Source organism: Tasmannia lanceolata, unplaced genomic scaffold, assembly GCF_043159265.1.
Source record: "Tasmannia lanceolata isolate RefF3 unplaced genomic scaffold, GAP_Taslan_0.1 ptg000018l, whole genome shotgun sequence".
NCBI lineage: Eukaryota > Viridiplantae > Streptophyta > Magnoliopsida > Canellales > Winteraceae > Tasmannia > Tasmannia lanceolata.
The window spans coordinates 23,347,026-23,408,898 of record NW_027518695.1 but is presented as its reverse complement, the minus strand read 5'-3'; the positions used below and the strand labels follow the sequence as shown (position 1 = coordinate 23,408,898).

The 61,873-nt window shown below is 39.2% G+C and overlaps 2 protein-coding genes and 1 pseudogene across 6 annotated transcripts in view; 2 read left to right on the top strand and 1 right to left on the bottom strand.

Moving 5' to 3' along the window:
• Positions 1 to 12,587: 12,587 nt before the first annotated feature.
• Positions 12,588 to 14,777, bottom strand: LOC143851106 (cyclin-D4-1-like; annotated as a pseudogene). Its single transcript, XR_013236213.1, has 5 exons — positions 14,344 to 14,777; positions 14,087 to 14,176; positions 13,694 to 14,003; positions 13,305 to 13,408; positions 12,588 to 13,043 (listed from the first exon to the last, which is right to left on the bottom strand). The product of XR_013236213.1 is annotated as a cyclin-D4-1-like (transcript).
• Positions 14,778 to 35,455: 20,678 nt separating this feature from the next.
• On the top strand, positions 35,456 to 38,241 carry LOC143851660 (galactomannan galactosyltransferase 1-like). 3 transcript variants are annotated; one of them, XM_077361140.1, is made up of 3 exons: positions 35,456 to 36,090; positions 36,927 to 37,833; positions 37,938 to 38,241. In XM_077361140.1, exons 1-2 carry the CDS (start codon positions 35,593 to 35,595, stop codon positions 37,803 to 37,805), a joined length of 1,377 nt encoding a protein of 458 aa, XP_077217255.1. In that variant the 5' UTR covers positions 35,456 to 35,592; the 3' UTR covers positions 37,806 to 37,833; positions 37,938 to 38,241. The 3 variants fall into 3 exon arrangements, with proteins under 3 accessions (XP_077217255.1, XP_077217253.1, XP_077217254.1); XM_077361138.1 differs by having other exon boundaries at positions 37,931 to 38,241; XM_077361139.1 differs by having other exon boundaries at positions 37,915 to 38,241.
• A 22,893-nt stretch (positions 38,242 to 61,134) lies between these two features.
• LOC143851390 (uncharacterized) overlaps positions 61,135 to 61,873 on the top strand; it is a 2,271-nt gene continuing 1,532 nt past the window's right edge. The window contains exon 1 of one of the 2 annotated variants that reach the window (XM_077360800.1): positions 61,135 to 61,777. In XM_077360800.1, coding sequence (XP_077216915.1) covers positions 61,517 to 61,777 — 261 coding nt within the window. In that variant the 5' untranslated portion in view covers positions 61,135 to 61,516. The other variant, XM_077360799.1, reaches the window with a different exon arrangement.

Genomic DNA, 61,873 nt, shown 5'->3' with positions numbered 1-61,873 from the left:
GTCGGCCACCTCAGGGGAAAGAGAGGAGAGAGAAGGGAGAGAGAAAGGGAGAAGGAAGGGTTTTTTGTCTTAGGTTTTCCTCAGGTTTCTTCTTGGGCTACTCTCTTGTACAGTTTTGGTTGAGAAGCAAGGGAAAGTGTTGCGAGTTTCGTGGGTTTAATCCATTGCAATCCTCGTATATTGTTTTCTCATAGTGAAGATCGTGTTCTCGCCTATGGATGTAGGCTTGGCATAACCACGTAAAATCTCAGTGATCATCTTGTGATTTGTGGTTACTTTTATCATTTTCGTTACTTTGTGCTCGATGAGATGGGATTTGTGCCGCGGGTTTTCTCACACAAACCATGACACTATGACATCTCCTTTTTATTTCTTGATGCATAAAAATGTTCTATATAGGGTTCGTTTAGATTGTCAGGTGGCGTCTAATTCTGTCTCCGCTGATTTTGGCATTTGGTTGGGTTTTGTCGGTGTAAATAGAAAACTCAGGCAGAAAGAGGGACTCTTCAGACATATTTTGTTGTTGACTGAAGAGGTGGTAGTCTCTCTCTCTCTCTCTCTCTCTCTCTCTCTCTCTCTCTCTCTCTCTCTCTCTCTCTCTCCACCTCCTCCTCCTCCTCCTCCTCCTCCTCGGGGTTGAGACTCTATGTTGTAAAACAAGTTAGGGGTCTGATTTGTGACTTCGTCGAACCCAAACAAAAGTAGCTAGAAGCAGAAGAACAAGTACTTGAAATGAAAACCTTTTTCTGTTTGAAATCAAGAATCGAAACGAACCAGTACTTATTTGTTTTGTAGAAAACGTTTATGAAAAACAAATTGAGAAGAAGGCTGAGTTGTGCCACTGGTCACTCTCCTTAAGAATTGTATTCGCCCCCTATTGGTGCAGTCGGGATCCGTGAACCGACACTCCAAGAAAAACAGCCAAGTTGGCTCAAGTTCACGTGCACTCGCTGACTGGTCCACCCAGAATTACCTTGGAATAGTGCTTAGACACAGATGATCAAAGGAAGAAGACGATAAAAAACAAAACAAATGTCTTTTTATTTTGCCTTTGAAAATTAGAATTCGTGTATATAGATCTGTGTTCCAAACGGTGTTGTTCTTTCCTTTTTATAGATGAGGAAGTGACCGTTTGAAGAGATTAATCACCACCATTAGTGTCTTAAACGTTTCTCTCCCAACAGTCACAAATATGAGTGTTGGATATGAAACAGTTCGCACACTTATTAGGGGTGTCAATACTAAAACGTTGGGAGATTAAAAACCGATTTAGTTTTAATGGGAAAAATGAAATACGATTTGGGCACTAAAAAGATACTTTAATTGTACCTAAACCCATACCTCGGGCCACGGCCCAGCCCGGCGCGCGCGTGTGTTTTGAACATGGGCTTGTGCTCTTCTAAAAGCCTAGGATCCAACAAATTCTAAGCCCTTTTGAAGGCCCAAGCTTTTCTTCAACTCTCCATCTTATATGGATTAGAAGAATTTTCTTCCAAAGCAATGTGGGACTATTTGTTTTTGCTTGTAGATGAGAGCTCCATTGTCAAACACACACCAAAGTCTTGGGTTCAAGTACAAAAGTCTTTTGTTTTCAAAACAAGAGAGGGAAACTTTAATTTGAATCTTCCCTCTAAATTTTAAACACAAAGAAGAGAGCATCTTTGACTTTTCAACTATGATTTAATTAAAATTTCTAACACTCTAGCTCAATTGCTAAAGGTGTTGTTCTTCAACCTCGAGATCAGAGGTTCAATCCCATCTTTGATCTTATGAATGCAAATGCATACACATAAACCCTATTCATACTCTGCTTTTGTACGTGCAGAAAAAAACATACTGAGGACACGAACTTTCCCACAGTAATTAAGTCAACACAATTATAAAATAGTGTGAGCAAAAAAAAAACTTGGCAAAACGATATCTTTTCATTCCAGAGCACTCACGGAACATTACGAGGCAGGAAAAGGGTGGAAACCATGGCTTCTCACTACAATACAATAGTCCTCTCATTATATGGATTAAAGATTAGCAAGCGGATGATGAGGCAAATCTTAGCAGTTTGAGCCTTAGGATCCTCCCTCATCGGGAGTTGCTTCAGGCAGCGGTGAGGCTTTGAGAACATGATGTACATATTTTCAGGAGTTCTGCTCTTTGATGAAGATCCCTGCAGACGGCAGGCTAATCAAGCCAATAGTTAGCAAAACGTGATTCGGCAAAAGAAGGAGATGGGAAAATTTTGAGTTTAATACGGTATTGGTCCAAAAAAACGTAGTCAAAAATTGAAAACAGAAAAGAATGTGTTTAAAATTTTGTGGTTTAAAAAATATTGTGGGGTAAAGATGGAAATATTATTTCTCTTGGGCTCTATTCGCTTGCACAATATCCTAAGTTTTATAAGGGTTTCGTGTGGTTTTCTACTGCTATGTCACTAAAAAACCTTGTTTGTTTGCACTTAGAGTTTCAAAGTATCAGGAGACTACTTGTCTCTTCCTTGTCTCCTTGTCTGGGGACATGGCATACCAACAGACTATTAGCAAAATCTAAGCAAAAAACCAATTTACGTTAGGCCCATCACACCATCACATGGACAGTGTGGATCATCCTATAGTGAACTCCGTACAGTGCTTTTTGAAAATTAAGGGACTATAAGGGCTTACACCCTATAAAATCTCGTATGAACAACCGGCAAGAAAGGTAGTGTGAGTAAGAAGAAAGGCCCCACGCTTAGCCACTTCTGTAATTTCGTATTTTTGGCGCCAACGACAAAATCTCTCTGAAAAAAATAAAAATCGACTAAGATTTCTTAAAATAGAGATCTCTGAGAGTTAAGAGAGATCTGAGATAAGAATGGGGAACTGTCAAGCGGCGGAGTCAAGAACAGTGCTGATCCAACTACCAGGAGGGATCATAGATAGGATCTACTGGTCACTGAGTGCGAATGAGGTGATGAATTCAAATCCCGGCCGGCCATTATGTTGTGGTCGTGACGGCTTCAGTATCGGAAAACAGAACTCCGGTGAAGCAGCTGAAGCTTCTCTGACCAGACGATACTCTCCATATCGGCCATGTTTATCTCCTCATCAGCTTTGAAGGTGAAAGGCCAAATAAACGATTATCTTTCAAAAAGTACAGTACGGCCCACACTATAGGATGATCCAAACCCTCCATTAGATGGGCCACAGGCCCACAACCTAAATAGGTTGTGCCCAAAAAATAATTTCCACAGGTTGATCCTAACCCTCCCATCTATACAGTAGGGGTGGACATGGTTCCAGTTCGAACCGGGTAACCGAACCGAACCGGCACATTTGGTTCGGTTCCAGCTATATATGGTTTGGTTCTGGTTCGGAAAATTTGGAACCGGTGGATATTCGGTTCGCTTTTGGGTTTGGGATCCCGGAACTGAGAACCGACCCTACTTACTTGAGGAATTGGTTTAATTTGATTTTTGCATTGGATAATGGATATTAGGGCCTGTTTGTAGGCCATATATAAATGTTATCCCAAATTTGATAATGGATATTAGGAATTGCCCAAATTTGTAGTTCATAACTTCATATATAATTTGATAGGGCCTGTTTGTAGTCCATATATAAATGTTATCCCAACTTTGATATGCATTGGATAATGTATATTAGGAATTGCCCAAAACTTTGATATGCCTGTTTGTAGTCCATATATACATGTTCACATATAATTTGATAGGGCCCGTTTGTCGTCCATATATACCTGTTTGGCTGTTTGTAGTTCGGCTGGGTAAACCCAGAACCGAACCGATTATATATGGTTCTGGATCGGTTCGGTTCCAAACTTATATGGTTTGGTTATGGTTCCAATTTTAGGGAACCAATTATATATGGTTCGGTTCTGGGTATGCTCCAAAACCGAATTGAACCGAACCATGTCCACCCCTACTATACAGGGTTAACCCCCTATAGCCCTCTATAGATCGGAGGGTTAGGATCAACCTATGGAAATAATTTTTTGGGCACAACCTATTTAGGTTGTGGCGGGTCTAATGGATGGTTTGGACCATCCTACAGTGTGGGCCGTATCATCGTCTAAAAACTCATGTTCATCATCTAAAAACTCCTGTTCACAATATTGAAAATACTTTATTCGCTTACGTCCATTTTACCCTAGATTTTTTTGGTTTTTTAAGCATCTTTTTCTTTTCTTTTGCAGAGGTATTGAAGGAGTTTTCCGGGAAGTACACGAAGCTTAGTAGGCTTCTTTCTATGCAGAGGCAGCAACAGAGAGGGAATGAGAAGGATAGGAAGGTTAGGGAATGGGAAGGATAGGAAGGTTATTCAGACGACAGAAAATTCGATTAAGGTAACACCACCCCCTCCCTCTCTCTTGAGGATGGTTCACTGCTTGAGGATAAATTCACCCACTGTAACGGTTTTCTTTGCCTTTAAAACTTAACAATAACTTTAAGGGGTGTGATTTTATCCGTCAGAGGGGGGAATATCATTTCCCAAATTTTGAAGGAAAAGATGATGAAGTGGAATTGCATTAATTTCAGGTGAATCAGGAAGCATGCCGAGTGGGAAGAAACGGGGGACTTCCAAAGAGTAGACAATGGAGGCCAGCCTTACAGAGCATAGCAGAGGAAAGCCTTTTCTTTCTTTCTCAGAGCTAGGGTTTTGTACTGTTATTTGATAAAAATGTTAGTCCAAGAGCTTTCATTCTACTATGTGCCTACACCTCAAGGCGTGGATAAGAAACACAAAATAAGGTAGAAGTCGATCATTTTCAGTGGCATAAGGTAGTGATGTGCACTCCATCTTGGCCACCTCCCTTTTGGTCAAAATAGAGGAAAACAAACAAAAGTATGGGTAATAATCTGGATTGAGCCTCTAGCTCAATGGTTGAGGCTAAGGTACGACTAATAATGAGATTTCCCAAAGCCACTACGATCCACTTCAGAACAATTTCATTATCATATTTTCGTCCACTTCATTGAAGAAACACGAAAATCGTTACCGAACGTACCCTAAGTTGCGTTCTTCAACACTTGTCATTCTTCGCATCTTAGAGCCAGCGAAACCGGTGGAATGCAATTGCTAGTTGGTCTGCTTTGCCTCAAGAACTCAACCGTTTTAGCTGCTTGGAAACTATGATTTGGAGAAATTGTTGGAAAAGTGTGCAATTTCATACTGCAAGTAGGATTTAAGTGTTGTGATTTCCATGGGAAACAAAATAGGAAAGGGGTTCTTGTAGGGTTTTTGGAAAACCTAATATAAGAGCTCCCAAATGTCACATTAAAGAGGGTGGCAGCTATACGAGAGAGAGAGAGAGAGAGAGAGAGAGAGAGAGAGAGAGAGAGAGAGATTTTCTTCTTGGGAGTTATTCTTGGGTTTTTCTGTTGGGTGGCTTAGTTTTCTTGGGTTTTCTTGTTTATAGTCTTGGTTGAGAGGACAAGGGAGAAAGGTTGTTCTTTGCGGGTTTGAAGGTTAATTCCTATTGTAATTATTGTAATTTTGTTTCCTCATAGTGGAAGATCATGTTCTCACCCGTGGATGTAGGTATCTTGGATGAACGGCATAAAATCTTAATGTACATCTTGTGGCTTGTTTCGTATTTACTATTCCGTTTATTTGTGCACTATCAAATTAGATTTTACCTGGAAAATTTCTTGACCAGTGATTTCAAAGCTAGGATGGGCAGCAGTTGGGGCGATCCTGTGTGTTGTGCTTAGATCGCGGTTATAGAGATCATAAGGGGTAGAAAGATTGTTCAAGAGATTCTAGTTCGAGGCGGAGTCATGGTTTTAAATTTCGTCCGAAATCTGAAATTTTGGACCGAAATTTCAGATTTCGATCAAGACCGAAACCGAAATGTTCCAAAACTGAAATTGGCGAAATGTTCGGAAATTTTGGTGAAATTTGAAAAAAAAAACTTTAATTCCTTTCCCAAATTTCAGCCGAAATTACCAAAATTTCGGCCCAAAAAATCGACATTTCTTTTGTCTTTACCGAATTCCGGCTGAAATTTCAGTTAGGTCCGAAATTTACACCGAAACCGAAATTTCAAACCATGGGTGGAGTCTTACAAGGAGAAATGCGAGGTGATTTAAGATGCGTTAAAGTTGAGTTATACCCAGTTAAACATCGACAAATTTGATGGAAAGAGCAATTTTATCCTATGACAAATGAGGGTGAAAGACATCCTTATTCAACAAGGCCTATCTAAAGCATTGAAGGGAAATGATGGGAAGCCAGAGAAGTTGTCGGATACCAAGTGGGAAGACATAAAGTTGAAGACAGGAAGATTCGACTATTTCTAGTAGAGAAATTTATTGACGAAGGATCAACATCTATAGTAGAAGTTGAAAAAAGTTGAAAAAAATTTCCGACTATATCTAAAGTGAACTGGCTGAAGATATATGAAGGTAGGGATCTTCTAAAACACATAATCGTATTCAACGGACTTGTAGGTCAGCTCCAAGTGGTTGATGAAAAGTTGAAGGAGAAAGACAAGACCCTTTTGCTCCTTCACTCCTGGATTTGTATGACAATCCATTTACGACTCGATTTTATGGCAATAATATGTTAAAGTTATAGGAGGTCACAACGTCACTCTTATCGAAGAAGGTGTGGAGGAAATTGTTTTTAATGGGAGTCAAGAGCATGAGCTAGTTTTTCATGATAGGAATCAAAGAGGACGATCATCTGAGAAGATCGAGAAAAGTCAGGACAAGATCCAAGGTCAGCGAAAATAGCATGCAATGTTATCGTTACAAGTAATATGGTAACATCAACCAAGATTGTCTGAAGAGAGCTTACAAATCGAACAATAGTACTATGAATAAGGTGCTAGAAGTAATAGATGGGCAGAGGAAAGTGGTTGGAGATGTTCTCATTGTCTTCATAGGTAATCATACTTCTCCTCATGATAAGTGAATTCTATATTCATGGTGCTTTGTTCATGTATGTTCCAAAAGGAAATATTTTGATATATTCTAGGATATATGCGTAGATGTAGTTTCCTTGGGTGACGAATCAACTTATGACATAGAAATTGGGATAGTGAAGATCAAGATCTTTAATGGTTTGGGTGGTATGATGTTGTCCAAAAGATACAGAAAACTCTAATGTCTATTGGCCAATTGGACTCTACAGGTTATATGTATCCAGATGCAGGTGGAGCTATAAAAATCAGACGTGGCTGTATGGTTTTGATGAAAGGAGAGAAGTGCGATGGATTATTTCCTCTGGTTGGGGGACAAGTGACCAGTGATCTTAAGATCTCAATGGATGGTTGGAAACGATGAGTAGAAGGCAAGTACTTTCGTGAAGTCTCTTGTGCAACTCGTGCAGAGACGGATTTTGAGGTTGCAGACGATAGTGAGGAGGTGATAGTTCCTTCGATGAGGATGAATCGAGATCCCTCTAGGGTGTTGACTAGGTGAGTCAACAAGTAGGCAACTACACATGTGCATCGATCGTGTTGATCGAGTTAGGATCAGGATGATTCAATGGTGTGTAGTTGTTTCTTTGGAACGCCGATGGTAGTTTGCAATGACAACGGACCAATGATGATACCCATGAAAAATCTTTATTTTGCTAAGAAACAAGCCGAGGTGGAGATTGTTTGGAAAGTGCCCTGTTTCTTAATGTAACTAGGATTATAATCCTATGATATAGGAAAACAAAATATGAAAGAGGCTCTTATAGGGTTTTGTAGAACCTAATATAAGAGCTCCCAAATCTCACATGAAAGAGTAGCGGGTTGAGGGGCATGATCAAACCGTCATTTCGAGGCAAAATCTACCCAATGAGACTTGATTGGACTCCTAGTCGAGCAAAAACCCTAGAGTAGAGTTTTTTGTTTCCTGATTTTTAAGCCCCTTCTCTCCACTTGGAGACGCTTGTTACCTGTATTTAGTTTCCTGAACTTTTGCTACTTCAACTGCCCAACCCCTCTATCTCACCACTTGGAGGCGCCAATTTATCATAAAAAAAAATCATGGTAGCTAAACGTACCCTTAAGGGATGCACACATAATTAGGCTCTGTTTCTTTCTATGTAAAAATGGATGTAAACTTTGTTTTGTGTTCATTTTTACAACATAAAACAAATTTCACGTCGAAAGAAACGGAGCCTTAATAACATCCAACCTGTTCTGGAAGGAGTCATTGGAGCTGCAGAGCCACCTGCCGAAGAGGAGATCGACGAAATTCCAAGAACGGCAGTGGAGGAACATGCCTTAGTGGCCCAACCAGTAAGACTACATTCTATTCCTATTTGCTTGTCAAAGCTTCTACAACAGCTTCCCCCTCATGTAGTCATCGGCCTTTCCCAGCCCCCTCCCCCCTAAACGTAGTAAGAGCTTTTGGCTAAGCATCTTTCGGCGGAGGAAAGGAGACGACTAGTCGCTTCTGGCGAAGCAGCGAGTTCATGAGCAAGTGAATGAACGAGACAGCCTAGCTCTAACAAGCCAACTCCGTTCCTAGTTTCGCTACCCTGCTTTAGCTCACCACTCAACTCATGCTTCTGTTCTACTCTAGACTAGCTCTCTTCGTTCGCACCTTTTCAAGCAAGTAAACTCCCATAATAGAGCTAATCCTAGTGCAGAGACTGCTTTATCCCTTATCTGTTAACCGATGGCTGAAACTACACTCGATAATGCTCTTACGCTAACGAAACCGTTTACTTCCCTTTTGTCCTCCGTTCACTCCTCCCTCTGCCCTCACTACAATTTTTCTAGGCTAACTATTCATGCTATAACAAGAGAAGAGTACCAAGCGATCCATTGTTTCCATACTTGTAAAATGTAAAGGGAGAATTCGGGTGAACGGATGCAGAAGAATCCTTCTCTTACAACATTCCGAAGATGCAGCCGGCTCCCTTCTCTCTACTTGGAGACGCTTGTTACCTGTAATTTGTTTCCAATTCTTTTGCTACTTCGCCTGCCCAACCCCTCTCTCTCACCACTTGGAGGCGCCAGTTTATCATAAAAAAAATTTCATGGTAGCTAAATGTGCCCTTAAGGGATGTGTGACCTCTAATTAGGTTTTGTTTCTTTCTACGTGACATAAAATTTGTTTTGTGTTCATTTTTACAACGTAAAACAAATTTTAAGTCCATTTTTACGTAGAAAGAAACGGAGCCTTAATAACATCCAAAATCTAAAAACTGGCTGCGGAATGTTTCACCCCCTAATTGTAACTCACGGGATCTATAATCTGGTATCAGAAGAAATAATTTTCTTTAAGGGATGTTAATTGTAACATCTACAACCTGGCATTAGATGGCAATAGATGTGTACACATATTTTTTACAGATTAGCATAGTGTGAAGGGGTCAGGGGTTTGTAAATGAGGTTTTGTCTCTTCCATGCTTTCTTCCTTAAGTAGCCAAGAGAGGTGGACTCTCAAGGCTCTATTACTAGGACTCTCTGCAGTCTGCACTTATTTGGGGTCCCTATGACTGTTGCAGAGAGAAGTGCTCACATGCAGACATATCCTTTCCCCAGAGATGAGGGAAGAAGGGAAGTACCACCCTCAAATTCTTAGCCACAAATGGGGTTGCATCCCTCTTTACCCAACAAACCCCGACCACTCCAAATGGATCAAACAAATGGGGCTAGCCATTTTACCCTTGACTTTTCTTTCAATGTTCATTATTCTATGAGGGAGACACAGAGCTACCTCTTTTTCTTGGAAGATGACAAAGGGAACCCCACTCAATTTTTCTCTTGATCTTTTCAACACCTAAACATCGATAGCTCCAATTCAAGGGTAATTTATTAAGGTTTCCAATAAAAAGGTTGGAGATTCTTGATGAGTTTTGTGAGGTAGCAATAGCATTGAGGTGATAAAAAACTATAGACCCCTCTCTTGTAATTTTTTAGAAACTAGAGATTTTAGAAAGAACTATTCAATCCTCTCACTGCTGTCACCCACCCAATAGAAAATGGGAACAGTGTATGTAATCACAACTATGGAAAGAAAGTCAACATAATAGAAAGTAGGTTTCCATCCACAAGGTGGCCCACCATATCAAACAATGGTCTTCATGTGTCTCGGGCAACCCATTTCTCACAAGAAAACAAAATCATGAAAAAGATGACAGTTGAAAATGACAAAAATACTAATACACTAAGGCCATGTTTAGCAGCCGTGAGATATTTTTCCCCATGAAATACTAGTTTACCAAGTCGTAGGAGAGGGGAGGGAAAGAATTGAGCTGGCGTGAGTAAGAAGTGGCAGAAAAAACTGGGGAAAAAAAAACTCCACTCAAAAAAGAGTTTTAGGGCAGCATGTTTGGCTGCTAGGAATTTGTTTTCACGATAAATCGGGCATCTTCTAGTGTGAAGTCCCTGAAAATCAGGTAACCAAATCACAGAAACAGCTGTCTCCGTGATGAGAAGTTGTTAAAAAATTGGAAAACTTTGAATCCGGTTTTGAGCCGAGTTTTTGTTTCCGAATTTTTATCAACTTCTCATCATGAAAATAGATTTTCAGAGACTTCACACTTGAAGATGTCCAATTTATCATGAAAGCAAATTCCTCGCAGCCAAACGTGCCCTCAGTGGCAGAAAAACAAGGAACAAAAACTCCACTCAAAATAGGGTTTTGTTTTTCCTATTCTTCAGCCAATTAGCATCATCTTCTCACTCTTGGGCTCTCAAATTCTCTCCCACTCTTTTGACCGGTTGTCAAACTAATATTTCCTGAAAAATAATTTCACCTTTTGCCAAAATTGGCCTAATTGTTAAATAAAGAAAATACTCATAGGGGACTGATAATGGCACGGCCATGTTTTATAATGGGACTAACTGACTTTGTTTTACATTTTTAAAACAACTGTCAAAGGATATTACAGATAAATATAAAAACCCATAAAAAAAGAAGAAGGATATTACAGTTCCCAAAAAGCTGTCGGCAGCGAATTGCGGAACTGTAAAACAAAATTAAGTTGTCCCGTTATCAAAACTCGGTCGTGTGGATATACGTACGTAACGTACCGTACTCATATCATAAGATAACGGCAGTGGAAAATGACAAACATACGTGATAACTGATAAGGAACGTCCCCGTAATAAAATACCAAAACAAACACAAATTGACAAAAAAGAGGCTCAGAATTTTAGCACTTTTTGCAAGTGTATCTTGGCAACATGGGATTCTACAAGGGCAAATCTGTCTATTTGGGGAAAATTATTTAGGGAAATGTTATCCGCACTACCGTATTTTGATGACGGCACTCCTCACTTTATTAAAAGTACGTTATGGCCCGCACATAGGATGATCCAAACAGTCCATTAGATGGGCCACAGCCTAAATAGGTTGTGCTCCAAAAAGCATTTCCATATGTTAATCCGAACCCTCCGATCTGAATGTTAGAGGGTTGATCCTACCCTCTATAGATCGGAGGGTTAGGATCAACCTATGGAAAATGATTTTTTGGGGCACAACCTATTTAGGCTGTGGCCCATCTAATGGACGGTTTAGATCATCCTATGGTGCTGGCCATACCGTACTTTTAATAAAGTGAGAATGCCCTCAGCAAAATACAATAGTGTGGATAAAATTTCCCATTATTTAACCCAAAGAACCTCAGAATTTTAGTATTTTCGGTGGCTGAAGACTAGACAAACAATGAATTTTAGTATTTTCTGTGGCTGAAGACTAGACAAACCCAAAGAAGCTCAGCCCAGAAAAGACTCAAGAGAGAGAAAATGATACTGCCACCCAATATTACTTTCATTTCTTTGCTTTGAACTTTTTCAGTGGCTGAAGACTAGACAAACAATGAGTTTTAAGCACTAATATAAAATATTCCCATACAAAGACATGTGTGGAAAGGACCAAAAGGAATAGGTTGTCAATGCCAGAGGCACATGGTTGAATTCCAATGTAATAACATTGAAAAAAAAAAAATTCTAATCTAAAAAAACAAAATATAAAATGGGAGAATTCCAAAGTAAAAGCATGGTTTTAAATTTCGGTTTCGGTATACATTTCGGCCTTCACCAAAACCGAAATTTCGGCCGAAATCAGTACACCATTAAAAGATAATATTTTACTGAAATTTCGTACTAATACCATATATTAGTAGAAAACTTTAGACTTTTGGGTTAAAAAATTTGAGATTTCACCCATTTCAAACGAAATACACATAAATCCGAAATTTCGGGCGAAATGGAAATATTTAATTGTAAAAAAAAAAGGGGGAGAAAATCCAATGTATAAGTAAAAAAATATGAAAACTGTGGTGGGGGCCACATGGTTGAATCATCCAAACCATTCATTCATTTCTTGTGCCCTTAAATAGGCAATGCTATAAGGATCATCTTAGGCTCTTAGACCATGTGGGCCCACCTACTGGCACTAAATTTAAATCTCCCAAGTCCCCTCCAATACTCGATAGAGCAGAAAATTAGTTAGTTCCCCGCATGACCTACCCTCTTTCAATTCTACAAATGACAAAAATATCCTTCAAAATGAAGCAACACAGTGGCTGTTAAAGAACTTAATTCATAAGGGCATTTTCGGCATTATTGGAACATAAGCTCTTAGCCTGTGTTTCTCATGCAGACATGATGGAAATAGGATAAAAGTTAGACACTTCACGAGACCCGAAAGGAGGGGTGTCCATATCAATTATAACCAACAGTTTAATTTAGGGATAATAATAGAAGAGTAAAATTCTGATAATTAAAACCCTTCTAATATCCTAAATAAGGAAACATTTTCTCTTAAAACAAAAAGAAATAAAAAAACACGGAAAGGGGGATTTTTTTAATTTTTTTTTAATTTTTAATTTTTTAACTTTTACCGTGATCGTCATTGCCTAGAGATACTGTACATCGGCTGGGGCAGAGCTTATGGCGCGTATTCGACGGCTCGGCTCGGCTCACTTCGAGTTCGACGAGGAGGACTTGTGCGTGTCGCAGCTCCCGCACGAAGCCGCGTCAAGCACGCCGATTGGGCTCTGTGGTGTCGGCTCCGAGCCGAGTTTAACTCCAGACGAAGGACACGTGTCGATCAAATACTGCTCCATCAGTTGCTGACAACGGTTCACCGCTTCCTGTTCTCCAAAAAGAAGAAAGTTAAAAAAACAACGAGATATGAATTTCGAGTGGAAAGCCTACTGATATTGGCACTAACATTTTTAATAATTGCACAAACTCAGCTTGTCCTTTCTTTCTTAATTGACTTCTAATCGCTTTTTGGGAACAGTAATAAACTTTGACAATTGTTTAAATACTAAAAGACAAGGTGTTTTAGTACAATTATCAGAACTTCGTAGTGCCAATATCAACGTAAATTGCCGAAAAATGCCACTTACCTTGCTCAGATTATGCTCACAAGAAAAATCGGAGCTTTCCCCGGCAGCACAGAGCACGGCAGCCGCGGCAATCTCAGACGGTCGGAAACCCAAAAAATCGATCACTGCCACAACAGAAAAAAAAAAACATTTTGATAAGGTTGCTGATATTGACACTACCATGTTTTGATAACTGCACTAACTCATCTTGTTTTTTAGTGTTTCAACAGCTCAACAGCTGTAAAAGATTATTACAGTTCCCAAAAAGCTCTCTATAAGCCAATTCAAACAGAAAAGACAAGCTTAGTTTGTGCAGTTATTAAGACATGGTAATTAAAGATACCACTAAAAAAAGACGAAAATCCAGTACTGGGTTTCGTATATCGGGTATCGGGTTTTGGGCATTTTACCTCTGCTGGTGCTGATGATGAGATCTGAAGCAATGTCCAAGACCCGATTAGAAAAAGGGTGTTGAAAATCAAATCTTGAAAATTTCCCAACAAAATAATTTACAAAATCAAATGGAGTAATAGAACGCATTCTCCATTTGAGATTGGCCATAACGAGAAGCTCCATTCTCTGAATAGTTTGAGGCTCAAAAACGAATCTGGGCTCGAAAATCTGAAAATCTACAAGAAGTGGGATTTCTGTTTCCTCCATTTTCGCAGCCAAAGAAAGACACGTCACTGATAATAACTGAAAAGCCCACTCATTTCCTCTCTGCCCAACAAAAGTAAAAAAAAACCCATGTGTCAGATTCCGGTGCCGGAGATTAGAATTTTCCGGCTAGTTAAAAAAAATACCGGTAGGGTTTGAGAAGAAGAAAGGAATCGATCGAGATAGTTGATAGAGAGATAAGCCGTGACCGGCCGGAAATTGTAGTGTGCATGTACCTGAAAGAGTGGCAAAATCGTAAATAAGAAAAAAAGAAAGCCCATAAAAAGGTAGGGTTTGATTTAATTTATTGAGGGTGATGATAAATTCCCACCCCTTAAAGGAGGATGCATTATCCTACAACGGGTGTGAATTTATCATCTCACTTTATTGGGAGATTATTTGCCTTTAGGATCCAGTTAATGGAGTCTTGGCGAGCGGTGGGATCGAGAGAACGGTTGAGGAATCGGGAGAGGTAATCGGATTCCGGCATGTGATGGAGCTCGGAATCGAAGAGAAGGGAAATCGAACGGTCGTCGTCGATGGATGGGGTAGGATAATCAACGGCATCAGAGGAGGCCACGTCATCGACCTCAGAATTGTAGAGATTAGAGGCAGATAGATCGGACATTGTCGGAATGAAGAAGAGGCAGAGGCTGAGAACCGGAGTTTGTAAAACCGGTTTTTTTTTTGGACCGGGTTCTTGAACATTGCCGATTATTGTTTTGGGATGAAAGCCATTAGAGAGAGAGAGAGAGAGAGAGAGAGAGAGAGAGATTGTGGGGGTTTTGATTTTTCTCTCTCTTTTGACGGACGTATGATAAGAAATCAGAAAATGTTTTGTGTGAGGCGAAGACGTTTGTTTCTGCCGTATTTATATCACGGGCGAAAGTGTTGTTTGTCGTTTTTTTCTTTGTTTTTTTGTCGTTGAGGTTATTTAAAGGGAAATGATATTAGCACAATTATGTTTTGATAATTGCACAGAACCAGCTTGTCTTTTATTATTTAAAGAATTTTCAAGGGTTAATACAGTTGGAGTTAGACTAGCTGAGCGAGCCTCTACTTCATTGGTAAAAAGGCTTGGTTTCTTGACGTAATTAGAGCATGGTTTTAAATTTCGACCGAAATCCAAAATTTTGGACCGAAATTTCGGATTTGGGATATACCCGAAACCTTATAATATTTCGACCGAAATAAGAAATTTCGTCCTAAATTTAAGGAAATTCACCAAAAATCTTAAATTTTTGTTAATTATTTAATATTTGCCTGGAATTTCATATGGAATAAAATACTAATTTTAATGGTTTTATCAGATTTCGGCCACAATTTCAGTGTCGGTGAGGACCGAAACACATTCCAAAACCGAATTTGAAACCATGGGTCAAAAGTTTCAATACCAGCTTACCTACAAAAAAAAAAGGAAGTGATATATCCGCCTCTTTTGATTACTTGGGACACCCAACAGCACTGTGGGAATCAGCCACATTGAATCCTTCTGACGTAATCAGCCCCTCTGCAGTCATTGATACACTGCTGATGAGTGTCCCAAGTAATCAAAAGGGGCGGATATATTACTTCCCAAAGAAAAGGTTATTATAGTCTCCAAAAAACTCTTAGAGACCAATTAAAAAGGAAAAGAAAAGCTGCATTTCTCAAAATTTTAAAGTATGGTTGTGGTGATATCATTACCTACTTAGAAATTTTAATACCTGAAAATTTTAGATAAAGTTTCTTTAACTATTAACACCTTATAAAGAAAGAATTGATATCAGCACTATCATGTTTTGATATTTCCACTGAAGCATCTTGTTTTTTAGTATTTAAAGAGGTCTCAATACTCAATACCTTATAAATAATTAGGGTACTGACATTTGCACTCCATGATTTGATAATGACACAAGCTAAGCCTTGTCTTTTATCATTTAAACAGCTGTCAAAAGCTATTGGAATTCCCCGGATGGTCCCAGCAGCCGATTAAAAAGGAAAATACAAGGTGGGGACAGGATTTATAAGGAGGTGTGTTTATAAAAAAGGAAGAGATATATTCACCCCCCTTTTCTTCCCCTGGGCCAGCTCCCTCTATTGTATTTATGACTACCTTTGACACTACAGCAGGTGGCCCCCTTTTCTTCCCTGGCGTATTGTACAAATAATGGCAACTCTACAACTTTTTTGTACGGATTTTCATGTCTGGGAAGAAAAGTAAAGAATTTCCATTTATTAGTTTGAATTTCTTTTTCAATTTGAGCATGAATTATGAAGTTAATGACAGGGCTAAATTCTAGCTTTATGTTCTAATCATGGTTTTAAATTTCGGCCGAAATATCGAAATAGTCGGTATTACGGCTAGGACCAAAACTTAAAACTGAAACCGAACTTTAAATTTAAAAAGTTTGGCCGAAATTATAAGATTTTTACCAAAATTTCCACCGAAACCAAAATGAACACCGAAATCTCCATCGAAATTTTGTTTTTGGCTGAGGTCAAAACCGAAATATCAAACCTTGGTTCTAATTATGAATTGTGAAGGCTTTAATCTTGTAACCCTAAAAAATAGCAAGATCTGTTTTCTACTTGTGCAGTCCACAATAAAGATCTGACACTTGTGTAAGGAGCATCGGTAAATACAGTTGAAACTACCAATCTTCCGCAAATATATGTACTTCATCTTTTACCCCAAATTTAGAAGAGATGTATGGAAGATTTTTATTGGAAAATCTTTTTCATTTAAAATAATTTTTTCAGCATTTGTTGGCCTCGTTGTCCATGAAAATTTTCAATATAAAACATTTTCCTGGCTACCCATGAAAATTGCTAACCTATCGGATCCTAGAACATAACCTTGGATAGGAGAGAATGGAAGAAAATGATCGATGCAGACGAACCCAACTAGTGCCAGAATTAGACTTAATCAATTTGAGCCGGGTAGATCCTTTTACCTTCTTCATTTAAACTTTTCGAAGGGATTCATTGGCCTATCCCATCTAATTTGGGACAAAGGCTTAGTTGAGTTGAGTTGAGTTGAGGAGAGTTTTTCTCTATGAAATGGTGACGGTGTTCGTAATTAAATAGCTAGCAAGGACTATGAGGTTACCAAATGCTTCAAAAACAAACCATCTTGTCATCTATACCCTTTCTGTGTTTGGGTTGTCCAAGAGTATTTCAGGCAGATGTAGGAAAAGAATGAGGATGTTTTGGTAATCTCACTTCTTGAACGATTAAGTCAAGGGTGCATGTCCTGGGAAAATCATAAGAACCACTCAAGTTCTTTTTGTAAGCTGCGCTGTAAAAACAAAACAGGAGGCAGCTACGAGATAGCCTCACGTTCATCTGCTCTAACCAAGTAGCACTTGTCTGGGAGATCCGGGCCGTCTATAAGATCACTGTAGTGATCAAACGAAATGTGATCATCGGACGCAACCAAATTGGTCCTTATTGTAAGAGAAAGATCAATGGTAAAATATATTTTTGGGTGAAATCAAGACCGTTGATCTTGGAGAATATAATGAGGCAAAACAAATGGTCTTGGTCCCATTCAGAACGGACATCCCTTGTATCGGATAAAGTAATGCAAATACCAACGGTTTAGATTTTCTTTGTGCAATCCTAAACAATGCTTAATGGGTCTAGGGCCTAGGAGAGTAGTGGAACAAGTAGTCAACATGGAGGAGAAAAGCATTGGATTTTCCTGGAACTTACCTTGGAGAATAGTGATGAGGAAGTGTTAGGTTGTCAAAGTTGTAGAGGGTGTCATTACCAACATAGAGAGAGAAGCATCATTCTTAAGCCATCCCAAGTTCTGTACAACCAAACACACCAGGTGTTCTCAGCAAAACCCCTAAGCCATCCCCCCATCCGTTCCTCCTTAATTCGACATATGTTTTTATAGTTGCACTAACTCACTTTGTGTTTTAGTCTTTAACCAGCTGTCAAAGGTTATCACAATTCCCGAAAGATCTCTCAAATCAAATGAAGAAAGAAAAGACAAGATGAGTTAATGCAATTATCAAAACATGGCAGTGCTAAAATCAGAAGCCTTTTTACCCCTGGTATTCCTTTTAATAGTTACAACCGGTAATCTCCTTTATATATCACAATTCCCATGCGACGAACATGGCAGTGCTAAAATGCCTTTTGGATGGACCCTAGCAAATCCCCTGTTTGGGAATTGCTAGCGTACATCGCGAGAGGCATTTCGTGGCTGGTCTGTCGCATGTCAGACCAGCTACCTCTTGAAAGAGACAACACAACAGACCAACACAACACAAGAGGTGGCTGGTCTGACATGCGACAGACCGGCCGTGAAATGCCTTTTGCGATGGACCCTACCAAATCCATATCTCTTATTTAGATGTCTTCACTCTCTCTGACACTTGTAAAAACCCTACACTACTTTAATAAGAGAAGAAATATCCTTTGATCAAGGGTTTACCAATGCCGATCCAATTTAAATAAAAAATGTTTGGAATTTGAGTAACCAGCGAACATCAAGTGATTATTGGTATGTTATGAACTTATCTTTGGGCAAAGATCTAACTTTCATAAGTCTAGATTGTTTGCTTTGAATGTTCCCATGGAAGAGGCCATGGAGATGGCTGGGTGTTTAGGTTGTGAGATGGATCATTTACCTTCCTCATAATTGGGTCTACCCTTGGGGGTTGGAAAACCTAAGAAAGAGTCCTAGGAACCGGTCATTGAAAAGATCGATATGAGGCTGGATACTTGGAAGAGGATTTGGTGTCTAGAGAAGGTAGACTAATGTTGATTAAGGCGGTGTTGGCCAACATTTCTATTTGCTTCATGTCATTATTCAAGTGCCCGGTTACTGTTGGATTGCGCATACAGAAGATCCAACGTAGATTTTTGTTGGGTGGAAATGATGAGAAAAAAGGCATTTCTCTGGTGAATTGGAAGGATGTGTGTGTGCCTATTAAGTTTGGTGGCTTGGGCATTAGAAGGATTAGGGAGTTCAACCACACATTACTAGGGAAGTGGTTGTGTAGATTTTGGGAAGACTCGGAAGAGCATCTTCATTTGTGGGTAAGGGTCATAAGTAGCAAGTATGGATGTCAATCTGGGAGATGAGAATCTAATGATCATTACAAGAAAAAAGGGTTGACTGCGTGGAGAGACATTCTGAAAATGTAGGCATCTTTTAACTTGAAGATTCGGTTTAGGATTTATGGGGAGACATGATAAAGTTTTGGAGTGAAGTGTAGTGTGCTGAGGGGCCGCTAAGGCTTTTGTTCCTAAATATTTATAGGGTGGCTTCTGAGAAAGAGGCCTTTGTGGGTGAATGCTTTGATCAAAGTAGTGGTGATCTGGTTTGGTGTCCTGCCTTTAGAAGAAATTTCTTTGATTGGGAACTAGATTCAGTTTCTAGTCTTCGTCGTCTTCTTGACGGGTGCTTCATTAGGAGTGATGGGATGGATAAAAGAATATGGACTGCGGAATCTTTTGGGACTTTCTCTTTCAAATCATTCTATAAGAGCTTGATGCCCTGTACTGCTCCTTCCTTCTTAGCCAAGATTTGAAAATTTCATTGTCCACCTCGGGTTAGTATCTTTGGATGGGCTGTTTGTCGCGAGCGGATACAGACTATTAACTTCATGAGAAACCGTGGTATGTGGCTTATTGACCATTGCCCCCTTTGTCTAGAGGATGGGGAATTTGTGAACCATCTTTTCATGCACTGCTCTTTTACCCGGTTGATATGGAGATGTATTTTCTTGAGGTTTGGGATCAGCTGGGTCTTCCCGAGATCTATACAGATGTTGTTGCAGCATTGGGGTTTCGTGCCTTGGAGAAAAAAAGGTAAAATCTTGTGGGAAGTTTGCTTGCTTGCAACTTGGTGGGTTGCTTGGAAGGAGTGAAATTCTAGGGTCTTTGAGGGAAAGGCCAAATCTCCTCATTACCTTTACATGAGAATTATTGCCTTGGTTATATCGTGGACGAGATGCCATCCAATGTTTCAATTTGTCTCGGCTTTTGATCTTTGGAAATGTTGGAGGGAAGTGTGTTTTAGTAGAGAGAGGTCAACTAACATTGCCAAAGATGGGAACCTCCTCCTCAAGGGATGTTAAAATTGAACTTCGATGGTGCCTGTTTTGGGAATCTAGGCCCGGCCGGGATGGGTGGCTTATGCCGCAATGAAAGTGGCGAAGTTCAATGGGCCTTTTCTAGTCCGATTGGAGTGTGTGATGCTACATAGGCGGAAGTTAAGGCTGTTTTCTATGGTATCAAAAAGTTTAGTGGAGGATGTTTAGATAATGTAATTGTTGAAGGGGATTCCTTAAATGTGATCAGTTGGTTGAAGGGGAGGGGGGAGTGGCTCCTCCTTGGAGATTCTTGGCATTCTTTGATGGAATTGAGGAATTAATCTCAGTATCATCTACTGTGATAAACCATGTTAGGAGGACAGCTAACGAGAAGGCAGATTTATTAGCTAGGAGAGGGGTGGGAAGTGATTCTCTACAATGGTTTGATCATCTCCCACCTTGACTCATCTCTATATTTTATTCTTTTTTGTTTTCTTTTTTCTGCTTTGTAGTCTTGGGATGTCCCATCTCGGGCTTCCCTCTTTCTAATTATAAAGATTACGTTTTCAAAAAAAAAATAAAAATCAAGCGATTATTGGTTCGAATGCCTTGTGAACACGGACTTAATAATTCATTTAGTGTAAAGAGAAAAAAAATTGTACAATGAACAAAACCAGAGAATAGAGGTGATTTCCTTCACTGAACAGGAATCAACTTACAAGATAAAAATGTAGAGAAAGGAAGAGATCTATGTTACAAACTACTCCCATAAAAAGAAAAGATCCAAGTATGTTGATGTGTCAAGCGAGAGCCCTTCTTGATGCAACAATGTCTTTTATACAGACTCCTTCCACAGAATATTTTCATTGTCTCTCGTCATCTCCTTCTCTTCGATCTCTCTCGCCCACAAATCCTTTCTTTCTCTCTTAGTCATTTCTTTCTTGCAGCAGATCAAAGCCTTTTTCGAAAAAAATACTCCTTTCGCTTTCCGTAAAACCCAAGGTATAATTCTTTGTTTCACTTTTTCTTTCTATTGCTTCGTTGGGAACTTCATTATATTCTATTCCACATATTTCTTTCTTCGCTTGAAACTTCAACAAGAACACAACCCCAGTTGTTCAACCAAATGCCTCAATAGTCAAAGGACTTATCAGTGGAACTACATGTGTATTTCCTGTTCGTAGTTTCTTTCTTTCACTTTTTGAATTATATAGGTTTTGCTTCCTTCTCATACAGTTGCATGTGAAGATTTATAAGAATTTGAATTTTTATGCTCATATGCTGTGAATTCCAATGCCTTTTCACATTCTTGGATAACCTTTCTACCCGGTGAGTGCTCAGCTCTGGTCTTAATTGGCTACATTTCATCTATTTATCTTTTGTTGGGTTTTGTTACAGTGGGAAACAAGTCCTGGAAGGAAAGGTTTTCATTTCGATCCATAAGTCACTTGGTTCTTCCCACCAAAAAGAAAGATGTGATCACCTCTACCATTTTGGGCATCAACTTGTGGCATTTTCATTTCTAATGGGTCCTGTCTAACTGTTTAAACTCTATGTTGTTCCATATTGAATAGATTCTACATTTTTTGTCGCAAATTCTTTATCTTCTAACAAGAATTGTTGTGAGTTTGTTTGATATATACAATTCTCATTGAATTTGTTTCTGAATGTAATTATTTGTCATGTGGCTGGATCTCGTAACTTGCATCGGCATAACCACCTATAAAATCTTCCATGGTACCATGAGAAGGTATGCATTTAGTTGTTATTGCTATGAATGTTCGGCTTTTTCTAACTTGTACAGTCAAATCACTATCAGTTCAGTACTCCATGATTGAGTTTTTAATGTTCTGAAGTCATTTTTTTGGTTTTAGAGGTCTGTTTTCAATCAGAGTGTGTGTGTGTGTGTGCGAGCGTGTGCATGTGTTTCTCCATTCTATTTTGCAATACAAGACACGTTCTGTTCAATTGAAGATTCTTAAAATTCACTTCACTATTTTTGTAGTTTTTTTTTAATGAAGATAACCCTTAGTTGCCTTTTTTGTTCAACTAACTCTTAACATTCACTTGATAGCTTATGTTACTTTTCGTAAAAAGGTAATCCTTGGTTACTTTATCCAAGAACTGAGTCATAATAGGTCTGCTTTACCTTGAATTAGATGCAATTTACCATCCACAAACTAAATTACTCTCTTGTTATTTCAGTGAGAATAGAAATAGAGTGAACAATTCATTCATATTCGAAAACTTGCTACAATTCAGCCCATGTGCAACCTTTGCTTCTGAAACATTGAAGCTATTCTCATTTTCATTCATGTCACCTCGATCCCTAAGGGCCCGTTTGGATACCTCCCATTTTGTATTTGAATTTGGAATTGAGTTTTGAATACAAATTGAATAGATCCAGCAGCTCATGTAGAGGGAGACAGAGAGGGAAGGGGGTACTTCCTAGTGGAGGGGAGAGGTTGAGGAGCAATGAGAATGAAGGAAACTGTCAGATATGTGGATTTCCAATTTCTTATTTCCACAGCAAATTTAGAAATCTGATTTTTTTCACTGTCAGCTGTTGAATTAGAAATCGAAGAATTTGATCCGATCCAAATTACAATGCAAAAAGGGCTGCAAATGTGAGGAATCCAAATCAAAATCGTCTCGGCATCCAAACAGGCCCTAAATGAATCTAGGTCTGATAGAAAAGGCAGCATTGCCGGTGTTCAGAATTTAATTACTAATCAAACATCCTGGTTTGTGGTTAGGAAAGGGCCATAAACAGCTTCAGAGCAATAATAGTTATATTAAGGTGTAGTTCTTCAGATTCTAGGATAGATAATAAACTTGATCTGTTGCACTTCTTTGGACACACTACTTGTATTGATTCTTCCATTTCAAAGGAATACAAACACAACAATTTTTACTATGGTTTTGCTTTTGCTTTGAGTACAACAACATGAATCCTTTGAGTACAAAGGAAGGTTGAATATCCAATAGCTAGGGAAATAGTTAAAAAAGTACAAACGGTCAATTATTCGTAAAAATTTAGAAGGGATACATGAAATTTCCTACTGGAGCAGCAGATTCTGAGTACTGAAATTGCCATAGCTTGAGCTTGTCTTTCCTTGATTTTCATCTAAATGCCTCTGATTTTCATTGATGGGGGCTTACTGTCAAGTTAATATGATAACCTGATCTCCATAAATTCTGAAAAACCTCTTTTAAGTGCTAAGAAAGATTCAAGTCGACTTGGAATCACACAGATGCAGATCCCATTATGTAGAACCAATTGTAAATTCGACTTGGACTTTTGTGGATTCTTGCATCTCGTTGATTGACAAGATAAGAAAAATTCTTGTAAAATTAAGTCAATAAGTAGATTAAATAACAAGTAACAATGATGTTTGATCCCGTGCACATTTATGCAATAGCAATATACACTAGAAGTATTATAATTACACTATTCTGTACTCTTTATGTAAGTAGCATGGCAGCTTTTTCTATATAATTGCTGTTACAAGTCATAACAGTAACCATTCTTTTGCAACTTCTTAATTATTATTTCGTATCTTTCCTCTCAAACAGGTTCATAACAAGCTCTTGACAATTCTCGCAATCATCTTAGAGTTGGGTGCTCTAATTCGGTATGGTTACGTCTTGTCTTGGCCCTCCCCACTACTCATCATCCATTATCTGTGTTGCCCATCTCTGACTTGAGTGTCAAAGTGGCTGCCCGGAGCCACAACTCCGGGCCCACTGATGCTTTCTCTATGAACGTAGGATCACAGGCTCGAGCCAGCTAGTACATGCAGTCGGATTTTGGGCACCATCATATTCTAATCATTAAAATCTAGTGCCGTTCCAGATTTAGCATAAAATATGTGATTCCATTTGTGAAATGTAATACCATAAATTCAAGTAACCATAGCTATTGTAAAAAGCACCACATTTTTCAAATTTCTACCAGTCAGATGGAGAGAGATTGGGTTCAATCCTTTTGCTTGAGTGCGTAGATGGCCTTTTATAGGGGAGGAGACCCACGATGTCCACGATGCCAGTCGTGCCCTTGATTTTGTCCACGTGAGGGGTAATGAGCGGCGGTTACAATCTTGGGGGCGTGATTCCCTGGAATTCTGGGCGGAGATGGAGGATAGTAGCCTTGGCGGGAATCTTTGAATTCGTACAGGGCGCATTTAGTGCAACGGTCATCCGAATTGGTCACTGGATGACGGGATTTCAGCAATCGTGTCTGGTTTTCTTGAGAGTCGGCACCGAGGTTAGGGAGAGCAGCCTTGGTGATACGCATGACACGGATCTAGTGCGGGGGTTGGGTTGGTACCGATAGTTCCCTTGTATGAGTTTATATTGAGCAGGTTTTGTACTTGGGGTTGATGCGAGGGTCGGTACCGGGTATACCGATTTTACCCCTAACAGAATACATGATTTACAAGGGTGAGGAGTGGTTGAAACATAGAATCAATGAAAGAACATGCAGATGTTTTGTTCTCACAAGAACAAATTTTTATAACGTTGCATAATATCTTGTTAATGTTTTTTTTATTTTTTATTTTTTTATGAGTTATCTTGTTAATGTTGCTGTAATAGGTAAAGGCCCTTCACCAATATTATTAATTTCAAAGCTAACAAAGGAACTTCGGCATAGGATTTGGAAATTTGTGCACCATTTTTTCTTTCTTTTAGAGAAAAGTTTACTTTTATCTTATTTATTTATTTATTTGCTTGCTTTTTTCAAAGATTGATTTCTTATTTCCATGTGTTCTAGGCTGTATTATACTGAAATTGGAATGGGGACTCCTCAAAAGAACTACTTTGTTCAAGTCGACACATGAAGTGGCATTCAAGGAAGAGTGACCTCACTTCATTTTTCATTTTTCACTTTAATATAGCTTGGTTTCAAGCTCCCTCATCCATATTTTTTTATTGTTATTTATTTATCATTTTTCCGTAACGTGGGACTATTGTTATTGATTATACAATTGATTATCTTGCTCCAACCATGATTTTGACTTCCGATTGATGCTGTTTCTTAAGAATTTGTAGTGTCTTTTAAGTCTTTATTTAAAAAGTCATTTCTCAATTTGCATGGCTCCAGCTTGGGCAATCCCAGTCCGATCCGAATTGGGGGTGTCTTGGGAAATGAGCTTGAGGAGGTAATATATGAACCTATGCACGTCCCTATGGCATAATCTATGGAAGCAGAAGTGCGTGCAGTTCATCAAGGCTTGAAACTGTTGGAAAGGGATCGCCCAGATAATGTGGTGGTAGAAGGAGACGTGATTCATTGGCTTAATGGAGCACAAAAACCTCCTTGAAGATTTAATAGATTGTTTGATGAGATATTCGATTGGGTGGGATAATTTTCTGTGGTGTTTTAGCATGTGCGCCAATTTGCCAACAAGGTGGTGGATAGTCTTGCTAGAGATGTAGTGACTAAGGAAGCCTTGGCGTTGTTTGACTCTCTCCCGCTTTGTCTGTATCTTCTTTTTGTAGGGATTATTTTCATTCCCTTAATTTTGGTCTTTTCTGTGTATTTACCACCTCGGTCTTCTTTATTTGCAATAAAATTGGCTACCATTTTTTTTTTTTTTTAAAGGAAACTAAATAGTTTAATCCATTTCCCTTCAGTTTCTAAAACATTAGTTTGGAAACTAAATCTTTTTGAAGGTTTTCAAACTAAAGCTTTTCAAGGTTTATATGATTGCTGTTTTACTTTTTCACACTTAAAAAATTTCCCCTCAAGTCACCCATATGTTACATTCTAAATCTTAGTATGTGAACAACAATGTATCAACCTTTCTTTAGTTAGATAAAATTTAACATAGCTATGGCACCTTACCTTATACCATTTCTGGTCTCTCTGGTCACCAGTTCTGCTTTTACATCATCTGATTTTCCAACACCTTCCTTCACTTTACTAACCTTCACATACTCACTGCTGTACCCTACTTGACAAAGCTCACACCAAAAAGTAAACATTTTCTTATCATCGATTTACTGCTGCTTTTCTTCCTGTTTTTCTGGGTGTTTTGAGATGCTAACTTGCAGAAGATAACTGCCCTCCTTCAAAGGTTCAGGGTAGTGTTTGATCGGTTATCTCCTGAAAGCCCCAACCTCATGGTGCCGGACTGAAAGAGGCAATCTATAATTGAGTTTACGTTCTGATACACAAAGTGGCAACACAACTCTCAAAACACCCCGAAAAAGATGAAGAAAAGCAGCAGCCAATCGATGACAAGAAATTTTTTACTTTCTTGTGTAACCTTTGTAAAGTAGGGTGCAACAGTGAGATTGCCACTAGGATTGTCAAGATGAAGACTCATCAGTTGTTAACAATGAATAAAAGGTATTTTATAATTTTTATTTTATTTTTTGTTTTTTATGCATGTTTTCACATTACGACCATTAGTTTTAGATGCATGATACTCAAGTTAAATCCCAATTAGGTTCTGTTAGTCCACAGGGGAAGACTAAACACATTACTTATCTGTGTTAGTTCATAAGGGAAAAAAACTTCTGCTCCATTTATTAGTGCAAAGCTGACCGCTGATACTACATGGATTGTTGACCCTCTTGATGGAACAACAAATTTTGTGCTTGAGTAAGTTCAATCTTTTCATGACAAATCCATTTTTAATTAATGTGACGATGTCTTCTATTGCCTGTAGGTTCCCCTTTGTTTGTGTATCAATTGGTCTTACAAATCAGAATGATTCCTACAATTGGTGTTGTATACTATCCTATAGTTGGTTTTTGAATTTCTTGTTGAAACTCTCCTTATGTTTTAAGGATATAGTTTTTTCTAGATATGGGTTCCATAGCTTCATAAAATTTTTACTTTTTGCACTTGATCCTGCCACATTGAATTTCTATTTTTAGGCCTTTTCTTTTATGTTATTTTTTAGTTCTATTTTGGAAGTTTTTTCAGGATCATGTGCTTATATTCTGCGCTAATGGATGATTTAATGATACTTATGATTGTTGAAGCATTAAAGGACTCTAGAGTCACTTTCATGCTGTTGATTTAAGGACTGTACTTATAGATTTTTTTATGGTCTCCATCAAGGCAGTTAGAGTATATATGAAAATTTCTCATTTTCAATTAGTTGGGTACTTGAAATATTTTAGTATTATACGGTTTTCATTGCTTTCAGTAGTTTTTTTGCTTTTTTATTTGTGGGGTTATTCTGGCCTGTTAGTGTGCACAGTGATGACCCTTTGACGTTTCCTTTTTTTTTTGACATAAATAGAGAAGAAGTTCAACTTAACTACAAATCTAGTTGTTTGTGATGGGCATGAAGAAGATGAAGAGCTTGAAAATGAACAAAATACATAAGATCCCATTCTTACTACTTGTACTCCTGGGCGATCCTTGATGATGCACCGTGTTATGTGCATATCAAAACCAAAGGCGTTCACAATCCTTTTAGGTGCAAGTGCAAGGTCAAATAAAGGATTTGCAACGCCATCATCAATGGGAGTAGCATGGAGAATTTTGCATCAAAGTATCAAAGTATGTCTCAAGTTAAAGTTAGGGAAGCACCCTACTCCCTACAAGCTTGGGTAGAATTCAAAGGGTAATGAAAAAAGGTAACTGAACGTTGTCGAATCCCTTTTTGAAATTGGTGCCTTTAAAGATGAAGTTCTTTGTGACGTTATCAATATGGATACATGCCATCTTTAGTTGGGGAGGCCTGGCAATTTGATAGGTATTCAATTCACAAGGGAAGAGATAATGTCTTCATTGTTTACCATAGCAACAAGAATTATGCCCTTCAACTTTTGACGAAGGAGGAGAACCACTGAGCTTTTCAAGTGGAGGGGCAATCATGTTTGAGTGTAAAAGATCTTATTACCAAATCCAAGAAGAAAAAGCAAATGTATAAAGGAGTCACAAAGAAGCAAAAGAAGCCTACTGAGTCTATTGCATGTCGAAGAGACCAAACGCCGATGTATCAAGATCTTTCAGGTTGGAGATGCTATGACGACATTACCACTGAACTCGAGGTCGAGTTCTCCTCAGGTGGAGGGGATTGACATGGTCAATGAATACACGATTCCTCATATGAGGACTTCAAGCAAATACGTGAAAGTAGGATACTCCAAACTCGTGGGTCAAAGAGTTTCATAAAACGTTCTTGGTGGAAAAAAAATGTGAGTTTTACATAAACGAAATCTTGTCTTTTTTTTTTTTTTGTGATTGATTTTAGTCCACTTTAGAATGACAGTCTGTTACGAATCCGATCCGGCTCGCAACGGATTGATCTTCTCTGAGGGAAGATCGGTCTCTTGACCCACTTCGAGGGAAGGGTCGTCCTCCGTTGTGCGCAAGACACAGTTCTTTGGAATAAAATTCAGCCCCTCTCTTTATTTCTTTTATTTCTTTAAGGCCATTAAATAGAGAGATTACATATGTAACCGTTCAATACCATGAAACTAGGAACAAACTCTTATCCAATATAGAACCCTAAGCAACTAAGACTCTAATAACCAATGAAATAAGACCAAGATAAAGGACTAATCAGATAACTCTAATCCACTAATCCACTACTCTCAACAACCTAAACAGAATGAAAGACATGTAACACAGTCCTAGTAATATTAGGAAGTATAGTTAGGGGTTTCTCAACTATTAAATTCGATCAATGGCTTAGGGAGGTGTTTTGTTTAGGGTATGAGATTAGTGTATTTATAAATACTCATGTGCAAGGGATGTTTGCACAGTTGATAACTTTTTTTGCTGAAATTAAAAAAAAAAAGAGAAGAACTTTCTTCTTGGTTTTACTTCGTTCCTCATGGATTCGTAGAATAACTATTTGTGGATTCGAAGGTTTACCCAATCAATGTTGAAGATATTAAATCCCGACTTGTTCTTCGCACTTCTGATTATGCCTTAGTGGAGTTTCGATGTAGAGAGTTGTTTACAAGATGGAAAAGGGTCTAGCCATCTAATGATATGATCGAGCTAAAGACTGATCTTCATTGAGTATTAGAGTATATCAGATCTATTACGATCTGACCGATTTTTTGGGACATTCAATTTTTTTGTAATCAAATGTATGAGGACTTTCAATCCACATAGGCTTGAGGGGACGTGTTAGAATATGTGAGATCTCACTTTCAGTTTGGGTTGAGATCTCATTGTTGGGTCATCTTGGTAGTAAATTAGGCAAGTAGGTTAGATTGGGTAACCTTGATAGATTAGTCAACTAGATTGGATTAGGATAGTCTCCTTTTATAGTTATCTAGATTTTATTCTATGTTTATCATCTAAGTGCTCTACATAAGCACTTACCATTTCTCCGTAAGATATCTAAGAATAGTGATCATGAGGTTGATGAGCAGGGAGGGTGTATTTGTTCTGGTTCGCCAAGCGGCCATCCCCCATCTTCCCTGGCAAGGGATTAGTCATTCGGGGATCAGTTGATGTGCCGGGATAAAGTTCTCCGGTGCTGCTCCAGGACGAACAGTGGCAGCACATGCAGGTATTGGTTCTCACTATATTGCTTGGATGGAGGGAACCTCGACGTCGAAAATCCTTATATTTTACCGTGAGTTTGCTTAAGTAACCATGGTTGAACCCTAATGTATAGGGTACAAGACTACGATCAAGATTATGTCACCATAAATGGGCCAGACCTGTGGTTGCCAATCAGATCAACGGATCCGATCACATCCACGTGACACATGGGGCTGAAAAATTGGAATCTAGGCCATTGATACAGTCTACAGCCACATCAACGGTCTCCATTACACATGATTTACTAAGCATGTTTTACAAATGCCTCTCGTTTCTTCGTTTTCTAATTAGTTGCAGTCTCGGAAAAGGCTATCATCATTGGGGGAATTGGGATTTTCTAGCGTCCATAGAGAATTTATACTATGGACAGCTGTGCATGCACTTGCAGGCCAAAAATAGTGGGGCCCTCATTATTTGGGTGATCTAAACCCTTCATTTGTTAGGTGATGATGTAGATAGGGTGTGCCCAAAATATCTTCTCCATAGGATGATCCTAACCATCCGATCCGTAGAGATTTTTATATGGTTCCGTCAATTTTAAAACTCCAAAAATCGAAGGGTTAGGAACATCCTATGGAGAAAATTTTCTGGGCACACCCTCTCTACATCAGGGCCCAACAAATGAATGGTTTGGATCTCACCTAAAAAATGTGGCCTCACTGTTTTTGGAGCTGCAGGTGCATGCACGGCGCCCACCATGTAATTTCACTACAATTTAATATTGTTAAGAGTGCTATTATCAAAATAAGACCTGTCAAACGGGTGGGCCGGGTTTGACCCGACCTGTATGGGTCCGGGCCATACGGGTCGGGTCACAAATGACCTGGAAAATTTACAGGTCACTAAGTGTGGACCCGGACCCCACCCGTACGGGCTAGGTCGACCCGCGGGGGTCACCCGCTTTTTCCCTCATGTGCAAAAATATTACTTTTCAAGGAAACCCCACTGCAAAAATCCATCAACACAATCATTCTATCTCACATATTTCAAGTTATTTTTCTTCATTGATCTAAGATCCAAAAACCCATTAGCTACAAAATCAGGAATGCAAAAGTAAAAAGCAAATTAGAACCATGGAATTGTGATATCAAAAACCTGCCTTGAAGAGACAAATCAAACCCCATTATCAAATCATTAAACCCTATTCTTAAAAAATAAAAAACCTAACCTATTAAAAAAATCAAGAGGGTTAGGATCATCCCTAACTCTATTCTCAAGAGAGTGAGAGAGAGGGCGAGAGAAAGAAGAATCCATGGAATGAGAGAGAGAGAGAGAGAGAGAGAGAGAGAGAGAGAGTTACGTCCTCCCCTCTTGCCACCTATGGTGAAGTGTTGAAGAAGAGAATAACGATTTTGGTTCAATTCGAAGAGAACCAGATCCTCCTATACTTCTCTCGAAGTTGCAGAACAAAGCAAAAGTCCTTCATTCATTCACAAACAAAAATTAAATACAAAAGACTTCATACGTCAACAACCCACTTCCCCACTTCAACAAGCACGTCTAACTTTCCTATTTCGTTTGACACAACTGACTTCCTAAATACGCCCACTAACACCACTTATTAAACTAAGACACTTCACATACCTATTTTAAAGGGATAGCATCAAACATAACAACCCACAACACAAAACAACTAACAAATCACAAAATACACGTATCAATCCTTCCCCCTTAGGTCAACCTTGTCTTAAGGTTGACCTGGATGGTGTTCCTCCGATTCTTCTTCATGATTGATGTCGTCGGGCCATGGTCCTTCGATGAGGAACAACTGATTCTTGCATTTGTGACCGGGATGAAATCTCTCATCACAGTTATAGCACAAGCCTCGTTCTCGTCGTTCCTTAGCATCTATGGGTGCGAGCCGCTTGATTGGAGGAAAATCCGAACTAGTTTCCGTACTTAGCTTGAGTTGGCATTGAGTTCAAACTTTTTCCTCTTGTAGGCGAGCTAATCCAATGGCAGCCGTGAGAGATGTTGGTCTAAACATTTGGACGTCCAAACGGATATCATCTCGTAGTCCACATATGAAACAACTAATGAGAAACAATTCTGGCAGCCATTCTGTTTTGTTAGACAACCTTTCGAACTCCGCTTGATAATCCCGTAAGGAGGACTTTTGACGGAGCACCAGCAGGATCGTCGTACTTGGTTGGGCCAAACCTATCAATTATGGCCATAACAAAGTCCCTCCAAGACACAAAGATTTGTATCTTCTCATACCACCTGTACCATTGTAATGCTTCTCCATGCAAATGGAAGGAAGCGATGGTTATTCTCTCCCCTAGGTCTGTTTGGTGGTAAGCAAAGAATTGCTCAGCTCGATAAATCCACCCTGATGGATCTCCATCTTCAAATGTTGGGAAATTGAGCTTTACTGTCCGAGATTGAATAGCGCCCGTGGGACTAGAATGTGACTGGCGCGGTTCTGTTTCCTCTTTGAAAGGTACAAGTTTCATTCATCTCGCTTTACCCTTGTAGACAAAGCTTGCCAATTCATCAAGCTTGCTATCACTTTGAGCTTGCTTAGCTTCAATGACCGCCAATCGTTGGCTTATCTCAGCTAAGATCTGCTGCAAAGAGGCCTCATCACCGTGCTCCATATTGTTCTTTTCTGCCATCGCAGCCGGCTCTAATACCAGTTTGTTACGTTCTCCCCTCTTGCCACTTATGGTGAAGTGTTGAAGAAGAGAATAATGCTTTGGGTTCAATTCAAGGAGAACCAGATCCTCCTATACTTCTCTAGAAGTTACAGAACAAAGCAACAGTTACAGAACAAAACAAACAGAAGTTATATACAAAAGACTTCATTAGTCAACAGCCCACTTCCTCACTTCAACAAACCACTTCAACAAGCACGTCTAATTTTCCTATTTCGTTTGACACAAATGACTTCCTAAATACAAGGAATCTAATAGCCCACTAACACCACTTATTAAACTAGGACACTTCACATAGCTATTTTAAAGGGATACCATCAAACATAACAACCCACAACACAATTCAACTAACAAATCACAAAATACACGCATGAGAGAGAGAGAGAGAGAGAGAGAGAGAGAGAGAGAGGCTGTCGGAGATCGGCGCCAGAGTCGGAGGGAGAAACCCTCTAACTTTCGAGAGAGATGGAGTCGAGCAAATAAACAATGGAGTCGAGAGATATTGAAATAAACCTTAACTTTCACTGTTTTATGAAAAAAATAAAAAAACCCTATTTTCACTTGGTCTTTTTAACGGGCACCCATGGGTCCACCAGGCCCGGACCAGTTTTGACAGGCCGGATGGACCCGCGGGTCAAATTGGAACGGGCCACTACATTGGGACCTGGACCTGGAAATTACAGGTGGGCCGGGTTGACCCGCGGGTCCGGGTCACTTCTTGCTAGGTCTACCCAAAACCGAAGAAACAAAATCAATGTTTTAATAGTGGCATGCCCATAACTTCCTCTTTGGTGCCTACATTTTTTAGGTGATCTAAACAATTCATTTGTTAGGCTCAAAAGTAGATAGGCTCCTTAGGATGATCCTAACACTCAAATTTGCGAGGGAATAAAATCGACGGTACAAAATAGAAACATCTACGGATCAGTGGGCTAGGATCATCTTATGGACAAGATTTTATGGGCACGCCCTATGTACTTTGGAGCGCAACGAATGAATGGTTTAGATCACCCAAACAATGTGGGCCCCACTATATTTTTAGACTCCTTATAATCTCTCATCTTTAACTAGGATCTTAAATCTTTGGTAAAATATTATAGGGAAATGATAAATGCGCCCCTTTTCATCGCATGGGGAACCCAACTATAGTGTACATGTCAATCAAACATGGCCTTAATTTAGATCAATGTCCTGAATTCTATCCAACATACACTAAGAACCTGAAGATTATAGATATAAAATGGGTTGATTTTGTGGTTTGCACTGTTTTGATTTTTGTTTACAGGTATTGCTTTAGGAGATAGTTGGATTTCCCCTGAAGATTTTGTGGTGAGTAGTCTTTTTCCAAGGAGCAATTATGTATACTTCATTCCCTAGTCTTACTCAAATGGAATGTTCATTTTGTCTATCAGTCAAAACTTTGTTCCTAATCTCTTTACATACAAGTAATATATGATTTTGTTTACGTAACTAAGAATTTCTAGTTTGAATTGCAGTTCTCATGGGGCCCTCTGCTTAAAGATGTCTCGCGACTCGATGACAAAGAGTCAAACAGGTTGAAATATATCAGTTTTTGATAAAAAAATTCAACAGATTGCTTTTGAAATTTTGATTTATCTAACATACCCATTTCACATAATGAACAGTCTAGCTGAAAAGATTAAGCAAGAACTCGAACAAGGCCACTATGAAGATGCAACCAATTCATGGAGTGAGCTGGAGAGCGTGGTCAGTTCCAGCAGTAACTCTGTGGTAGGACTGTATTCTCTGCTCAATATACTAGGTTGCAACTTGGGTCAGGTTTTCAAGAACCCTACCCTACCCTACCCTAGAAATTATCTTGGGTTTGGTTGGGTCGATATTTTTAGGGAAAAGCCCTAGATTTCAACCCTATCCTAGATAGTTTCTCAGTTCGAGTTGGATTATGTCGGGTTTTTAATGTTTAGCTTAGGACAATGACTAATATTTATGATTCTAGTAAAACTCTATGCTAAAATATCGAAATGTAAGTCATTAAGTGCATAAATTTAAGGGAAATGATATCAACACAACCACGTTTTATTAATTGCACAAATCCAGCTTGTGTTTTCCTTTTGAATTGGCTTGTCATAGCTTCCTGGGAACTGTAATATAATAACCTGTGACACCTCTTTAAATAATAAAAGACAAGATGAGTTAGTGCAACTATTAAAATGTGGTTGACTACCTTGATAAAAGCAATTATATCAGGGGAAATGATATCAACAACCATGTTTTGGATATGATATCAACCATGTTTTAATAATTGCACTAACCTACAATCCGAACATGGCTTTTGTGTATCAGGGGCGGAGCCAGGAATTTACACTTGGGGGTGCCAGACTAATAGAAATGAAGTAATTACACCAAGTAATTGAATCTGGCATGTAAGAAAATCAAATTCTTGGTGGCTGCTTACTATTACCGGCGTTAGGAATGCCGGTAAATGGTCTTTTCCTTTTAGCGGCGTTTCGGAACGCCAGTAAAACACCTTCTGTAACGTTACACTGTAAAGAACGGATTTTGCAAGTCATGGGGGGAGTGTGGCCCCTCCACGCGATACGTGGCTCCACCCCTGTGTGTATCCAAACAGAGCAAGATCAACCCTAACTCAAAACCACTTCTAAATCATTTAACTTTAATCTAATCAACTAACCCAATTGTTTCTAATGGGGCCAGGTTGGGTTCTGATTGACCCAAGACATTCACAGAGTACAATATCGTTCATTTTCCAAACTTTAATAAGCAAAAAGAGAAGGAAAAAATGGCAAAACATAAAAAGGAACAGGAAATATCATTGCCCATACATAACTTACAATCGAACTAATTAACCTTACTAGATTGAAGAAAAAACTGGCAAAACATAAAAAAAGCAGTGAAGTGATATTTCCCCCCTCTACGGATAAAATCCCCCCTTTAACGCTATCCGTTAAGTTTTAAAGGAAAAGAGAAACGTTAAAGGGGGTGAATTTATCCTCAACCAGTGAACCATTCTCACAGAAACCGTTAGAGGGGGGGATTTTATCCATTTAAGGGGGGAACTTATCATTTCCCAAAAAAGAACTGGAAATATCATTGCCCACTCATAATCAACTAACCTTAATAGATTGAAATCTTTTCCCAGTCCAAACCCCACGACCATGAGGAATTCAGGACATGCTCACACAAATCTAAGCATTTTTTAATGCAGTGGGACCCACACCCGTAATCCCCGCACATACGTTTTGAACCCAACGACACACTTATAGTCTTTATCTTCTACATTTCTCTGTCACCGACGCCAATCACTTTACTCCTCCCCTGAAAATTTAGAAAAATCCACCCATCTCTATCTTCTATATAATATTTACCACTCACTCAAAAACAAAAACCAACCCTCCACATGGCAAGAAAGCTCAAACCCACCCCTTAAAATGGTGTCTCAACAAGAATCTTCCTCTCCTCTGCGACCCACTTCCATGGCAAAATCAAACCCTAATCGATCCAAATCCTCTTATATAACAGACAGTGTCCTCTTTGTAGGTGGAGCAATGGTTGCTCTACTTCTCTTCTTTGCTATGTGGTCTTTCCTAAACCCTAACCCTCTTTCAAACCCCCTCTCTTCTTTCTCCACAAAACCCAAGACTGAAATTTCTGATGATCCTTCCTCCTTGCTAAAATGCGCCTCTAGTGGGCAAGATCTTAAACCCAACATAGACCCATCTCCTAATTTTTATGATGATCCTAATCTCAGCTACTCGATTGAGAAACCCATGAAAAATTGGGATGAAAAGCGCCGAGAATGGCTCCGGCAGCACCCTTCGTTCGGCTCCGGTGGCCGCGAACGTGTCCTCCTTGTTTCCGGCTCCCAGCCGGAGCCGTGCCGGAATCCGATAGGTGATCATTTACTACTCCGATTCTTCAAGAACAAGGTATGTTGGATATTTTTAAAATATTTTATTGTTCAAATTGAAAATTGATTTTTTTTTTTCAAAGAAACATTTCTAATGTGAAATGGTATTTCCTTCCATTAAAAACATTTGTGTTGTGAAAATGTTTTATTTTAAATTAAGGGTTTTGCTAAGGGGCACTCATTAAGTTGCATTGGAAACATAATTTTACTGATGTTTTGAGAATGTTTTGAGAATTTTATAAATATTTTATCACTTTTTCATTGGAGATATGTATGTTTTCAGTTCACCTTAACTAGCAAAACCCTTATTGTGCCTTCATGTATTCTTTATCTTTTACTAAAGCCCAAGGTTTCCCATATGCATAAGTGGGGGAAATTAAGCTAGAACATTTTATTTTATACCATCTTTCAAATCTTTTTAATTTCTAGTTGTGCTTCTTACTTGGGTCTGGTTAAAAGGGCAGCCCAGTGCACGAGGGTCCTGCCATTGCGGGATTTGGGGAGGGCTAGATGTACATAGCCTTACCCAGAGAGGCTGTTTCCGTGACTCGAACCCGTGACCACCAGGTCACTCGCCTTCGGCTCCCTACTCAGGAATTAGCCTAACGGCAGAGCTCTTGCTGCACTCAACTAATAATGAAGCAATCTTACTTGGGTCTCATTAAGCATCATTTAATTGCCCTTCAGATCTTGATTTGACACATACTTTGAGGTTGAAGCATGTGTAAATTCAAGATCCCAAGAACAATTAAGCAATGTTTAGGACACTTGTTAGCAAAAACCCTACATTGATTATTTGTAAGTCCACAATTCCACCGTTTGATTATTCATGATACCAATTTTTGTCACAACAAGGTGGACTACTGCCGGATCCACGGCTACGATATATTCTACAACAACAACCTATTTCACCCCAAGATGAAGACTTTCTGGGCGAAAATCCCAGCCGTCCGATCAGCCATGATCGCTCACCCAGAGGCCGAGTGGGTTTATTGGGTCGACTCAGATGCTGCATTCACGGACATGGAATTCAAGCTCCCTTTAGAAAAATACAAAGACCACAATCTCATCGTTCACGGGTGGGCCCACCTCATTTACGAAGAGCATAGTTGGGTGGGACTCAATGCGGGGATTTTCTTAATCAGAAACTGCCAATGGTCGATGGATTTCATGGAAAAGTGGGCCAGAATGGGCCCACAAACCCCACAATATAATGAATGGGGGAAAACCCAGAAAACCCTTTTCCAGGATAAGCTTTATCCTGAATCGGACGACCAAACAGGGTTGGCTTACTTGCTTGTAAAGGAAGAGAGATGGAGGGAAAAAGTTTTCTTAGAGAGTGAGTATTATTTTGAAGGGTATTGGCTAGATATTGTGGGTACGTTGGAGAACATAACAGAGAAGTATTTAAAAATTGAAAAAGGGGTGGATGGATTAAGGAGGAGGCATGCGGAGAAAGTGAGTGAGTACTATGGAGAGATTAGGGAGGAGTATGTGAAAGTGTGGGGGGGTGGGAGGGGGAGCTTTAGGAGGCCATTTATAACACATTTTGCTGGGTGTCAACCGTGTAGTGGAGATCATAACGAGTTGTTTTCTGGTGAGAGTTGTTGGGATGGAATGCAAAAAGCACTGAATTTCGCTGATAATCAGGTTCTAAGAAGCTTTGGGTTTGTTCACAAGAACCTTCTTGATTCTGCGGCGGTATCGCCGGTGCCGTTCGATTTTCCGGCATGATTCCGACGATGTGAAAAGAAAGAAACAGGTATGCAGATTCCCCATTTTGTTTTTTTGGTCGGTTTTTCACCTTTTGCTTTGTTCATTATGTGGGTCCTATTTTGATCAGGTGACTTTAACTTTAGGAAACAGGGGGTGAGGAATAAAAGTTGAGAAATTGGGGCCATGTTCAACGGTTGGATTGCATTGTGATGCCCATGTGCGATGGGGCCCACCAGAGCACACTGAAAGAAAAGTGACTGGAACAGAGTACTTTTGTTTTTGCTAATATCACCCTCTTCTATATTATTTTTTGGGTTATATGGGTCACATGGGAAAGGAGAGTTTAATGATGATTATAGAAAATAATTGCATGATTGGAGGATGAATTCTCGCTTATCAAAGTGTCATTATGGTAGATTCACGAGATTTTTTGTGCGGAAGTGATATATGACTACTCTCTTTCTCTTTTACACTCGAGGGGCTGTCCCAAGTAAAAAAAAGATCGTTTCTCTTCTTATGGATTTGTTTTGAACCGTACTATAGGGAGATGATTTTTTCTCTTTTACAGACGAGCCGAGCCGGCTTCGGCTCGTGTTCGTAATGAGCCTTATACTATGAGCTCGTGTTCCGCTCACCAAAGCTATTTGTGCATGCCTGCACAAACCATGGGGGGGCTTCATTTTGGGGGATCCAAAGCATTTATTTGGAAGGTTCTTCCATGGATAGGGTGTGTACCAAAAATCAGCCATTTAGGATCATCTTAACCCTGCCATTTGTGGAGGAAAAAAATGGGCAGAAACTGTGTCTGTACATTTTCCCCTCCAACTTTGATTGGGTTAGGATGATCCTATAGGGCTGATTTTTGGTACACACCCTATCTATGGAAGGGCCTTCCAAATGAATGCTTTGGATCACCCAAAAAATGTGGCTCCCACTATGGTTTGTGCAGCCATGCACAGATAGCTTATCTGTACAGCTGCACACAAACCATTTCCTCATATATATATATATATATATATATATATATATATGAGGAAACGGTTTCTACACACAAGTGTAGATAAGTTATCTACGCACTAGCTTAAAATACAGTGGACGCCCACATTGTTTGGGTGATCCAAACCATTCATTTGATTGGCCCTCACATAGATAGGGTGTCCACAAAAAACAGCTCCATAGGGTCATCCTAACACTCAAATCACACCTTGACAAAGTAGAAAACACTCAAATTGTGAGTCGATTTTAGTCCTACATTGGATCAAGTGGGGCCTAATTTCATAATCAAATTACATATTGCTAATAATATCATGATAAATTCTAACTAATATTATCTGAATATTATATTAAGTGACATGAAATGCTACTCATATTTCATGATTTATGATTTATGTGGGGGCATATGGTACTTGAAAATGAGAATCATACATAGAATCTGCTTGATATAATAATCAAAGTAAACAAGTGCTTTGATGTATCTACATATGTTACTTGAAAATGAGGACAATCTTTATGTTAAAGATTGTGATTTGGAATTAAATAAATCCAAGGTAACAAATGTGATTTTCTGTAGAGTCACGATGTGCAAAATTTCTCAAAGGAAAATCTTGTCCCAAATAATGAAATGGTGGGGGTACAATCAATAGTGCGGAGATCAATTTCTTTCTTAAAGAAATATTGTGCAATTCTAATATTGGAAAGATACAATCAATAATGAGATTGATTCTATAGTTTCAAGTTAAACTTGAAAATAAGTAGTTTGGCTCTCACGATACTGAAGTGTCAAGTGTGTAAATGACATATGGACCAATTGTAAGATTTTGTAATATATCATGTTCTAAATCAATAACTTTAGAAGTTATAAATGCCATCATGTTCAATATACCCAAGCATGTTGGGTCACTGGTAGCTATGCATTATACAATAAGTGGGAGCGTGATCTCCTGGAGTTCAAGAAATAAACTAAAGTTGCTCAATTCACTGAGAATTTAGAGCTTGTTACACTAACTTTTGCATTTAAAGAGGCAAACTGGTTGAAAAGTTTAATTTCAATTGATTCACTCAATTGAGGACATGGTGTAAATAACTAAGGCAGTCTGATTTAAATATGAACAACATGGGACCAAATATAGCCTACATTGTAGGAAGATTAAGTAGTTACACCAGTATCCTAGACATGATCACTGTTAACACTATTTAAATATTGAAGTACCTTAATGGTATTAATATTGTTCTAGTTATCTAACTAATTGAGTTATACTAGAAAATGCGTGGTGTTAATTGGTTTTCAGGATTAAATCTAGGAGTGGACTTGCATTCACTCTAGGGAGAGATATGCATGGTCTCGTGGGAGTCAACTAGACTAACTGATATAGCTAGATCCATTATGGGATCATGATTTATTGCTTTTGGAAAAACAAGTGAAAACCGCGGAGGGACGACCTGTGGAGAGGACTACCTGGTAAAATGGCCAAAGTGTAAAGCACTAGAGTGAAGTTAACATAGAGTGGGCCACCGTGGACGAAGTTTTTTGTGGAAAGGGCTACCTAGAAAATTCTAGAGTGAAAGCTACCACTGAGTAAGTCATCGAAGTCGATATGCTCTCATATGTAGATATATTCTACTTTGGGGTAAACTAACTTTTGGTGTTACAATCCATTGTTAAGATGCAATTGTGAAGCATGCAATGATATTTAGAAAGAAAAATCCTGACATGCCCGTCAGAAGAAAATGACTCTATTTGAAAATTAGAGTGAGTTTGTGAAACTGGTAGACAATTGTCATAATAAAGGACTAATTAAGAAGCTAGTCATGTGTACATCGATGTGAATGGGGGTCCAATACCCATTGATTAAGTCTCAAAACGGACTATCGTCAAAAGCACATCGAGGGGGATGGGTATAAGGCCCATTTATTGAACCACATGTAATGGTAACCCAACCTAACTGACTAGAGATCCCAAGAAGTAGGTTCAATGGGAACAACAAGTTACTTGAGTGGTTTGTTTTGCACCATGATGTTAGTGAATTAAGTTCACTTAACTTGTCCCTATGGTGTGCGTGGGTGCAACCTGTAACGAAAAGAGGATGGGCTATTAAACTCTTAATGTTATCTATAGCTGAGTTTTCAGTGTGATGCGTAGTCTAGGGCACTCTTGATAGATACACTTGTGTGAGTGTGGAAGTGTGGCCGCTTCCTATGAGAATTGGGCTGATTCTCTAGAGCACTCATGAAACCGGATCGAGCTCATGGCCGAAAAGTGCTACACAGTAGAACACACTTATGTTTGAATTTGTTATGTGTGTGATATGTTGTCTCAGTTTATCACTCAAAGTTCTTGGTTCAAGACTTTAGTTCACCAAGTACTTGGTAAACTCGATATATTTACACTAAGTTTAGGTTCAAGTCCAAAAAACACCTATACTGATGCATGCCTTATTCTCTTGTATTGATCAGAAAGTTCCTTCTGTAATTTCCTTGTTATCTAACAATTTTGAATTTGTGGGGGATTGTTGACTTTTTCTTTAATTTAAGAATAAAAGTCATTTAGAAATTCAAAATTTATGTATTTATTTTATATAAAAAGTCATGTTTATCTTAAAAAAGGAAGAGAAGTGTCTCTTCACACTTTTGTTTAAAAAAAAATGAAGAGAAGTGTCTCTTCATATGTCTCTTCAAGATCCATCTCCAATTCCTATAAATAGATGTACTTATATTCATATGAGGAGGTCTTCTTCTTTCTTCCCAATTGTTCCTCTCTCTTTCTAGTTAAGGCAACATAATATGTGTTCACAAGGCTACCAGGCTGCTTGAGTGCACATCCCCGGAGCGGAGTCGTTGTATCCTGGAGGCAGACGCTATAGACCCATTTGCACCGTCAATTCGTCGAATGTGGGGGCGATACTTGCCTTAAAGACAACGGAGGATTTAGATTCGTAGCTCGACTCAACAGATAAGTTTCTTCCTCCTTTTGTTTTACAGGTTGATCTCTCTACAATCTGGATTTGTTTTGTACTTGAGGCAATTTGATTGGTATGATCTGATAACTTGCAATTTTATGTTACCTCATATTTTATAATTATTGTATTTTGATAATCCGAAATCTCATGAAGCAATTTTTACTAACACGAAACACTCAAATGAGGCAGAAGCTAGAGCGATTCTATAGGTCATTAGGGAGAAGGACAAGCCTATACTCGAAGGAGGTTCCTCAGGTCATTCGGGAGAAGGACAATCTTATAGTGGACGGAGGCCAGCGAATGGAGCTAGCCAGGACGTCGATCGTCATTAGAGTTCTTTGATTTTCTCCTACCATGAAATTTATTTGTACTCTACTATTCCTCTTTCCCTCGTACTCTTTGTTGCCTTCACTATCTCGGTCAGGTGTTTTTGATTGAATAAATTCTCATCATTTCAAAAAAAAAAAAATTTGTTCAATCAAGTTCCTTGCACTTAACTCCTATCTGTCAAGATAAGCCATGATTTTAGACTAACATCTTTTATTTTCCAACTAAACATAAAACTCCAAGCAGATTGATCACAAAAAAAATATATATCAAGTAATGCACTGCATAACAAAGGCATGCTTTTATACTGCCATACCTTAACCATTCCTATCAAGACAACAGATACCTACCATTTTAATCTTTATAGCAGATCAAATGACTTGAAAACTATCATCATGAAACACATCAGTTCTTTTTCAAATTTTCACCAATAACATTGGAGCATAGTATAGCTGATATCATGTTCCATGTACCAACATTACAGGGATAAAATAAGATGGATCTTGGACATTCATAAAAATCGAGGAATACATAACAAGAATGACACTGAGTCAAAGCAAAAGCTAATCAAGATCCACTTCTCATAAGGAAATCTGATTAAAAAGAGCGACTAACAACAATTACTATTATTATCCCTTTATTTCTAACACCATTTGCTCTTAATATGCCCCCACAAATGTACTGACCTTGATTGCATTTTGTGACCTGAACCTAACTACAAATGAAGCTAGACTAAATTCACAAAACTCATAAGATTTGAATGACATACAAATGGACTGAACTAAAATTAAAGTGAAGTGGTGGCTGCCATGGGCATCACTGTGCTTACACGATAGAATGGGGGCTGCAATGTGCTAAAAACAAGGGCTAAATGATGGATAGAATTACGCCTCAAACAGGGGCCAAACTGCTGACCAAACTATACCAAAAACAGAAACCAAATTATTGTGCAGAAAATGCGTAACACTTGTACCAAAACTGGGCAGATTTGAGGATTAAATTTGTACAGAAAAATGAGCAAGACTTGTACAAAAACTGGGCATATTTGAAGATCAAATCTGTACAGAAAAATGAGCAAGACTTGTACAAAAACTGGGCATATTTGAAGATCAAATCTATACCGAAAAATGAGCAATACTTGTATAAAAACTGAGCATATTTGAAGATCAAATCTGTACAGAAAAATGAGCAAGACTTGTACAAAAATTGGGCATATTTGAAGATCAAATCTGTATAGAAAAATGAGCAATACTTGTATAAAAACTGAGCATATTTGAAGATCAAATCTGTACCGAAAAATGAGCAAGACTTGTCAAAAACTAGGCATATTTGAAGATCAAATCTGTACAGAAAAATGAGCAATACTTGTATAAAAACTGAGCAAATTTGAGGACTAAACCCGTGCAGTACAGGGTTAAACATATGGACAGAATTTCATGTTAAACTAGAGGAATGGACGATGCATTGGGGTCATCAAGTTGAGTATCTTGCTTAGACAGCCCCAAACCATTTGTCTATTAGGCTTTTACATTTTCTATCTTTGAAGAGATTGTGAGCTTCCATTATTGTAATCCGCCTATCAAGAGGCTTGAGAGTACTTCATTTTAGTTCTTTATTGTAAAGAAGGTTCTACGCTTCAACCTTATAGAAGAAGAAGCTTGATTGTAAAGAGGGTTCTACGCTTCAACCCTATAGAAGAAGAAGCTTGATTGTGGAGAGGGGTTTTCGTTTCGGCTTTAAGGAGAAGCTTGATTGTAGAGGGTCTCCGATTCGGCCCGTTAAGAAAGGAGAATCCGGAGCGAAGAGGGTTTGTCCCCTCAGAGGTGGAGAAGACGTTTGTAACCGATGGCTCATTGATCCAGTCCATTAAGAGTGGAGGATCGCTTAGTGAAGCTTCAAGGAGGTCTTGAAGAGTGGAGGTAGGGCTTAGTGCCGAACCACTATAAAATCATTATGTACCTCCTATTGTCTCTTCATCACTCTATCTCTCTCTCCCTTGGTGATTGGTAATCTCTAACCCTAGCTTGTATTTATGTTTTAATTGAACAAGGGTTAGTAAATGCACATGATTGGAATGTCTAAACCCTAATTTCATTATTATGCTTATTTGAACAAGGGCTAGACTAATAGTTGCTTAATTAGTAAATTAAGTTTAATAATCCAACTAATTAAGCCAAGAATTTTTAATTAGCCAATTCACCCCCCCCTCTTGGGTTGCCACACCTGCATTTCACTATCCTATCCAAGGTCATGTTCTTTGTTATGTTCGTAGCTATCAAGTCTTTCTTCACTTTTTCTACCCAAGTTATTTTCGGTCTGCCCCTACCTCGTTTTACATCTTCAATTTGGCGCGAGTCACCTCTTCTCACCGAAGCATCAAAAGGCCTACGTTGGATATGTCCAACCCATCTTAAGCAGTGCTCTCTCATCTTCTCCTCAATTGGTGCCACCCCCACCTTTTTACATATGTCTTCATTTTTAATTCTATCTAACCTTGTGTGGCCACACATCCATCTAAGCATTCGCATCACCGCTACACTCATCTTATGCACATGCTGCTTCTTGGTGGCCCAACATTGTGAGTCGTACAGCTTGGCTGGCCTCACAACTGTCTTATAAAACTTTCCCTTTAACTTGGTAGGGATTTTACGGTCGCACAGAACTCCTGAGGCAAGCTTCCACTTCAACCAGCCTGCTCTTATTCTATGGTTAACGTCCTCTTCAATCCCTCCTTATGTAGAATTGAACCAAGATAGCGAAAGATATCCCTCTTAGGTACCTCCTGTACAGTCATTTTTACTTCATCCTCGTCCCGCCTCCTTACATTACTAAATTTGCATTCCATATATTTAAAGGGAACTCATTTATGGAAAAAGATTATATACTAAGCAAGAGTGCATATGACAATCCAAATAACACAAAAAGATGAGAATAAGAGGTTCAAATAACCGAAACTAATAACTATATATATCTGATGTCCATGAAATAAAATAATGATCTATGGCCCAAAACTACGTTAGAAAGTGATAAAATTCCTAAAATAGGCTAGAGCAAAATTATTGGCAAGGTTCCTATGGGTTTCAAAAGGGCGAAAGGGTTCAAAAGGCTGAAAATTAATGAAAAATCTCCCTGGGAGAACGCAACAATCTTTCCACCTCAAATCCGCGCTAGTAAGGGGTCCAAGAGAGTGGGGGAGAAGCTCGTGGGCGCGATCCAAAGTCCAGGCCACAGCAATCCTCCAAAAATAATGTTTATGGGAAGGTTCTAAGAAGGGGCAGGAGAAAAGAAAGTAGAAGGGGAAAAAAAGAAGAATTAGAGGGAGAGATCGAAGAGAGAGAGAGAGTCGAGAATAGGGAGAGGGTACGAGGGCGTGAGAAAGAGAATAGGGAGGGGTACAAAAAGAGAGCAATAGAGAGGGCGAGTGAGATAGAGAGAGAAAGATACTAGGGGAGAGAAACAAACAGAGAGGCGAGAGGAGAGAGAGATGAGAGATAGGCGTAAGAGAAGAGAGAGATGAGAGAAGGGAGGTAGGGAGAGAGAGAGAGAGAAACCTACCACATTAGATAGAGAGGGACGCCCATTGGCATCTTGGGAGTGGGGTGCCATCGGCTCCACTCTTTTTATCTTTCACAAATCTTCAAAAACTAGGGTTTTCTCCCCTTGTGCTTTCATTTATATTCTATTCTTGGTGGGCCCCTTTCCTAGCTCACTTAAATTAAAGTGAAAAGACTGTCATACCCTTAGTCACAAAGAAGAAGAACACACGTATTCTCCCCATATCTCTCTCTCTCTCCTGTTTCATCTTCTTCTTGTCTTCATACCTTTGAATGTAACACTCGTCATAAACTTTTTTTAAATTTTCAGTGTTCACGTGTCATTTCACTCACTGTTTTCTAGCGTGTTTGGTCACAGATTATTGGGTAGACCATGGTCCACACCCGCATGTTAGGACATTTGCTCTAGATGGATTTGGTCACATGTAGTGCCTGGCATTCGTGGGAAGAGAAGGGAAGAAAAAAATAAAAATAAAATAAATAATTTTCCTTTGTGTGGTTGGATTGCCAGATGCCATCCAGTGGCCTCTGACTATAAGGTTGGACGGTGTCTCTCATACAAATTCTACTCAGTATTCCTCAATACTAGATGTTTATAGCATCTTATCTTTGTCTCTATTTTTTTTCTTCTAAATATCAAGTTTCAGTTTTAATATATATATATATATATATATATATATATATATATATATATATATATATATATATATATATATATATATATATATATGAGAAAACATTTCCTACACACTTGTGTAGGTAAGTTACCTACGCACTACCTTAAAATATAGTGGGGGCCCACATTGTTTGGGTGATCCAAACAATTCATTTGAATGGTCCTCACATAGATAGGGTGTCCACAAAAAATCAGATCCATAGGATCATCCCAATCCTAGGATTTGTGGAGGTAAAATGGACGTATATAAACCTTCACAAATTAGTCCATTTTTTGCCTCTATAGTTTGAATGGTTAGGATGATCCTATGGATCTTATTTTTTGTGGACACCCTATCTATGTGAGGACCATTCAAATGAATTGTTTGGATCACCCAAACAATGTGGGCCCCCACTGTATTTTAAGGTAGTGCGTAGGTAACTTACCTACACAAGTGTGTAGGAAATGTTCTCTCTCTCTCTCTCTCTATATATATATATATATATATATATATATATATATACATACCCACACACACATATCTAAGGAGAAAAATTCCTATATGCATCAAAAATTAAAAAAAATAGCATGTTTCACATATAAATCTCTCTCTCTCTCTCTCTCTCTCTCTCTCTCCATGTGTGCATCCCTGCTTTCTTTTTACTATCATATGTTATGTGATTCCAGTCTCATGCTTAGAAAGGAGTATGCACTGCCTATTCTGATTATTCCCTTTTTGAATGATGGATGACCTTCCGCTGATCAAAGATTCCTCTGTTCTGGAGAAAGTTCCAAGAACTTGTGCCAATCATCTTCCTGTACACACACACACACACACACACACACACACACACACACACACACACACACTAGTAAAAAAACCCCGTGCGATGCACGGGCCGACAAAGAACTGTACAGACCACATCATAGGTTAATCCAAACCGTCCATGTGATGGAACACAACATAAATAGGTTGTGCCTGTAAAATCATTTCCATAGGCTGATCCTAGCCCTCCAATCCATAGATGCAGGAAACGCCTAGGGAGGGGGGGAAACACATTTCTGAAACGGGTATGAAACGCTCTTCGGAAAATTGTGAAACGCCTTTGAAACGTTTGTGAAACGTCGGTGAAACGTATGTGAAACGTTTGTGTAACGCGTTTCCAAGAATGGGAAACGCGTCTTATTTCCACGGAAACTCGTTTCTAGGAATTTTAAGACTTTAAAAGGATATATTAAACCCCCTTTAGTTTACTGTGCACAGCCCTATCTAGTTTAGAATTATATATATTATATTCAAGATTCTAGTACAAGCATTTTCCTATTAATGTGTGTTACCATCACATTTATGTATTTCACTAGCGTTTCCCAAACATTTCCCTTGCTTTTCCCAAACGTTTCCCTTGTGTTTCCCAAGACGTTTCCCAATGCGTTTCACATGCGTTTCTCTATCGTTTCCCCTTTGATTTTTTTCACGCGTTTCACGTTTCTGTTTCACGTACTGTTTCCCGTTTCCATGTCCCGAACTGGTAACTGCAAGTTTTTATGAGGCGAAAATAGAGTTCCCTCTTATGTAAGAGGTATTTAATAGCTACAAAGAAATATTAATCCATAAGATATTTAATTTTTTACGAAGAAATTTAGATGTACAAACTAATTAATAGCTAATGTTTTTTAAGAGGAATGACTGATGCAAGGCCGGCTGTAGTCCATTTCATGTAAGGTATTATAGAGTATTAATTATCAGATAAATGTTGTCCATCAACCTTCTACCCTAAACCCTAGCCATGTGATAGTTCCTGAAAGGTAAAAATTAGGAAATGGGATATGTTTTTGAAAAAATATCCTTTTAAATTTTCTCAAAATCCCAAGAACTTAGTTATATTAGATTTGTAATGGATTTAAGTAAATTAAAACAAGCTACATCCTCAAGATCAAAAGTTTGATCTTTGCTTGATTAGGTCCTTGCCACCCCACGAACCTAAAGTAGTGGCTTCCTTTGAATGCTTGAAGGATATGGAGACGAGGATGTTGTATGATGAATAGGTTCTAAGCCGAATTCAAATAATCAGATAAGAGGGAGTGAAATCAGAATTTCCAATGGAGGAGAGGGAAGAGAATGGATGTGCATTGTCCTCTCTCTCTCTCTCTCTCTCTCTCTCTCTCTCTCTCCTCTTAAATAAAAGAGGTGAGGGGGACTCTTCTTTGTTAAAATCCAGGGGGGGGGGGGGGTTGGGTACAACGCATTGGATGTGATTTCTCATCAACGGTTGAGATCTTCCCATAGAGGAGATCAATTACACAAAAAGGCAATGCTCTTAAGACTTGAACCCATGACCTTTAATATAGAAAATCAAATACTTACCACAATCATGGTTTTAAATTTCGACCGCAATTGGGTTTTGGTCGGGACCGACACCGAACATCACTAACCCGAAATGGAATTTTATTTTGTCCAAAATTTTGTTTTTTCCGAAATTTCGTCCGAAATTTCAAAATTTGACGCAAAAACCTTTTTTTTAAAAATTAATTTAATATCTTACAGAAATTTCGACCGAAATTACTGAAACTTCGTATCGAATAAAATAATGTTTTTATCGTTTCGCCGGATTTCGGCCGAAACGGTCGAAATTTCGATTTCGGTGGGGTCCGAAACCCGTACCGAAACTGAAATTTAAAACCATGACCACAATACCCAAATGCCTTTTGTGAAAGATCATGCAGTATTATTAAATTTATCATGATTTCTTTTTGAAAATACCCCAACAATATTCACATACATCAATGCAAATATGTATATCCTGTCATTTTGTAAAGAGTGTGCAGTGAAGAAAAGAAGGTTGATTCTCTAGAAAAATTGACACGAAATTCAGTACTTAGAGAAAAGTAGTGCACCCATTGCAATGATCTTGAGGATAGAGAGATCAAACCTTCTGTCCATTGTTCGTAGTGGCTCATCATCCTCAATCCTCTCGTTGGTAGACTTGGTACTCCTCAATCTCAAGGGGTCGATCGACGACGGACCTGAGATGTAGATGGTCTCTAAGGTAGATACTCATTGGGATATAGTGCCTTCATCTACATCTCTGATGCATCAGGTCAGTATGCCTTCACGAACCTCAGCTATCTTGTTGTATGGGATCTTCTGATTGTTGATGCTACATCCGAGTTGGATCCATACCACATTTGTACAAGGTGTTGTCGAATCATGGCTCTCATACCACTTGACCCAAAAATAGGTTTGGATGATGTATATAAATGAATGGTTCTAATAATTGAGTTTTATATGGTGCAAGGCCTTGCAACAATATGGTAGGGGTACCACCCTTGATATTTGATCCAACAGTTGCTCACTTTTAGAGAAGCTGGTGTTGGCTCAAATATCAAGGGTGGTACCTCCACCGTACAAGGGCCTTATTGTTGTAAGGCCTTACACCATATAATTTCTCTTAATAACACATGATACAAATCGTATTTTTTTAACCTTAAAAGTCTGTAATTGTGGAATTTATGTCTCCAATAATCCGATCTAGCCGACGAGGCTTTCAAGCACACCTTCTATGCTTCATGTAATATTGGATTGACGAGAAGACCAACATACAAACGGTATAATGGAAAGGGAAAATGATGCTGGTGCTTAAGAGAGAAGAAGAAGAAAATTAGAACTCAAGAACACAAGAGAAGAAGAACCAAAAGGGGAGCAATGCTCAACGAATTGATATTCCATCAATTACATAAGTTTATCAAATTCAAAACCCCCTTTAAAGATGGTTTCTAACCCTTTAAATAAAAGACACCAAAGAAAATTCATCCAGCTTCCTCCACAAGCTAACTTAGGGACTAATATAATATTAATTGCATTGGAACTCACTAACTTTGTCTGGTTTGGGAACCCACAGACACAGTCTACTAAAATTGCCATAACTTTCTAACCACTTGTTCAATTTTCGAAAAGACAGGTGAATGGAAAAGAATTACATCAATTTTTTCATCCCTAAGTTAGCGTGTGGAAGAATCCAAGGAGATGAAGATTGGTCCATGTCGAATCTTCAATGACTAACCCTACTCCAAAGACAATTTCCAACAACAAGAGAGACTAAACATAAAACCAATTATCTTCCTCTAGACATCCTATTTTTCCAAGATCAGACTAACAATAGGTCGTTGCGATGATGACTCCAATGATGATCCAAAAGGCTTCGACTCCTTGAGTGAATTGACTGTTTGCCACTTTATAGACGTGGAAAACAGAAGTACTCCCAAAACATCGTGACCTAAAAGTACACCTAACATCAGCCCGAACTTGTCAAAACCGGATTGCAAATATAGTCGTAAGCTTACTAATATGAGATCCGGGAGATCAAACCAAAAACCAGTGAATATCCAAATCATTCCAAGTTTCCACAAATCTGGCATGTCTTGGGATTGCAACCCATCACCCAAATAGTAAGTGATTGGGGGTTACGATCATAAATCTTATGGTAAAAATCATAAAAAACCAAACTTTTAGTCCCACATCGGGAATTGTGCAAATTATCCTTCTTTTCTGCGCCTGTTTAATGGTATGTAAATATAAAAAATACCCCCATTAAAATTTCGTTTCCCTCGTATAAAGGGGGTGTTTTTGTCCGTTTGTGTTTGACTCAAATTAGGGCTTCCGAAAGAAACCCTATAAATATATCGCTTTGTGGCTAAAACAAACCCTAAACGTTTTGTTCAGCCCTTGAGAAAGAAATCAGAGAAAGAGAAGGAGAAGAGCAAGGAGATCGCGATTTCAGAGTAGAAGCTGCGAATCCAGGTAGGGTCTATGAACTATGAAAGATATGGATATTCATAAACCCTAAAACAAGGGTTTGAATAAGTAAAAGAAAGGTATTTGTATTTGATATGGGTTAGAAATTAGAATGTCTGGGTTGATCTTGAGTTTCTTGGATCTGATATTGTGTTATGATCCTAATGAACTCAAAATCAATCGTTAAGAAATATGAATTCGGAAATCAGAGACTTTGTCTTAGATTTTTATTATTATTTTATCGGTTATTAACTGTGTGAAATTAAAACGTGAAATCAGGTATGGTGGATTCCTCTCGTCGATACGAATCTATCGGATCCGACCTCGTGTAATTTGGAGTCCAATCGAATCAGATATGAATTTTTGAAGTTTTAAGAAAATTGGAATAAATCTGGAATTTTCGTACGAAAACCCAGCCCACACTTCGGACACCCGCCATAGGATGTTGGGGTGCCTAAGGGGCCATTCGGGCGTCCGGTCCGGGCGTCCGAATGTGAAGAAAATTAAAACCCGAGAGTAAGATTTTTGAAAAAGTCTCAAAGACGCCCGAAGGGTGCGTTCGAAAGGGGGTGTCCGGGCGTCCGAAGATTTTGGTCGGGTGTCCGAACCCGCCTGGAATTGAAAATTTATTTTGAACTTTGGGACTTCGATCTTTTGGCTTTCGGGTTACCTTTTTAGGACCCTTATTTGTTACTTATGTTCTGTTCATATCAGGATATTGAAACCTAAGTGGATTTAAGGAAGGAAACGAACATCTTTGAGGTACGTAATAACGTACTATTTTGGGTATTTGTAAACCTCTTCACTCTGAATCACTGTTGGCTTTGGAAACCTGTATTGATACCTTTGAACTTCTGAATTAGCCTTGAGCTAGGATGCCTATTTCTGTTTGGCCTATTTAGTGTTTTACCACTACTATTCTGAACCTTAGAAATAACTGTTCTGAATATCTATTCTGAACTCCGAACCATTAAAACTATCAGTTTGAATTTTGAATACTTAGAACTATTTGAATATGAACCTTGGACACCTTCTGAACACTTCTGTGGAGGATTGGATTATTTTTGAAACTCTAGACCCACCGTGGGGGTAGTACACTGGAACTTCTAGCCCGTCAGTGGGATAAAACGCTGGCCTGTTGACTTGTATCTGAACTTGAGGAACTAGTTCCAACACCGTGGACTGTCGGTGTATAGGCAATAACATATCTCCTGGACCATGCCGATGACTCCGAAGTGTATTTGAATTTTGAAAACCTTTGACTTTGATCACAACTTAGACATAGATTTGCTTTGTTGCACCTTTAATTTAGAACCATATTTGACATGCACTTATATATACTTTGTGCTTATTATTTCAGTTGAAACCTCAGTATTCAGTTCTGATTCCATTTATCTGATCCCTATTGAGCCTTAGCATGCTTAGACTGTACTTAGAGTAGTGCTTTATTATGTACTGAGCTTTTCAGCTGACTGTGGTTATATAACATTTGCAGGTCTAGACGCTTGTGAAGGAAACGAGGAACAGGACGCTTAGCTTGGGATTGGACTTTGATTGAGAGAACTAGTTTAGTTGTTTCCAGTTCATTAGGAAGTGAGCGCTTTGAATAAGATGTAAAGACCATATTATTTATTTTGCTCTGACTCTTGGGAGAGAGATGAGATTTGATTTGACTCTGATGGGTCTGCATTAATTAAACTTTGATATTTAGTTATGAATCGTCAGGTTATTTCTGTTATTGCTATGTAGCCTTGTACATTTGTGGGATTCGCCTTGCAGGTGTATGGCGCTGTCATGTCCTACGCCCAGGGTGGGGGTTTGGGGCGTGACATAGTAGGTGGGCAAGGCACTTGGAGGAGGGCATCTTGGGTTCCCAAGTCCACTTGGTAAGGGGCCACCCTTGTCTCTAGTGCTTTGGAACTTGAAAGATCACCGGAGGAGTCCGAAGCTCTCCGTCCCGGATAATTTCTAGAGGAGAGTCCCCTTTCCTCCCTCGAAATTCTGGCGAGCTTGCCGGGAGGAGCTCCTTAAGCGGATTGTTTAAAATGGCTACGGATATTTGTACTACCATGAGAGTCAAACACACCTTGTCTTTTCCTATGTGTAGCCTTTAAAAAATGATCAAATTTCAGAAAAAGGTCCTATGTGTGGATGACTTTTGTACCAGGACAAATCCATAGTAGGGCAACAAGGCCCACTATACAAGAAATTTTGCCGTATGTGGACAAATTATACAGCAAAATGACCCATCTTAGTTCATCAGTGTACCAAAGACTTCCTAGTTTCAAAATATCAACAAAAGAAGCATTTTCTTTTACCTCGACCCATTTTATTCTCATTTTATAATCATTTTCCCAATATTTTGTTTTAAAAAAGAGAATAGACACATGAGCCCCACAAGTGCCACGTCGAGATTGGATAAGTTGGATCGACTAGAAACTATGACTATGACCCATTTCCATTGAGTCCACCTTGATCGGATGATCCTAGCGACTTCATACATCAATCCTCTCGTCCAAGGCCTCCCCACCAAGAAAATCCAAACCCTAGATATTTTTAGGCTTTTTATCTTATGGATTTGATATTCATTCGGCATGGGACCGGGACCATGCATGTGTGATGTCTGTTATAACTTATATGGTCGACAATCTCACTGCACACACATGTGCCGGTGGGGACCTTAAAGATCGATACTTACAATTGATCCTGATGGTGATTGTTCACCTAATTAGTTTGCACTAAAACTTTATGATTTTTTCAAAATTTTCAATTAGCCTTTAATCAAGGCAAAATGTGTTTTTATTGAAAGATAAGCTTTTACTTAAAGTGCATGCGTCTTTCCCACCTCCCTGCTCAAAATTGAGTTTAATTTTGAGTCCAATAATCAGTTTTGGAATATATTCTCAAAATCCCAACGACCAAGTCTACTGTAATTTTGAGTCCAATGTTGAGTTTTTGAACAAACATGGCCTTAGAAGGCGTAACTTGGGACTTTGGGTGTTCATTAGAGCTATGTAAGTACTTATTTTGAGTAGTTGAATGAGATGTAAGTAGAGAATATCTAACCTTTTGAAGGAGCTTATCTGTGCACGTGGGTATCCCTTTGTGCTATGTAAGTGTTCATTTCGCCATAAGCAACAAGAAAGTGTTCATTCGCCTTAAGCAACAAGAAAAAACAGAAAATTGGTTTAAAACCAGGTCAACGAGAATTTCAAAACCAACCTTTCGCCATGATTAAGATCTGATATGTAATGAATGGGTATCAGGATCTCCGATGCCCTGAGCCTCTACAGAGTTTGGTACTCCTTAGTTTCCTCCTTTTACTGTCATCATATTGCTTTTGTCGCCCCGCATCCCCCACACACACGGGCTAAAGAAAGTGCTCATTTCGAAGAGCTCTGCGATATTTAATTAAAGAACTTCTAACTTCATGAGGGTACAACATTGCACTCGGATCACTCCTCCATTGTAGCTCTTCTTTTATTTTACTTTTTTGAGATGTATGATTTTTTCCCTTTGTTTGTTGTCTATTTCCCATACACCATGTGTCATCGATTGGAAAAAGAGAAAAAGAGACCTTAGTAACTACCAATTAATTGAAAGTAAAGATTCTCCAGAGGCCATGTAGAGGGAAATTAAGATTGTGATAAATGGTAGAAGAAGTATTTCAATAGTAAGTACTGAAGAGGCTGTCCATTCCATGTGATTTTTCTTGAGATATTTGTGGAGAAGTAATGGGTGGTACTGCATATTACAGTACGTGGGGAATGTGATGGGGACACTCTTCATTTCAATCATGTGGAGATGCATTCAAAAGGGTTTGCATCTTTGGCTCCAACAAACAGTGAGGAGGTGGTGGAAATCTCTTTTCATGATAAGAGCACATGGCTGGCTACAGTTTCTCCCTTACAACCTCAGAAACCCTAGAAACATTGGAAAGGGATCTTATCTTCATCTCCCTACCTTTTCTTCGTGAACTAAATCTTATGCCCATTCAGATTAATAGCTGCTTGGTGTTACGGTCCTGAGTGGGGGCCCGCCTAGGTATGGACTGGGTGGGACCTAGCCTGGTATGGGATATGTTTAAAGGGCCTTGCCTAACGCGTTCCATTAGCTCTGGATCTTTTGGCGTATTGGTAAGGAACCTAACATTTGGTATCAGAGCAGTTACCACGTCCCATGTTCAAGTCACAGAAGGGACGACCTATGGAAAGGCGTACTTGGAAAAGAAAAGGAAGAGTGAAAGCCATCACAGACTGGGCAGCCGAGAAAGGCGGATGTGGAAGCATAGTGGAATGTTACGGTCCTAGGTGGGGGCCCGCCTAGGATTGGACTGGGTGGGACTCAGCCTGAAATGGGACATTTTTAAAAGGCCTTGCTTAATGCATTCCAGCAGCTCTGGATCTTTTGGCATATTGGTAAGGTACCTAACACTTGGACTTTAAGGCACAATCCTCAGCAAGTTTGCATATTGCAATTTTAATAGAATGCATGTAGATGACTTTATGGCTGTGTGACTGTGTATACATTATTAAGCTTCTATATATCCATGCTCATGTGTCAACCCATAGTTACAAAGTTTAGATTCTGGTATGATTCAGCTAGCTAGGCATTAGTTCTAAGAAATTTGGAAACATGGCTTCACCTGAGTATGAAGACCGACTCTAGGGATCACGTGCCTCCCAAGCCCCACCAACTGCTCAAATCCAGTTTCCGTATTTTCTTTTCTCTTGCTTGTTTTCTCGGTCCTCTTCCTTAGACATTATTCTAAGGATTGGGCAGTGGTCTTGTTCCTGCTATTGTATCATCTTTCTTTATTTAATATACTTGTAGGGGTCCGCCTAACTCCAGCTTACCCATTAAAAAAAAAGGACCTATTTTGTTTGTGTGCATTGGTTGAGAGAGAGAGAGGGGGGGGGGGGGGGTATGTGTCCCAAGAATTCCAAAAAGTCGACCGCAGTTGCACCCCTTTTTGCTTGCCTAGAATGCCTTTGACCTCTACAACTTATCTAAGCAAAGGGGTACGAACCTTAGCTATTCTATATTCATGAGTAATGCTATGAGAAAACAGTTCCTGCGCTCGAGCGAAGATAGCTTATTTGCACTCGAGTGCGGGAAAGAAGGGTGGGCCCACATTTTTTGGGTGATCCTAAGCATTCATTTGAAAGGCCCCATCATGGATGGGGTTGTAGACACCCCATTTTGGGGATCGGGGTCTATAGGGGTGTGTACCAAAAATCAGCTCCATTGGATCATCTTAGGGTGTCCATTTGTGTGTGTGTGTGTGGGGGGGGGGGGGGGTTACTGTTTGTCTACAAATCTGCCCATTTTTTCACCCCACAAATGGAAGGGTTAGGATGATCCAATGGAGCTGATTTTTGGTACACACCCCATCCATGATGAGGCCTTTCAAATGAATGCTCAGGATCGCCCAAAAAAATGTGGACCAACCATGTTTCCCGCACTCGAGCGCAGAAACTATTTTCTCATATTTGATTCGAAATTAAATTGGAATTTGGATGGTAAATACTTGATAAAATTTGAGTTGCATTGTAAAATTGTTTTAAGAAATCCATAACACAACTACAAACGTTCCATTATGCTAGAGATTGTTGATAAGGTTGAGGCATTTTGTCAATGCAAAATGATGTAATTACATATTTTAGCTCATAACAAGATTTTAACATTAAATATGTTGAATTCCACCTACTTTTAATATCTAAAGAGAATTTTTTTTTTTTTCAAAATCTTAACACAAAACTTTAAAATCTTATTTTCTAGCCGGCGAAGACTTAATACAAATAAGACATTTCTTAATATTTTTTATAGGTGTTGTAATAACCGATAAACCGTCTTTTACAACTAAATTCAAAATATGGCATGAACATCCAATATGAAATAAATTTCCATCTAAATTGGGTTATATTTGGGATTCTAATATTTGTATTGCATTAATATTATTACTAGCATTATCGAAACTAATATAAAATATTTTATTTATAATTTTATATTCACGTGCAATAGATAATATAGAGGTTGATATGGTATATCCCGTATGTAGGAATACTAACATAGTAAAACTAAGTATTCTTTTTTCTAACATGCAATTAGAATTAATATAGTGTGCTGTTATACAAAGTTAGCCTAAACCTTATTTACTCATCTAAAGATAAAAAAGTAAGCGCATTCCATTAAGATTTGCGAAAGTTGAAATTAATTATTGTTTATATTCAACAAATATTTTAAAAGAAGCTGATGTTGTAGTATTTCTAGACCCTGTTTTATAAAAAGAATTTAAAGCTGTTTCAACATAGTTTTCAAATTTTTTATCTTTGGCAAAAATAAATAGTCACTCAGCATGTATGATATAAGTCACTGGTCCTTTCCTATTCATATCTTGAGAGTAAGGCATTATTCCTAACGAGCTAGAAGTGTTGGCTTAATTGGATTTGCATAGGGTCGAATGACCCATAGTTTTTCCTGCATTTGTTGGCATGCCTTTGCAAGTGACCAGTTCCATCTGAAGTACTACAACTAAATTTTGTTTAACAAAATTTACAAACAGCCCTTTGTCCTACATTTCCCTTGTGAGCTAGAAGTGTGGCTTAAAGTAAGTTGTGTGTTGTTGAGAAATGAAGGGGGAGGGGTATATTTATAAGAGTTGTTAATTAATGTGTTAAGTTACTAAAATGCCCTCGCCCGAACTGGTTGTTAAATGGTTGTTGGGGGATATTTTGGTAAAAAATATTCAAATTACGAAAGTACCCCAAAAAAACTAGCATTTTTTTAGTTGTTGGGGTTATTTTCGGTATAAATATTCAATATACGTAAATAACCTCCCAAACTAGCAATTTTTTACTGTTGAGGGAGGTATTTTTTGTAAAAATAGAAAAGAAAAGAAACTAACATGGCTAGTTTTTACCGTGCCTTGCCGCCCGCAGCACCACGCCTTGCCATGCCGTTTCGTGCCGCCATGCCAAAACCCCAAGCCCAGCACGGCCATGTTTTTGTTTTGTGCCTGCACGGTCCACATATTGTAGCATTTCGTGCCGTGCCAGCTCGGCCCACATACTGTAGCATATCGCGCCATTCAGGCATGGCCCATGTCGTGCTGGACCTGGCAGGCCGAGTGCCGGCACTGCACGTTTGACACCTTGAGTCTCTTTATCAGATGTCAAATTCCCTTGTCATGTCATATTTTGCATGGGGCCATGAGCTACTGATAATCTCGTGGTGGTACACTAGATCAATCAACTTACATTCTTGATCAATGGCCTTGATACAAAGGATTGAGCGACGTTTGGCCACCTGGAAGCGCCGATTGGTTTCCAAAGGAGGTAGATTAGTGCTTATAAAAGCAGTTCTATCCAATATGCCGATATATTTTCTATCTCTTTTTCAATGTCCCGCCTCGGTTGCTAAACACATCGAACAAATTCAGAGACGCTTCCTGTGGGGCGGATCAGGGTCTTCCAAGGGGGTCTCCCTGATTAAATGGAGTATGGTCTGCTTGCCTACTAAAAATGGAGGTTTGGGTATCAGGAGGGTTCAGAGTTTTAACCAGGGCCTTATGGGCAGGTGGCTGTAGAGATTTGGCAAAGAACAATCCTCTTTGTGGGTCCGGGTCATTGGAAGTAAGTATGGTTCAGATCATGGGCATTGGGACTCTGTTGACAATTTTAAAATCAAAGGTCTCACGGTTTGGAGGGACATCTTGAAGTTGAAGTCGTTATTTGATCCCGGCGTCCGATTCAGAGTATATAGGGGGGATCAGATTCGGTTATGGCAGGATCCTTGGTGTTCGGATGATCCCCTTCAAGTGATGTTTCCTGACTTATTCATCGTTTCATCTCAGAAAGAGGCCTGGGTATCGGAATGTTTTGCAAGGGAACAAGGGAAAGTGGCTTGGTCTCCTAAGTTTCGCAGAGACTTCTTTGTTAGGGAGTTAAGCTCTTACAGCGCCCTCCTCTCCTTATTGGATTCTTGCTTCATCAAGTCTTCGGGCGTAGATCGTCGGATTTGGATTTGGAATCCTTCGGGGATATTTTCAGTCAAATCTTTTTATAACCATCTGATCCCTTCTTTAGTGGAGCATGTGTCCTCCTCGGTTTGGAGACAATCTTGCCCTTCGAGAGTTGCTTTCTTTGGGTGGTCGGTTAGCCGGGGCCGCATTCAAACTATGGATTTTTTGAGGAAGCGAGGAATGTGGTTGGTAGATCACTGTCCTCTATGTTTATCCGCTGGGGAATCCATTGACCACCTTTTCATACACTGTAAAGTTGCTCGCCATATTTGGGGTCTTATTTTTTCTCGTTTTGAAATCAGTTGGGTCCCCTCCAACTCTATGGCTGAATTCATTCAGAGTTGGGCATGGACTCCTTGGAAAAGGAAAGGCAGAACGCTGTGGAAGATGTGTCTCCTGGCCTCATGGTGGTTCTTGTGGAAAGAGAGGAATGCTCGTATCTTCGAAGGGAAGGCTAGATATCCCTAACGGATTTATATTCAGATGATAGCTGCGATCATATCCTGGGCTCGAAGCCTTCCTTTGTTTCGTTTTGTTTCAGCTTTCGAACTCTGGGAAGGATGGTCAATCATATGCTTGGAATCGGCTACCAAAGTGAAAATCCTCCCCTCCTGAACTCCTCCTCCTCCGGGGTCCCTGAAGCTTAACTTTGACAGATCGTCTATCGGCAATCCAGGAGTGGTAGGAGTAGGGGGGGTTATGTAGAAACCACAAAGGGGAAGTCCTCTGGGCCTACTCGGGGCCTATTAGAGTGGCAGACTCAAATGAGGCAGAGGTCAGAGCCGTTCATAGCGGGCTTCTTTCGATGCCTCGTCTGGAGTGCGACAAAATTATAGTCGAAGGGGATTCCTTAAATGTTATTCGCTAGCTCTCGGGCGCCGCTTCTCCCCCCTGGCGATTTTTATCTCTCTTAGAGGAAATAGAGGATAGATCTAAGGGCTCCTCAATAGTTTTTCGCCATGTCAGGAGATCAGCCAATGCGGAAGCAGACTCCCTTGCCAAGAAAAGAGTCTTTCGGGCCGCGTTTGAGTGCTTTGACTATCTACCTCCTTGAATTATTGTACTGCTATCTTTGTATTATCTTTGTTCCTTCAGGACCACCTCGGTTCTGTTTTTACATATATATATATATTCTGTTGCCCTGTTCAAAAAAAAAATCAATGGCCTTGATCATCATAGATGGGCATAATGGGCCCACGAGCATTAAAAAGAAACACAGGGTGCAATGGTCTTAGCAAGTCTTTCTCTCAACTCTCTTTCAAAATTTTGAGAAAAGGAGGATATCCTTTTGAGAATGGGACCGAGGTAGCAAACGTGATAGCATGTGGATACACACACTCTCTCTCTCTCTCTCTCATGAAGGTCGTGAATCGGGAATGAGAATCGGCATCCTATTCTGAATTCTCCTATAAATGGAACGGAAAAATTACAGTCAAAATTTAACTTCAAAAGAAAAACCTAATAAAAATTTCATTCTGACCGGGGCAGAATTAGAATAACACCTCTTGGGATGGGAAACAGTTTGCAGCATTTTTCTGCTTTTGTTATACTCGGATGCCAGTTTTACCCTTGATTCTCTTCTTATTGTTTGATCCAAACATCATTATCGAGCAGAATCGGAATAGGACGCCTATTTCAACCCCTAATTTGCACATTCCAATGACACCCCAAGTATGTAGAAAAGGAATGAAAAGGGAATGAAAGTAACCGCTCTTTAACGCCCACTAAATCCCACCCTGACCTCTATGTTTGTGAATCTTTTTACCCCCATGACTACAAAAGGTCAACCCTCTATCTCTCGCTGCACTTTATTTTCTTTTGATTGTTTTGGCAGTTTCGTTCACAACCAAAATCCATAGTTCCCCACAACACCAACACCTTAAAAATCAACTCCCCACACCAAGTCATCAATCAATGTAATGTGTAAAGTTGAGACAAAGTAGAAAAAAAAAAAAGAAGGAGAAAAGGCCCCAAGACCAAACTACCCCCCTTTCTCTTCACGGGATTTTAAATAATGGAGTGTGCCCCGTTTTGTGTAGAGGTACACAGTGCCTTGCTGTATTGCATGTGAAGCCATTGTGGCTCCATCTCCTCTATCCAGTCTTCTGTACTAAAAGTCTAACACAGACAGAATAAGAAAGAGTCTTTTCCCCTCAAACACCAATAAAACCCCAAATCCAACTGGCAGATTTTATTGATACATTTGCACTGAGAAAAATAAGGTGGTGAATGATAAGAGTAAGGACAAAAGTAGTCTCAGATTTGGGTGGGATTTGGTTCATTTTTCTTTCTTTTTTAAACCCATCTTCTTATTCTTCTTCACACTGTGTTACTTTTCAAAGCTCAACTACTTGAGAAGAAGAGAGAAAACCCATTTCATTTTCTGGGTTTTGAGGATAGCTAAAAAGAGTTCACTTCAAGAATGTTGGGAATAGAGGAGGAGGAGCCTTCAGGGTGTGAATCTGGTTGGACCATGTACTTAGAGCAGTCTTTTGGAGAACCCAGTTCTATTTCTGCAAAGAAAGCTAAGCTACTTGTAAGAAAGGGTGGTTTTGTTGAAGAAAAAAGTGGTGGTTTTGTTGAAGAGACAGGAGAAGAGGAGGAGGAGGATTTATCCATGGTTTCTGATGCTTCATCTGGCCCTCCACACTTTTACGAAGATGATGAATATTATGATGAGAATGTATGTTTTTGTTCTGCCTGTTTAACTACTATGGCCAAGAAGAGTAATAATAAGAGAAGGATTCAAACAGAGGAACCACATCATCCTTCTTTTCTG

What these genes read in the sequence shown, in the direction of transcription:
- LOC143851660 (XM_077361140.1), top strand. Translation starts at nt 35,593, where the DNA reads ATGGTGTCTCAACAAGAATCTTCCTCTCCTCTGCGACCCACTTCCATG. An exon ending in TCCGATTCTTCAAGAACAAG is followed by an intron (nt 36,091 to 36,926) that starts GTATGTTGGATA and finishes TGTCACAACAAG; the next exon opens with GTGGACTACTGCCGGATCCA.